We start from the raw sequence: 72,089 nt of genomic DNA on the forward strand, positions 1-72,089 counted from the left end.
TGCCCATTTTCATGAATAAACAAAGGCCCCTCGCCTGCCGGCCGCAAGGACAAGTATCTCTTAAGATCCTTTACGGGGCAAGGACCCTTCTCTCCCGTTGCCGAGAGCCGAATGACGGCTCCCCTACCCACCTGGTCGGTCTTCGAATTCCTGATATGCACCCTCAGGTCCGACTGTGACATGCTCACGTCCTGCAACAGCAAACCCCTGGAACCTCCATCCCGTTTTTGCTCCAGGACCACCTCGCCTACCCTCAGTGCCCCAAAGAATGCCAAGGAAAAGGCTGCTGAAAATAGACGGGCCTCAAACTTGGACCAACAGATGCTCCGCAGTTTACTGCGCATCTGTATCAGCAACTCAAAAGTGATGGGACTTCTGGGAACAGTCCTCGATGGGGTGAGCCGTCCCCATCCCTCCAATGCCCGGCGCACCACAAACTTCCTACATGGGTCCTTGTCAAAAGTGGCCCTGCTAAAGAAAGAAATTGCTGCCGAGTGAAGTCGCAGGGTCCTAGCCGCCCGGCGCATCTGGAACAAATGTGCCAGATACTTAAGCACCTGGGCAGTAGAATGAGGGGTGATGACCGCCCCCGCCGATTGGCCATTAAAGGACAGAAAATCAGCCCAGGCCTTCTTATAGGACCTTAGCGTGGAAGGGGCGACTGATGCTGCTACTCCCTGTGAAACTAAGTGTTGCCAAGGTTCCAGAGATGATCCGGGAAAATCTCCGGACGGTCTCGAGCCTCTGGCGCCAATGACCTGAATCGTTCCATCTGAAAACGGGACAGAGCATCAGCAATCTCGTTAGGAATACCCGCAACGAAGCGAGCAGAAAATACAATATTAAAACGCAGACAGTGCAAAACAAACACCCGAAGCAAGGCCGAAACCCTAGACGACCGGGATGACTGCTTAGCTAAAACAGTCACTACTGCCTGGTTATCGGACCAAAAACAAACCCGATGGTCCTTAAAATGCTCGACCCACAAGTGTACCGCAACAACTATGGGGAAAAACTCAAGAAATGTCAGGTCTCGAGTTATCGCTTCCCCACACCAAGCCTGGGGCCAAGGTTCAGCACACCACCTGCCGTCCCAAAACAAACCAAACCCCAGTGACCCTGCCGCGTCCGAATGCACTTGAAAATCATTGTGGAGGTTCAAAGTGTCCTGCCACAGTGATACGCCATTAAATTCTTCCAGGAATTCCAGCCACACACGGAGGTCGGCTTGCACTTGGGCGGACAAACGAACCCTATGATGCGGTGCCTGCAGCCCCGAGGTAAGTTTGGCCAGGCGAGAGCAGAACGGGCGCCCCGGCGCCACCACCCTGCAAGCAAAGTTTAAATGACCTAGCAACGACTGAAGCTGTCGCAAGGTAACCTTCCTCAATGGGAGCAGTTCTTCAATGACCTTCCTTAAAGCAACTAACTTATCTGGCGGCAAACTAGAGGTTTGGGCCACGGTATCCAACAAGATACCCAAATAGGTAAGTTGCGTAGTGGGACCCTCAGTTTTCTCTGCCGCTAATGGAACCCCCAGGTCTTCAGCCAGGGACGCAAAGGCACGCAGCAGAACCACGCAATTCCCCGTGTCCCTCGCGGAGGCCAGTAAAAAGTCATCCAAATAATGCGTAACCCCGCCCAAACCGGTTCTGTCGCGCAAGGCCCATTCCAGGAATGAGCTGAAACACTCAAAAGCCGCACAAGCTACCGAGCAGCCCATGGGCATAGCCTTATCAAAATAGAATCCCCCGTCAAACTGAAAACCCAGCAGCCAGAAATCCTCAGGATGAATTGGCAACAAACGAAAAGCCGACTCAATGTCGCACTTGGCCAATAGGGCACCAGGCCCAAACTTCCTTATCATCTTGATCGCATGATCAAGAGAGGCATACTTTACCGAACAGAGCTCCGGGGGAATTACGTCGTTAACCGACGTACCATTAGGATGAGAGAGGTTATGAATTAGGCGAAACTCCCCCGGGGCCTTCTTGGGAACTATTCCCAAGGGTGAAATGTGCAAATTAGGAAAGGGGGGGGTGGCGAAAGAACCAGCCATACGACGTAAAGCCAGCTCCTTTTCAATTTTCTTACGCGCCACACCAGGCATGTCCTTAACGGATTTCTGGTTCCTAGGATTCTGGGCTACAGGGGCCACGACCACTGGGATCCTAAATCCCAGCGAAAAACCATTACTCAAATACGACGCTGACTCTCTGTCTGGGTAAGATTCCAGTAACGCCAGTAACGGCTGTAGCCGAACCGGAGTATAGGCCAAAGAAAAGATATCACTTTCCTGCTCCGGGAACAGGAGGCTGGGCAGGGACCTTGGGGGGCTGCTGGGAGCCCCCTCCCCTGCGAAAGGGCCGCCTGGCCGCGGAGCAAGCAGAAGCCGAGTGGCTCCCAGAGCATTTGTCACAAAGGTGTGCGAATTTACAGGCTTGACGTTGGCAAATGCCCTTATTAAAGTCCCAGCAGAACCACTTGCGCCCAACTTTTTGGGTGGCAGGCTTGAATTTTTGCAACTCAGAAGCCTTCTTCTCAATACGTGGTGCCACATAAGTGGTCCACACATCCAAGTCCTTCCTGTCCCAGCGGGCCGTCGGTATCTTGGCCGCCCTACGCCTAAAGTTCTGGTCATATGATAATGCAGCAGTCTCGCCAGCCATCGTTGATGGAGGAAGTACCTGAAGTGGAGGACGATGTGTCCCTCCGTCTCTTCTTAGAGTGCCTCCTGGAGCCCCTTTTTCGGCGACGATGCCCACCGGAAGAGGACCTTGGAGGAAGAGGAAGACTGTCTTCAATCGAAGAATCTGACGCTTCACCCTGTTGCACTGCACCTGGGGCTGACTGAACAGAGACAACTTGTGAATGAACTGGATTAGAATGCCCCAGCGCTGGGGGCCGTACAGGTGAGCCCCGTACAGCGCGGCCCCGGGTCGATGCGCTTCTTCTGGCGCCGACCCTGGCACGACCACGGCCCCCAGGCACTGCATCCTGCGATACAGGCAGCACCGAAGGTTGGACCTGCGGAGCATCAGGTAAGCCAACTCCGGCTAACAGTGGCTCCCCTTCTTCACTAGATGATGATGCAGGAGAGGAAACATCCACCGGGGGAGGCGGGAATGCTGATGACGTTGACGGGGTCGAGCAACGGTGTAGCAGGCCATCCATCTCCGCCTCTACCCTTGCCAGTGTCACCGGGTCGCCAGACAAACTTGAAACCATAGCCTGGATGCGTTTCAAGGACTGACCAGGCTGCGGAGATCGCAAGGCCTGGGATGGGCCTTTTATAGGCCGCTTCGAGGAGCGGGCTGGAACAGGCCTTCCTGCTGCCTTCTTAGGAGCCATTCCTACTACTGGTGAGAAAAGAAAAGAAAATAAAATTAAGTAGAGGAGGAAAAAAAAAAAAAAAAACTAAGTTCTTTAAGACGCTAGAATCTGCAAGAAAATGAAGCAGAATGAATTAAATAGTTAATTAAAACTAAGAGCTAGACTATAAAATGATGCACCAGTAGACAGGAGGCAACCACTTGCTTACAGATTATGCAACAGATCGGTAACCCAGGAGCAGCTGGGAAGAGCACCAGCCACCAAATCAGAAGCTGTCCAATACGGAAACAAACCACAACCTTGTGCTCTTTACCAGCACACACACCTACACTAGCCGTCCAGGCTGCGTGCAATTGAAGAAATTAATTGCCTGCAAACATATCAACTGCCACAAGAGGTCGCAGTAGTACCAATTATACTCAGCCTAGGATAAAGCAACCACCAGGCCCTGCAATTACTAGGCCTGAACGCTAGAGGCCGCCACGTGGCCGAGAGGAATCAAAATGGCGCTCCCGCCTAATGAGGCTGCAAAATGGAGGCCTCACAGCTCTCCGCTCAAATCAATGCACCTCTGGGGACAACCAGCGGCACCCAGCCCCCCAGCAACACCAGGCCGGCCTCCCAGGGCCTGCTACAGGGCAAGGTAAGCCACCCCTAGCCAGGCAGCCAGCCGCAGGGAAGCTACCAACAGAAGCCTGTGGGGAAGGGAGAAGCAAGGACAAACTGAGAAGAAATGTTCCCTTGACTGGGGATCGACCCTGCAAGAGGGCAGGGGAATTGAGGGAAGCCCTCCCCACACGGCCCCTGGGCCCAGGCCGAGCACCCCCCCCCCCGACTAAATTAAAGGGAATCAAAACAAACAGGAAAATTAAATAAAGTGGGGAAGGATCTTTCAGCAACAAATTAAAGAAAGAGGAGAAAATGGAGGAAGAAAAACAAAGGGAAAGGGTATACGACCCAAACTTCTGCTGTAGTCACTCAGAGATCCGATGAGATCCGATGTCCACAAGATCCGATGTCCACAGCAAAAGAGAAAGAAAAAGCTGTGGACCTTGCTTAAATAGCCACTGACCCCACCCCTAAGTTTGCAACATCAACTTTCCCCAGATAACCAGATCCTCCCATCTAAACAAGCCCTGGCTTTAACTTGCCTAGCAATCATGGGGTGCCTTGTATAGCCCCATCCGCAACCCGTGCTCTCCTTTTAGTGAGAACACGCTTTGTCTCAATATCAGCTAACTCTAGTATAGCAGTTATGCCCAGTTTTTCAAACTGTGTGATCAAAGAGTCCCCATTTTATAGGCAGTTTGGAAAGGTGTGCATCCTATAATCATATTACTTTCAGTCAGATACTCAGATGGAATTGTCATGATTGTAATTCCTATGTTTTACATTCTGTGGGCATGAAATTCAGACCTGCCAATTTGCAGATCAATAGGACTAAGGTTACTCATTTTATAGGTAATTAACAAAAGGTACACTGACACAGGGTAACTGCTATGTCAACTAAATGCTTTCCCAATCTTTCAGTTTTGTGGAGTTCTCTCTTCCCCTTCTTTCTGACCTTTGCAATTGCTTTGCATTGGAGGCACTGTCTGGAACACAGTGTACAGAACACTTTAAAGCCGAGTGTTTTGTGAACTGTACACTCAGCTCCAGAGTATGTCTCCAATGCAGAAACAGAGACTCCAATGAACAGCAACTGAAACAAACAAATGAATGGGATTTCACTTGTGTGTTTTTTCCATTCATTTTCACTATTCCATTTGTTTTCATTGCAAAAAGAAAAATGGAATAAATGGGGGGGGGCCACTAGGGGCGCATTGGAAGATGGCTGACAATAACATCTCTCCGGGCCACACGAGGTAATTAAGAGGCTGTTATGGGAGTATGCAGCCTCCCTTGTTGCCCCAAGGATATGGGGAACACCGCCCTTGCCTGCTATGCCCATAAATCACCCCCAGATTCAAAAGAAGGGGGTGAGGGCACTAGGCAGAATGCCCTCGGCGCTGTCCCTGATCGCACCACTAGCTGCAGCAATTTGTAATAATTAATTTGGAAGTAGCAAATGCACATATTTCAAGTGAAGAAGGGGAGTGAAGACTGCTAACTGAAGGGACCTCTGTGAAAGAAGAGTGACGGGTCGGAGCAACAGGAATATCTCATGGAAAAGATACATTAAAGGCTGGGTATGTCGGCAGCAGGACTGGATGGGGAGGAAACTTTTTTACTTTTCTTCTATGTGATTAACCAAGAACCCCTCCCTATACTGGATCCGTCGGCTAACTGAACTAAGCAGGATGTTTAAGGACTGTGTGGAAATGAACTTTAACCAAAAGTATGTTTTATGGAGACTGAGTAAAGAATAAGAGCTTTTGGAGTGACGCAGCAATAAAAACAGCCGCCATCTTGCCAGGCTTGGTCGAAGGATTTACAACTGGGAGGAGGAATGGATTTGTTTTCGGACTGCATTCCTGGCAAACCTCCTCAGAGTTGGGAGAAAGGCAACAGATTTGTGAAGATTAACGACAGTAAGACTGTTTTTATTTATGGAAGCGATGATATACGGAAACCGTCTGAATATGGTTCTTGAATAAAAATATCCACACAGGATTACAACTTGTTTTAACCCGCTTTGGAGAGCATCAGAGGTCACAAAGAGAAAGGAAAAATATATGAGAATAACAAGAGGAGATGTGGAAAACAATAAGAAAGGACTGGACAGTATTGTGGACATAATATGGATAGATTTGTGGACATTAAAGCAGCAGCAAGAAGATGATTGGATCCCCTTCAGAACTTGAAATATGGGTACCCCCAACAAAAATTTAAAATTTGGCTTTGTAATTTATGTAATTTGGTTTGAATTGATGTGATTGGTCGGATAATAAAAAATTATTTAAAAAAATAAAAATGGAATAAATGGAGCTCATTCGTTTCTTTTTAAATGCATATTTAAAATGACTGTGCATCCTAACTGTATTGTACTGCATTTGTGCCGAAATGAAGGTTCTGTCTGTGGTGTTAGGTCTATGACGGCCCATTCCCACATGTAAGTGTTTGAAAAGCTTTAAAAGTGTTCTTTTAAACTGTTGAACCCTTTACACTCCACTCATTTTGTTTAACTATAGTTGTCCACCAGCATTTCTATATCACAGTGTGCCCACATCAAAACTAATGATGTGTACACATCTGTACAAAACTTTTTAGAATTTGTCTTCTAAACAATATGAGCTGTAGAATTTAAAAATCACCCATGGATTACAAGATCTGGAAGAAGTCCTACTATTTTACTCTCCATATCTACACCCTAGTTAGAAATTGCTCTTCATGTCTTCAGTTCTCAAAAGGGAAAATGCAAGAACAGAGCAGAACATATTCAGGGTGCTCTGCACATGGATTAACATGTTGAGTCATGTGTGTGCAACTTAATGAAATATACATAAAGGCATGCTAGATCGGCCCAATATACCTGAAGGAGCGTCTCTACCTGCATCAGTCAGCCGAGGCACTGAGGTCCTCCTCTGGGGATCTTCTGGTGGTTCCCTCACTGTGAGAAGTGAAGTTACAGGCAGGGGGCCTTCTTGGTAGTGGCACCCACCCTGTGGATCTGCCTCCCATCAGATGTCAAGGAAATAAACAACTATCTGACTTTTAGAAGACATCTGAAGGCAGCCCTGTTTAGAGAAGTTTTTAATGTTTGATGTTTTATCGTGTTTTTAATATTCTGTTGGGAGCTGCCCAGATGGGTTGAGTATAAATAATAAAATTATTATTTATTATTTATTATTATTAGTAGTAGTAGTAATAGTAGTAGTATGTGTTATTTAAGAAGAGCCTGCTGAATCAGCCCAATAGTCCATCTACATAGTTCAGCATCCTGTTCTCACCAGATGCCTGCAAGAAGCCTATATGCTAGATATGGGTGCAACAGCATTCTGTCACCGGCAGTTCTCAGTAACTCATGTATTCATTATGCAATAAATAAGCAATTTCAAAGATGCTGCCCAAAAGGCCCCAAAAGATGTGTGGGTGGCCCTGGTCATGAGGTTGCTAGCAGAAGGCTATGTGCAAGCTGTACACCTCCAGTGTCCTCATGACTTCAGAGCTGATGGAGCATTTCTCAGTATGCAAGAGTATATCACTAGTCTCCGTGCTTTTTTCCTGGGAGGACGCAGGAGTAGGCATACCCCTAAACATTTTGTGAATCTTATTACTTTTGTCTATTTACTGTATTTATTTTTCCCAATTTGAACTATAAAATGGTGACTTTCTTGAGTCAAAATGAGAGTACCCCTAAACATTTTTTTTTTAAGAAGAAAAAGCACTGACTAGTCCCATAAAACCAATATAATCTAGATGGTGGTCATAGTCTTCCTGAGTTAAGATTTCCCAACTATTGTGGGCTTGAGAGTCCTGGCATGAGCTGTATTAGAGAACGTGGATGACATGGCTGTCATAAAGATTCCATTTGCACCAAGGCATAAGTTTAAACTTGCATTGTAAATGTTGTGTCAGTTACATATCCTTATTACTTCTGCAGTGACTGATGTTTTGTAGCATGAACCTCTTGCTCCTTGCTATGTATTTTGACAGCCCAAATGGATCCCAATTCACCACTTGCATTTTCTTTTATCACGCTGTGAGCCACAGTGCTTGAAATGAGAACTGCTTGGCGTGCCCATATAGAAGGGAATTATTTGATGAGAACTTTGGGATCATGTATGTCACTTGCAGGGCTCTTTGTCCTTGTCTTTGTGAACAACAGGGGGACTTGTCATTCAGGTTCTTTCCTCATTTTTGTAGTATCATTTTAATAATAATAATAATAATAATAATAATAATAATAATAATAATAATAATATTGTATTATTTGTACCCCGCCCATCTGGCTGGTTTTCCCCAGCCACTCTGGGCGGCAAAAATACACTAATATTTTTAATGTCTTCTGAATGTCAGGTAGTTGTCAGGGCGCCACTACCGAGAAGGCCCTTTGCCTGGTTCCCTGTAACTTTGCTTCTTGCAATGAAGGAACCACCAGAAGGCCCTCAGCGCTGGACCTCAGCGTCCAGGCAGAACGATGGGGGTAGAGACGCTCCTTCAGGTATACTGGGACATATATGGAGCATTCTGAGTTGCCACTGAGTTTTGAAGGTAGTGCTGTGCTGAAAAAAAATTCCTTCATTGAGTGTTCTCCATCAATTGCAGAGAAAAGAAATTGTATTTGGAAATTATTGATAGGGAAAGGGGAAAATGGTAACATTCTTATGGCTGGCATACAGGGTTTTGATCCCATCCACCCCCTTTGGTCACTTTGGAACAATTAGGAAAGCTCAAAAATTCATACCCCCAGAAATTTTATAGAAATTCTCAGTTGCTTTGAGAAAGAAGGCAGAAAAATGGAATCCTCTTCTGCATCATAGGAAGGACTTTTTTTGATAAACTGGAGGACAGATTGTCAGTTTGCATTTCTTAGTACAGAAAGTATTGATCTGATGTTTAGAGATCTTTCCTATTCTGATTAGTTCAAGAGGGTTCTGGAAGCTTATCTGTGTGGCGGAAGGTTTCTGATGTTTGGGTTATTCCTTCTGGGAAGCTGAGTACAGCTGGTTTAAACTGATTTTGTTATCCTTTCTGTCAAGGTCATGTTAACCATAATAGTCAGGCCAGGAGGAGCCTGGGTTTCACTCACTTTCTCTTTCTATCTCTTTGTTCCGGCCATGGTGTTCTGTTCTGTATATAGTGTTAAGGTTTAGTCTTATTATAAGTTCTTGTAAGTTAGTTTATGATAAGTCTGCTGGAACTGGATTTCTTATGGACCGTGCCAATCCTGAATATATTGTATTTGTTATGCTCATTTGCCTTCAGTAGCACTAAAGCTCTGCTGGATGAAGTGCAATTGCCTCTGGTCTGTTCTTCAGAACTCTGCAACGTGTTTAAGTCTTTCTTAGACTTGCACGGCGCAGATTTCAACACAGCGCAAGCTGGGGGCAGCCAAACTGCCACTTAAAGCAGTGGCAAACCCAGTGCTGTTTCTCTAGAAAAAGAAGTGCCAGAACTCACCATGAACACCTCCCTTGTTCTCATAGAATGGCAATGACACCCACCTGAGAGGTGTCGGAACTAAGTTCTGGCTGAAAAAAAGAGACTTGGGCAAACCCTTGACCGCTTCATCTTTAACATAAGATACATCCCACTCAGCAGTACTCTGTTTCTGCTGCTGCTGAGGTTAGATAGTTTAATGGGACTTGATATGATTTTAGCTAGGAACACTGGAATTCTTGTCTTATTTTTATATCATTAGGGTTGCTTTGTACTTCTATTAGAGGAAGTGCACAGTATGAAAATGATGCATAAATAATAGCTCTAAGAGTTTACCCTCCCACTAATATGAAATCAATCTTGGAGAACACAGGAACACAAGAAGCTGCCTTGTACTGAATCAGAGGCTATCTGGCTCACTATTGCCTATAGCGACTAGAAGCCGCTCTCCAGGACTTCAGAGGACCAACTCGCAGCTCTACCAGGAGATGTTGGGAATTAAAACTGAGACCTTCTACATGCAAAGCAGATGCTCTACCACTGAGCTACACCTCTTCCCCAATGGGATTTTTTTTTGGGGGGGGTAGGGGTGGGGATGGGAGGATATATCCCTACCACCGCAAAAATAACAACAAAAAGTTACTTGCCTTTTTATCTTTGAAATCCTATTTCAAAGCAGGTTTCTTTTTTCATTTTTGGTAAGATTTATCTGCTCTCCCTACACAAGTAGCATGGTTACAGTGCAATAATGAATCAGTTGTTTCATTGGTATTCCTTAAAGGACATCATAAACTGAGATTTGTATTTAAATTAATATGAAAGATGGGTAAGACAGACGGAAAATCAGTGACCATAAATAAAATTCTTTGGAGGTTCTGCTGTGCACATGTACATGCAGAGACTGTCTTGTTCTCTTTTATGCTGCAAATGTACATTATTTCCAAAAGGATTATCTTCTTTACTTTTTAATTGAAAAAAACCCCTATACCTTAATTTTCCTGATGTGAAGATACGTTAGACTATGCTACAGTTGTCTTTTTATGTTAACGCTGTCAACTAAAATCCCTCCAACAGAAACAGAGAAATGCTCATCAAGGTGTTTATTTGTGATGTTGATGTGCTTTATAGGTACTGCTCTGGCTGCCACCCAAACACAGATTGCTACATACCAATGCTTTCAGAAAACTGGCACATCTTTCTAAGCTAGAATGTTATTTAATTGTCAGTGCAATGTAGATAAAAGAAGTGCTCTGCAAATGAATTCAGAATATTGGCTTGGCAATCTAACCAATAGGACATGCACAAGTGGGACACAACCACAGTGAGAAATACTTTGCAATTCCCAAAGCTTTAGCCCTTCAATACATCCTTGTCTTTTTTGACATCATGTTAGAATTGTTACAATCTTCCTCCCAGCTGCTTAACTATGACTCTCTAGTCTTTAAATTTTTAATGAGTTTTTTTTTGGGGGGGGGAATAAAACCTGTGATCAAGCTTTGCGTTTTAAATAGCAAACATTTTTTTCTTTCTTTTGGGTTTTGTGGCAATGTACTACCTACAAAATCTAGGTAGTTCTTCTTAGAGAGGATCGCATGACCCCCTCCACTTTGAAAAAAACAACAACTGTGAAGGAGGTCATGTGAGTTAGTCACATCCCTTCCCTTCCACTAGTCCCCTCATTGGCCATGACCACCACTGCTCACCATGGCCCAATAAGGGTCCCTTTCACATGGAGAAGGCCTATGTGCAGCACTGTATCAGGACGTTTTTTATGTCTGATGTTTTATTATGTTTTTATATGTGTTGGAAGTTGCCCAGAGTGGCTGGCGCAACCTAGCCAGTTAGGTGGGGTATTATTATTATTATTAGCCGAAATATTATTATTATTATTATTATTATTATTATTATTATTATTATTAGCCAAATATGCAGGTGGGTCCTTGCACTATGGGCACTGGCGGCAGAAGGCATGCCAATGTCCTGCATCAGCAGTGGGGATGGAGTTTGGGGTAAGGCCAAGGCTGGGGAAACAGCTGTTGTTGTGAAACCAAACATTTGGGGGTTCTGAACATCTTTTAAAACAAGAAGGACTTCAGCCAGCTTCAGCAAGAGCACTCGGCCCTGCTTTGTGGGAGACAGAGCATTCATGAGCTCAGCCTTTCAACCAGAACAAAGCACAACCATTCACACTGCTGGAGAAAACAAGCAGGAAATCAAGCTCTCTCTCTCTCTCTCTCTCTCTCTCTCTCTCTCTCTCTTAGCCTTGCAGCAGTTTTCTCTCTTATTGAACCCTCTTGGGGGAACCGAGAGACCATTTTCCTGCTAGCAGACATTTAGCCTTTTGTTCAGCAAACTCTTTTTGTTGGAAGGGAAAAGAAGTTAATTTCTAAGTGGGGCGGGAAGGTAAAAAATCCAAAAATATTTCTCTCCAGCTGTCTCCAAAATTAAGTTCCTCGATTTGACTAGTGGCTTCAGAATGCCGATTTAGAGAGATAAGTGCCCCCATGCAAGCTTGGTATTAGAAGTACAAAGTATCTCCCTGGGCTGAATTTATGAATAGTTTGCTCAGGCACGAAGGATAATCAATATGCCTTCTCCTGCACTTCTCTCAAAGCAAAACTGGCTAGTTTAGCAGAACTCATACTGTGCATCCTAAAGGGCTAGGCTATTCATGCTTTGTTCCCCAACTGACTTTATTCAAGCTACTACATTTCGGGAGAAATTCTCATACACAGACACTACTTCCTCTGGGTGACTGTCATTAAAACCAATGAGATTATTTGAGCAGGGTGTATGAATACTACCACTCTCCGAAAAGACACAGGAGATTTGCCAACATAACATATGAGTATAAAAAGAGCCCTGCTGGACCAAGCCAATGGCCCATCTAGTCCATCATCCTGTTCTCACAGTGGTCACCTAAATGCCTGTGGGAAACTCACAATCAGGACCCAAGCACAAGAATGCTGTCCACTCCTGTGGTTTCCAGCACCTGGTTGCTATACAGTTGCAGTGCAGTTATTTGCTCTGTACATCACCTGCCATACAATTGTTCTGTGCTGGAACTTTGAATGTGGATTAAATGTTTGGTCAGAACACTTGTGTACTGGATGTTCAGAGATAATTTATTTGCTTGAATTCCACTCTCTGTTTCCCCAGGGATAGGTTTCAGGTGGCATTCTCCAAAAACCTGAAGGATTTTATATTAGGAAATCATTTTTCAATGAAAATAAGCATAAAGTGCATATTAGGATAAATGTGTTCTAAAAGACTGATAAATTTCCCTGACAAGTTATATCTACAGCACATCTATATCTGTGCCACAAACTGATGTTGATTTTGCTCTTTTTATGACACAGAATAAGGAAAATGTCATTTCCTTTCATAACCTTTGCCCCATGAAGAGTCTTCCTCTCATTCCTGAACACTGCATTTACATGCTCTTTGCATTTACTCTTCCAATCTTCTAATTAATTTTTTGTAATAGGAATTCCAGTAATCATAATCATCTGCAATACAGTTTGGCTCACAAGGATTTTATTGAGTAAAAAAGAGAGAAGTGTAAGTGTTGGTTTCTGCTTCCTTCACTGAGCAGCGAAGTGCTTGTCACAAGACAATGCTTACATTCCACAGTCAAATGCTGTTGGGTTTTCTCACGGGAAAGGAGACTGGATGTGACGTACACTGGTTTTCCTGTTTTTCACTGTTCTTTGCAGTTCAGTGTGATTCTCTCCGTGCTTTAGAGGAGAGAGGATGCCTTTCTCTGCTCCGGCAGAGGGAAAATGTTTTTCTGTAAATTACCAGCTTTGAAGTGTAAATAAAGTAATATAGAGCATGTTGGCACGTACTTTTCATCATTCCGCTGTGCACTGGACACTGCTTATCTCCAACATTTGGTTATGGGCCCAGAAAAACGCAGTGTTTTGAGAATGGACTCCAGAAGTCGGGCTCCTGGCAAAGGAACAAAGGAGCAAAGAATTGGAGTGCCGGCAAAGGATCGGAATGCAGAGGGCCGGATCGGACGATATCTCTGCGCGTCAAGATGATTGATGAGGTATGTGCTACAGCTCCGGGCAGCCTGCCAGCTTCTAATTAATGGCTTTATGGCTGGACTTTGAACTTTTATAGCCGGTTTTGCCGTGGCACAGGCAAAAGGCTAGAAGGATAAATTTTTCCTATGCTGGGGGAAATCGAAAGTAAAGCAGCTGCAGCAGTGTCGCAGCATGAATTTAAGACAGCAGAGAGAACTTTCACTTTTGAACTTGCCTTTGGAATGCGGTTTGAAGCAGCTGCAGATAAGCAAAGCAGTTAAGCAGAAAGGCACAGGTTCACAGACAGAGGCTGTTTTGAATTTGCTTTTGAATGAAGCAGCTGTACACAGACACAGCTAGTATAAAGCAGCCTGATTTAAAGCAGCAGAGATGACGCAGAAGGCTAATGCCATAGTCATGATGGCTAGCTGCAGAAGGCTGGATGAGGCAAGTGGGGAATTTGATGCCAATCAGCCAAATGCTCAACTCAGAGTAGCCTGTGATACTGCCATGATTCAGAATGAAGCAGACCGCCAGGGTGATAGCTGCATGGGCAAGGGGGAGTCTTCACAGACGTCATCCCATAGTGCAGTGGAACCACCAGATGGCGCCAAAGCTTTGAAGGCAGTGAAATGCTACACATGTGGACGTCTAGGCCATATGAAGAGGGAATGCAGATATCCCAGGGCCAAGACAGAGCAGCGCAGCGAAAGCTCATCGCGTGGAAAAGGCCGAGGCAAAGGCAAAGGTCCGGTGTCCAGGACAACGCAGCACAAGGCAATGGTCTCACGCTTCACTCCAAAGGTTGCAGAGGTCCAGAAGACGTCTAGATCTTTCTTCGTTGTTGATTCGGCTGCAACGCATCACATGTGCAACAATAAGCGACTGTTCGTGTCTTTTACACCGCAGGAAGGTGCGATTCACCAGGCGGATGACCACACAATCCCCAGTAAAGGCTACGGAACTGTTGTTCTTCACAGTTTGGACTTATCGATACAGGATGTGCTTTATGTGCCAGATGCCAAGCATAATCTGCTCAGCGTTGGACAGCTGAATGAGCGGAAAATTGACGTTTCCTTTAAGAACAAAAGGTGCATCATCACAAAGGAAAATGATTATGTATTGCATGCTGAATATGTTGATCGTTTGTATGTTTTGTATTTTGATGATGTTGTGCAGGATGACACTTGTTGCATTGCAGGTTCTAACAAAAGTTTGCATGCAGAATGTATTCACGATTTTCATCGAAAATTTGGTCATTTGCATTTTGAGGCAGTATCTAAAATGCCTGCCTTGGTTGAAGGTATGACTATTAAACCCTGCAGGTACCACATGAAGTGCAAGGCATGCGCAGCAAACAAGGTAAAAATGGCTGCGAAAGGTAAGGTGTCTAGTAGGCAAGCTACAGAACCATACCAGGTTGTTCATGCTGATTTGGTTGGACCACTAGCGCCCTCTTTGGGTGGAAACAGGTACTTCATGGTTCTCATTGATGCATTTTCCAGGTATATTTATGTGTACAATCTCAAGCAGAAATCAGAGGCTTTTCCAAGGTTCAAGGAATTCTGTGCTTGGTTGGGAAATGTGCATGGTAAGAAGGTAAAGACTCTTTTCAGTGATCGCGGGGGAGAATTCACTTCTCAGCAGTTTGAAGCTTTTCTGACTGAGAAAGGAATTCAACACGATTTGTCTAGTCCTCGCTCGCCATGGCAGAATGGACTTGCAGAACGAGCAAATCAGACATTGCTTCAAGGGTTAAAAACCTTGCTGCATGATGCCAATCTTCCAGAGAGTTATTGGGCCGAAGCTCTCTCATGTTTCACTTACAGTTATAATCGCAGGTTATCTTCAGCGATTGGTTGTACCCCCTATGAGAAGATGTTTGGCAAGAAGCCATACATCAAACACATGAAAATTTTTGGTTCTGACATGTGGGTTCACTCACCACAAAACTCCAAGTTAGACAAGCGTGGATTGCATGGTATCTTTCTAGGTTATCAGAAAGGGTCTTACAGAATAATGATGACTGACTCTAAGACAATTAAGCTCACAAGAAGTGTTGAGTACAATGCCAAGTGGGGGGAGAATGTGGGAATTTTCCAATGTTATCCTGATGACAGTGATGAAACTGAGGATAGTCAAAAGCAACTGCAACAACCCACACCCACTGATGAAGGTTCTGAGTCTGAGTCTGAAACTGAATCGGGTGATTCAGAGGATTTCAAGAGTGCGAAAGCCTCTATGCGACCCTCTGAAAGCTCTGATCAAGAATTGGAGGAACCATTGTTCACAATAGGTCACTTTTCTCCTAAGAAGGAAGAGGAGAGTGTTGAAGACTTAAGGCTAATTCGCAGGTCACAGAGAGCCACAAAAGGCAGACCTCCAAAGAGATTTGCTGATGAGTTTGCTAAGATAGCAGTAACAGCTGTTAAAAGCACCAAGAAGGTGTTTGAACCTTCAAGTTTCCAAGAAATCCAGGATTTGGATTCAAAGGAAGCTGAGCCATGGTTAAATGCCATGAAGGCTGAGCTTGATTCCTTGGAAAGGAACAAAACATGGGACCTTGTTCCAGTAGTTCCAGGAATGAAACTGCTTGGAAGCAAATGGGTCTTCAAAGCGAAGACAGATCAAAATGGCAAGATAGTCAGACACAAAGCCAGATTGGTAGCCAGAGGTTTTGCACAGGTACCAGGTGAAGACTATCACGAGACCTACTCACCCACCGTGAGGTATGAGAGCATTAGGCTTATGCTCAAGCTAGCTGCAGAAGAGAATCTACACATTAGTCACCATGATGTGAATACAGCTTTTCTGTACGGATCTCTAGATGAATCACTTTATATGCTTCCACCTGATGGCGTACAGGTAAAACAGGGATTTGTTTGTGCTCTGAAGAAGTCCCTTTATGGTCTCAAACAAAGTGCACGGTGTTGGCACACAAAACTCACTGAAGTATTGTTTTCTCTAGGTTTTAAGCAAGGGAAAGCTGATCCATGCGTATTTGTCAAAGAGGAGGGGCAAAAGAAACTATATTGTTTGTTTTATGTTGATGATCTTTTATTCTTTTGGAAGGATGTCACAATGTACAATAACGCCCTAGCTCAACTGAAAGAGCACTTTGACATGAAAGATCTTGGTGAGGTAAACAACTACCTATCTCTGGAAATAGAGAGAGATCAAGATGGTAACATTCTAGTACACCAGTCACGTAAAATTGCTGATGTGTTAAGCAAACTAAACCTGATGGATGCTAACCCTGTGGACACACCGATGATAACAGGTTATCAGGTAGATGACACTGAAGAAGCATTTTCTGATACTACACTGTACAGAAGTGTGCTAGGCAAGCTAAACTTCATTGCCAGATGTTCAAGACCTGACATTGCTGTTAGCTGTAATTTGCTAAGCAGACAAGTCAACAATCCTACTGTTAAGGATTGGAAAGCTCTGAAACGCATAGCGCGGTATTTGAAAGGCACTATGCATTACAGACTGAGATTTAACAATCAGAAGTCTGGTGGTCTTGAGATATTTGCAGATGCAAGTTTTGGAAGTGACACTACAGACAGGAAAAGTACGTCTGGAGTTTGCTATAAGTACAATCAGGGTCTATTTGATTGGTCATGCAAGAAGCAAACAACAGTTAGTTTAAGTACTTGTGAAGCTGAACTGAATGCACTGTCTTATTCACTTAAGGATTGTGAATGGTTGTTACAATTGTGCAAAGACATGAAAATTCCTGTCAAATGTCCAATCCAGGTTTACCAGGACAACAAAGCATGTTTGGCTTTGCTGAATTCTGAAGGTTGTAAGCAAAGCACGAAGCACTTGCAATTGAAGTTGCAACATGCTAGGGAACGTATTCAGAAGGGACTCGTAACTGTGTCCTATATGCCAGGTAATGAAATTCCTGCTGATGTATTGTCCAAGATTGTATCAAGGGATCAACACTGTACCTATGTGCAGAAGTTGGGTTTGTACTGATATTGTACGAACACGCTGCCCAGTGATGTTCACAGAAAGGGGGAGGATGTTGGTTTCTGCTTCCTTCACTGAGCAGCGAAGTGCTTGTCACAAGACAATGCTTACATTCCACAGTCAAATGCTGTTGGGTTTTCTCACGGGAAAGGAGACTGGATGTGACGTACACTGGTTTTCCTGTTTTTCACTGTTCTTTGCAGTTCAGTGTGATTCTCTCCGTGCTTTAGAGGAGAGAGGATGCCTTTCTCTGCTCCGGCAGAGGGAAAATGTTTTTCTGTAAATTACCAGCTTTGAAGTGTAAATAAAGTAATATAGAGCATGTTGGCACGTACTTTTCATCATTCCGCTGTGCACTGGACACTGCTTATCTCCATGAATTCGCCGTGAATTCTGAACCATTTCTATGATGGGATAGTGAGCTGCTTGTGCGTAAAAGCTTGATCCCTCTGGGGTTTGGCTGGTCATCCAAACCGAGGCACTAACGGAGCCCCCAAAGCATGACTCCGTCAGTCGCTGGTAGAATCTGACAGTGGGCGTCTACGGAATTTACGCCAACATAAAAGCTGTTTGACGGACATGCGCCTTCGTGACTCTCTGCGTGACAGTTTCCGGCGAAGGGTGGGAGTTCCTAATGGGGGTTTTGTTACCTCTTCGCTATTCTCACTAGAAGTATCCCAGAGCCTCCCCTCCGCTGTGACTCCTGCACTCCCCCTGCTGGTTCCTTCCTCTGCTGCAGATTCTCTCCTATTCTCCTGGAGCCTGTCCACCACCTGTCCCTCCGATGGCAGTTCCCTGACATCCACCTCCCCCCCAGGGCCCCCTTCACCCCCTCCCGCCTCCTCTCCCACTGGCGGTGAGGGCGGAAAGCCCCTGAAGGAACTCTCCTCGTCATCCGAGGATTCAAACACTTCTAGCCACGGCGTACCGTCTCTCTCCCCGTCTTCCTCTTCTTCGTCGGAGTCGGCTTCCTCACCCACCCCTGACTCTGGGAACCCTTCAAACTCTCCTTCCTCATCGGTGGTCCCAAAGTGTTCCCTTCTAAATCGTGCTACGGGTTGCGGTTTTCTTGGGAAACGCTGATGAAATGTTTCTATTAAGACCTCGTCATTGACTACCTCTGCTGGTACCCAAGTGTTTTCCGACTCTACTTCCCCCTCCCATTCTACCAGATATTCCACCTGATTCCCCTTCCACCTGGAATCAATGATTCCTGCCACGTTCATGTCGCGCGCTCTCTCTTCTATCACGGGCGTTTGGGTGGCCTCTCTCTCACGCTCCCCCCACTCACGTCCCTCTCGGTACGGCGACAGTAATGACCTGTGAAATACTGGGTGTAATTTCATGTGACTGGGCAGCCTGAGTTTGAATGCTACTGGGTTGACCTGCTGTATGACCTCAAAGGGTCCCAATCTTTTGGGTCTCAATTTCTTACTCCCGCCCTTGAACGGTAGTCCTTGGGTGGATAACCACACCCGGTCTCCCACCCTTATAGTTTCACCTTCCCTCCTATTTCTGTCTGCTTGCTTCTTATATTCTTCCTTGGCTTTCTCTAAGTTAAGTTGAAGCTGACGGTGGATCGCTTCCATCTCTTCAAAAAATATTCCGCCGCCGGCACGCTCCACCTCTCCCCTCCCTCTCCTGGGAATGCCCGGGGGTGACACCCATAATTTGCCAGAAAGGGACTCATCCCTGTGGACACGTTCTCCGCGTTGTTGTAGGCAAATTCTGCTAGAGGTAACTTATCCACCCAATCATTTTCTCTGTCTTTTACATAACACCTCAGGTATTGTTGTAAAATCCCGTTTGCCCTTTCCGCTTGCCCATTTGTTTCTGGGTGCCGGGCAGTTGAGAAATTGAGTTCTACGTGCAGTAAGCTCATAAGTTTCCTCCAGAACCTGGAAGTAAATTGTTTCCCTCTGTCGCTCAAAACCCTCAAGGGGGCGCCATGCAACCTAAAAATATGTTCTACAAACAACTTGGCGGTTTCCTCCGCTGTGACCGCATGTGAACAAGCTATAAAATGACACATCTTGGTTAATAGATCTACCACCACCATGACAGCTGTTTTGCCTTTGGATTTTGGCAGGTCCGTCATAAAATCTATGGATACTGCCTCCCATGGCCTTTCTGGCGTGGGTAAGGGTTGTAATAGCCCCGCTGGCGCCACCCTCTCTCCTTTCGCTCGCTGGCACCTGTCGCAACCCCTGACATATTCCCGTACGTCCTCCCTCACCTTGGGCCACCAAAACTCCCTGGTAACCAACCACATGGTTTTGTGCTGTCCAAAGGAAACCACTCTCTGATGCCAGCCTACTAGCGGACCGTGTAGTGCCAGCCAGCTCATTCCCAAGATAATAGGAGCTCCTCCCAAGGTGGCTACGTTAAACGCTATCAGTTCTGTGTGTCTTGCCACCCTCATTATCATTGGTACAGTTTGTTGGTTCACTTCTCCTCCCAACAGCTCCCTCCCATCAATCGTGGTAACCTGCAAAGGCTTACTTAATGGGATAGTCTGTATCTGGTGTTCAGCTGCAAACTCCTTACTCATGAAATTACATGAGCTACCTGAATCCAATAGCGCTTTTATCTTCAGTGGGTGTCCGTTTGCCAGTTCCAGCAACACCTCTATCACAAGCGCTGGTCTTGGAGGTTCCGGCGTGGGCACATTCACTACTCCCTGGCCTGGCTGCTGTGCCCTGATGTTGGCAACCAGGCGTTGGCTTTTACTTGCTCCGTGATTTCTTCTTCCTCCTTCCCCCCAACAGTTCCCGCCATCCCTTGCCATTCCTTCCTTTGCGGACAGACTCTGGCAAAGTGACCTGGCTGTTGGCAGAGATAGCATCTCTTGCCGCTCTTTCCCTCCTTCTTCCGCCCTTCACTGGTGTTTGAAACTGCGCGCGCGCGCGCTGTTCCAAGTTCCATCGGCTCTGCTGGCGGGAAAGGCTGCTCCGGAATCTCTGGAATGCGGAAGTCCTTCCAACGTTCCCCCTTTCCTTCCCGCTTTTCCATAGCTCTAGCCTCCTGGCGTGCTCCTATGGACAGCGCTGATTTAGTCAGCTGATCCATAGACTCCGCCCTAGGCGCCCGGGAAAGTTCATCTTTCACTGCCGGAGAGAGACCTTCTTCAAACAGCATTTGAATAGGTTCACTAGCAAGGTCCCACCCTAGTCTATGAATCAGCATGGTGAACTCAGTCCAGTACTCACGTACAGATCGGCTCCCCTGTTTACACGCCATTAACTGTCTGCGCACCACCCCCTGCTCGATCTCGCTGGAAAACATCAAGTCCATGGCGCGAAAAAACTTCATAGTGTCCTTTAAGATTTCATTATTGGCTGCCATCAGGGGCCGAACCCAGTCCTTCGCCCCTCCCTCTAGATGGCCAATCACGTACGCCACTCTAGAGTTCTCATCGGGGAAGTCATCAAACAGTAGATTGAGAGCATATTGCATCTCTGTCCTAAAGGCTTGATAGTTCCTGGGATCCCCCCCAAATTTCTGCACCAATCCAGGCACCCGTCTGGCAAGTGGGGTGGTTTTCCCTTTATCCGCATCTTGAGCCCTCCTCTCCTCGAGCCTCGCCGTTTGCAGCGCCAGCTGGACCTCCAACGCCCTGTACCTTTCTTCCAGGCTTGGACCTGCTCCAGCTCCTCCGGTTCCGGCTGGTTCGCTCATGATGCCCTCTGCTTGCACAAGCTGCTTTCAAAGACTGTCAGATTGCTATGATGGGATAGTGAGCTGCTTGTGCGTAAAAGCTTGATCCCTCTGGGGTTTGGCTGGTCATCCAAACCGAGGCACTAACGGAGCCCCCAAAGCATGACTCCGTCAGTCGCTGGTAGAATCTGACAGTGGGCGTCTACGGAATTTACGCCAACATAAAAGCTGTTTGACGGACATGCGCCTTCGTGACTCTCTGCGTGACAGTTTCCGGCGAAGGGTGGGAGTTCCTAATGGGGGTTTTGTTACCTCTTCGCTATTCTCACTAGAAGTATCCCAGAGCCTCCCCTCCGCTGTGACTCCTGCACTCCCCCTGCTGGTTCCTTCCTCTGCTGCAGATTCTCTCCTATTCTCCTGGAGCCTGTCCACCACCTGTCCCTCCGATGGCAGTTCCCTGACAATTTCATAGTTCAATTTCGGACCCTTTGTCCTTCCTGTAGCTCAGACAGAGGCAAAGCAACCTGCTCCAGTACCCGGAGCAGCGCTCGTCCCAGGGGATGTGGTGCACATCCCAGGGGGCGTGGTGTGCCACCTGGGGGGGGTGCCGCCAATCGGGAGTCGGCATTTTGTCACACACCCCTTTGGAATGGCACCTGGAGCAAACCACACACCCCCGCCCCCTTCGGAACGCCCCTGATCTCATAAGCTAAAATAATGCTCCTTGATTATTATGTTAGTGCGCAATGCAGATTTTGTTTGTGTGTGTGTTCTGCCAACGTTGCAGATGCTTTCTGTGGTCCATAGTAAAATACTGATACAGGATATATGCCATTCCCATTGTCATGAGCGTAATTCAAATACTTGATGTTTACAAGCAAATATTCAAGAAATCAGGCTGATTTGATGTGTCACAAGTAGCAAATTTTGCATGTGCTCACACCCTCAGAACTGCATGTGGCATGTGTGCACTAGTTTTTTGTTATGTACTGGGCCAGCAGGGGGAAACTGTAGATAGTTATGCAAATGAAGGATCGAAAGTGACGTTCAGTGATTGGATAGTTTTAGAAAATGGCAACAGTTACATTGTTCTGGAGCTCTATATAAGCAGGCTGACTGAGCTCCTCAGTTCGTTCTGTTCTGCCTCTGAATAAAGAAGAGCTGTTTGAAGAATCGCTGTGTTGTCTGATATGTTCACCCACAACTTAACACTGGCGACGAGGATGGGATCGACGGACATCAGAGCACAGCCAGATGCAGCCACCCTCTGAGCAGAGCTGAATCACTGAGCTGAATCACTGAGCGAAATCACTGAACAGAACCAATTCAGAGCTGACTGTTCTGGCTAGAGCATGGTGTTCCATCCATCACCCTCCACGCCAGCATAGGAATCATGGCTTCACTTGTGCCTCTACCGCCGTTTGCGCCAGCCTCTGAATCATGGGACTCCTACCTCGCTCGGTTCGACTGCTACCTCCAAGCCAACGAGCTGACAGAAATATCAAAAGAGTGGAAGTGGGGCCTATTCCTCAGTCTCTGTGGGCCTGAGGTGTTTGAGACGGCCCGAGCATTGGTTGCGCCTGAAGCAGTCCAGGCAACACCATGGGACACTATCCAAGAGAAGCTCCGCAACCACCACGCACGAAAGCCATCCAAGATTGCTGCCCACCATGCGTTCTACCACCGGAACCAGGCAGAGGGGGTGTCAATCAACAACTACACCATCACTCTCCGACAGGCTGCAATGTACTGCGAGTTCCGAGACATAGACGATGCCCTGTTGAATCGAATCATCTGTGGGGTCCGGGACATCTGTCTGCAATGGCATCTCCTCGCCAAGCCAGACCTCACGCTGCAGAAAGCCATTGAGGAGGCTGTGGCCTTGGAAGTTGCTGAACGTTCCGCCTAGGAGATCTGCAAGGCCAGCAGCTTGCATCTTGCTAGGAAGCCAGTTCCAGTGCATCATGAAGAGGCCAGCAGTGATGAGACATCCTCCAGTGAAGATGATGATGTGCACCAGACAAAGCGGGAGCGCAGGAAGTTCCAACAGAAGTCCAAGGGCCAACCGGAATGTGCCGGCTGCGGAGGCAACCATTCCCGTGCCAAGTGTCGATTCAGAGATGCCATCTGTCGGACATGTTCCAGAAGGGGCCACATCACTAAGGTCTGCCGATCGGCTCTGTCTGACACCCCCCCTTCACCGACTCGCAAGTCCAAGTCTTCACTCCAGTCTGCCAAGGAAAGCTGTTTCGCTCTCACCAACTGCTGCTGCCCGTCTGGAACCATGATTGGCCAAACCGACTCGCCTACATGACGCAAACTGAACGTCACGGTGCTCATTGAAGGAGCTCAATGTGACATGGAGATTGACACCGGGTCTGCCCTGTCCATCGTGTCTTGGAGCACCATCAAAACACTGGTACCCAGAGTGTCCAAAAGGCAACTCGACTCTCACTGTGTACACCTGAGAGACTACCAGGGGAACGATATTCCCGTGGTAGGTGTTGGCCGGTTCTGGATTGCCTTCAAAGATTTTTCGGGCCTGCTCCAACTGGTGGTGGTCGACGGTCAGCGGCCAAGCCTCCTAGGGCTAGACTGGTTTGATGCTCTCGGCCTGGAAGTCACTGGCATCAACTGCATCTCTAACACAGAGACTGAGGGTCTGGTCAAAGACTTTGCCGAGGTTTTTGACGGCACTTTGGGGCAATATACAGGTACGCCCATCTCCTTTAGCCTTGATCCACGAGTGGCCCCCCTCAAGCTAAAGCCATTCCGGGTTCCCTTTGCTCTCAAGGCTAAGGTGGACGAACAACTGGACAAGCTGATCGCCCAAGGAGTTTTGGAGCCGGTTGACCATGCCAAGTGGGAAACCCCCATCGTCATGCCTGTCAAGCCAAACGGGTCGGTGAGAATCTGCGCTGACTACAAGTGCACGATCAACAAGGCACTTCAGCAGCACGCTTATCCAATTCCTGTTGTCCAACACCTGCTGCATTCCCTGGGTGAGGGTAAGGTCTTCGCTAAGCTGGACCTTGCCCAAGCCTATCAACAACTGCCCGTCAATGATGCCACTGCTGAAGCCCAGACTATCGTCACCCACCGAGGGGCATTCCATTGCCGCCGGTTGCAGTTCAGGGTGAGTGTGGCTCCTGGCATCTTCCAAAGCCTTATGGAGCGTCTCATTCAAGGGCTTCCGGGCGTGGTACCATATTTTGATGATGTCTTGGTGTCTGCAGACTCACACCAGCAGCTGTTCGAGTGCCTCTGTGCCGTGCTAACCAGGTTCCAGGAGGCCGAACTCAAGGTAAAGAGGGAGAAGTGCCAGATCGCTGTTCCACATGGGGAGTTCATGGACTATCTTATCGTCGCCTCCGGCCTTCACCCGCCCACATCCAAGATCCGCGCTATCCAGCAGGCCCCCATCCCAAAGATCAAGACGGAGTTGCAGGCGTTCCTGGGGCTGCTGAACTTTTATAACATGTTCCTGCCCCACAAAGCCACGGTGGCTGAGCCTCTTCACCGACTTCTCAGCACAAAGACGCCTTGGTCCTGGGGTCATCGGGAGACGGCAGCTTTCAACGCGGTCAAAGGTCTTCTTTCATTGGACAGTGTGCTGGTACAGTACAGTGAAGCCAGGCCACTGGTCCTTGCCTGCGACGCCTCACCTTTGGCATCGGTGCTGTCCTTAGTCACCATTTTCCAGACAGAAGAAAAGCACTGCTCGCCTACTTTTCCAGGACACTATCTCCAACGGAACGGAATTACAGCCAGCTCGACAAGGAGGCACTGGCACTTGTGGCTGGAGTAAAGAGGTTCCATGAATACCTCTATGGCAGGACTTTTGACCTCATCACTGACCACAAGCCACTCCTGGGCCTCCTCACCGGTGATCGTCCAACTCCACCGGTCCTCTCGCCGCGCATGCTGCGATGGACTGTTTTCCTGGCTGCCTACCACTACTGGCTCATCCATCACCCAGGGAAATCAATGGGCCATGCCGATGCCCTCAGCCGTTGCCCTCTTCCAGCATTTGTGGAAGACCCGGCTCCTGCTTCATCGCTCCTCCTGATTGAGGATCTTCCAGCAGTTCCTGTATCGGCTGCCACTGTGGCCTCCACATCTGCCCAGGATCGCACCATCAGCCGTGTGCTCAACTGGGTGTGGAGGGGGTGGCCACAAGGGCCTTTTGCATCGGAGTTCCAACTGTTCGCAACCAGACAACATGAACTCTCGGCTCATCATGGCTGTCTGCTGTGGGGAGACCACGTCGTGATTCCCCAAAGACTCCGTCAACGTGTCCTGGAGGCTCTGCACGTTGGCCACCCAGGAATCGTCAAAATGAAGGTGTTGGCTCGGTGTTACGTCTGGTGGCCTAACATGGACGATGCCATCACTGCCTGGGTGTCTGCCTGTCAAGCGTGCCAAGAATCAAGGCCTGCACCACCGGCAGCTAAGGGACTCACCTGGGAGACGCCCAAGACACCCTGGTCAAGGGTGCACATCGATTTGGCTGGCACCTTTCACGGCCGGACCTTTATGGTAGTGGTGGATGCCTATTCCAAATGGCTGGAGGTGGCGCTGATGCCCTCCACCACTACCAAGGCCGTCATCCGGGTGCTGCAAGGCCTCTTTGCGACGCATGGGTGTCCTGATGTCCTTGTCTCCAACAGCGGACTGCAGTTCACATCAGGCACTTTTGAGCGGTATCTTTTGGGACTGGGCATCCGCCATGCCCTAAGGGCACCATTTCATCCATCCAGTAACGGGCAAGCGGAGAGGATGGTGCGCTCTGCAAAAGAGGCACTGGCGCGCCTGGACTGGGGAGATTGACACAAGCAGGTTGCCAAATACTTGTTCGTGCAACACATCACCCCTCATGCAGCCACAGGGCGGAGTCCTGCTGAACTGCTTATGGGCCGCTGCCTCAGGTGCCCGCTCGACCGGCTGCACCCAGACTTTGCCGTGGCCGAGCCCCCAGGTTGTGCCAACGCACCACGATCATTTGTTCCAGGAAACCTGGTCTTTGCCCGGAACTATGTGGGGGTCATTCCTTGGGTGCCAGCCACAGTAGTGGGAGTCACTGGACCTCGCTCGTACCAGATGGCACTCGAAGACGGACGCTTGTGACGCTGGCACATAGACCAGCTTAGGCGCAGGATTGGGGACTTGGACACTACCGTGGTGCCCCCAACTGCGCTCGTGGCTCCGGAAGAGACACTTACAGATGGTGAGGCTCCACCTCTCTCGCAAACTGCCAGCGTGGAGCCGCTTCAAGCCACTTCAGAGGGTCTGCCAGACTTACTACAGGCTCAGACCACTCCACTTGCGGAGGCTCCACCCACAGCAGCGGATCCAGGGGACTTGGTTTCAATGCCACCTAGGGTGACACCACAGCCTCAGGAAGAATTGGGTGGCCCCCCGGACTTGGCTACCAGTCCCCGGCGGTCTGGCAGAGTTTCCAAGTGCCCAACTTATTTAAAGGACTATGTTGTTGGACATGTATCACTGTTGGTCTAAGTATGTGAAATGCAACAGATATGCTTTTGTGCCTAATTGAACCATTACGTGTAGTGCTGTATATAAGGAAACCATTACGAATGTAACTAACGCCTTATCTCGGTGGGGAGGGGTGTTATGTACTGGGCCAGCAGGGGGATACTGTAGATAGTAAATGAAGGATGGAAAGTGACGTTCAGTGATTGGATAGCTTGTATGCAAATGAAGGATCGAAAGTGACATTCAATGATTGGATAGTTTTAGAAAATGGCAACAGTTACATTGTTCTGGAGCTCTATATAAGCAGACTGACTGAGCTCCTCAGTTAGTTCTGTTCTGCCTCTGAATAAAGAAGAGCTGTTTGAAGAATCGCTGTGTCGTCCGTTATGTTCACCCACAACTTAACATTTTTGGTCAAGAACAAAAAGTAGCAAGGAAACAAAAGCCATTCAACATTAGCAAAAGCATGGCTATGCTGTGGAAAGGCCTGCTTCTTGGTGATGAGCAGCACAGGGCTTTTGACTGAGGTCACTTTCTGTCACTTTTAATTATTAAATGTTCATTAGTTAGCACACAGCGACCGCACGACAGCGTCTGTCCTGTGTTTTTCACTGATGCCATAGTAACGACACATATTCTGCAAAAAGTGCTTTGAGAGAAAACTTCTGTGGATCTGACTTCCTGCCTCCTGAAATCCTGCCTTTGTGTGACTAGAATGATCTTAGCCCTGGGCTTACAATGCACAGGACTCTTTCAGTCTTTTTTGTTCCTACTTCTGAAATTCAGGAATCAAGTTCCTCCTCTCCACCTCCCCTTTTCTTATTCTCCTGTGACAGCAGATAATTATTTGAAAAGATTCTTCAGCATCTTTGCAAGAGCCTGGGCAGTTTTCTTTCTACAGAGCTTGTGAGGGGGCAAGAGGGATATAAGTCTATATGATCAGAGTGACGGAATGTATTGCTTTAGGCTCTTTTTGGTATTCTGTAATCATATCCTGCAAAGTATGTATTAAACATGAGCAACAGAGGACTGGAGGGTGGGGAAATGACCTGAACTGTAGTTAGGGACATTCAAAGAAGGCAATCAGTCTAAAATGTAAAAGAAAACAAATGCTGCAGCATGTTTTATAACTGGCAAGAGACTTTGAGGTCAGCCACAGCCATTAACTGTGGTAGGGGATGCAACAACAAAACAATCAGCCCATAATTGTTGCATGTACCAAGTAGGGATGGGAGAGGAATTCAATTATTTGGCATTCAAAAGTGAATCTATCTAATTCACACTTTCTGAAACCATATGAAAACTGAAAAACAGCCATCATTTGAAATTCACAGTCCTGTGAATTTTGCAACACACTTCTCCAGCCAAGAAATGTGTACAAAAATATACTAAGGTAAAATGTGCATTAAAATCTAGTGAAAATAACACACACATTATATTAGGGGGAATAAAAATACTAGGGAATATAGGCATTGTGAAAATCAATATAGCAGTAAACTATAAGGGAGATACAGAGATCTGAACAGAGACCATTATTTGTGACGCAACACCCGTTTTGCTTGCATTTATTTTTGATTCAGATTTGTCATGGCCAATGGCTAGCAGAATAAAGAGACCAGCTTTCTGACCTTGACAGAATGATGAGAGAGGAAGTTTTATCTGCCCTGGACAAAATATATGATGTGCTGCAACAGATGGATGAGAAAGTGTCTCTTATGAATCAAGAGACGGCATACATTTTAGTTGCAGTTAACAAGGAGGTGCCAATGGAATGTACAGTTACAGAAACTACACAACAATCTACCCAGGATATTGACTTAGGGCAAGTGCATGAGGTTATGAATGTATCTCATAAGACACAGAGTCTCCAAGTTTTACAGGATCAGAAGCTGCAACATTGGGAGATGGAATTCGTAGGACACTGGTTAAATAGTGGACTTAAGAGAGTTATTATCTTGGATGGGAGTGTGAAACAAGTGGAAGATCATCTTTGGAATGACTACCCTTTGGATTACAAACTAAACATTGGGGAGTGCAACACTGGGGAATGGGACAATTGGCTAAAAGGAGATGAAGAATTTTACTACATAGAGTCCTCCAGAGACTGGCTCCCCAAAGAGAAAGAGAAGAAAATGCGAAAGAATACAACAGGGAACAAGGATTTATGTAACTACAAACAGAAACAAGAAAACTCGCAGAGGGGGCCTGGAAGTGACTTGAGAGCCTCAGACATTAGAACACCGGATTGACAAGGGTTAAAGACTTAAGGACTGACTTGCAGATGACCTGGTATTAACACTGCAGGAGCCTGTCTCTAGTACTAAAAGAGTGTTAGAATTAATTTCAGACTTTGGTCGGGTGGCGGGATTTAAGCTGAACAAGCAAAAAACTAAGGTTATAGCAAAAAAATTGACAAGTACAGAAACAGATGAGTTTGTGAAAGAAACAGAATTAAATGTGGTTAAAAAAGTAAAATACCTAGGGGTGTATCTGACCTCCAAAAATTTGAATCTGTTTAAGGACAACTATGAGAAATGTTGGTCAGAAATCAAAAGAGATTTGGAAACATGGTCAAGATTGAAACTTTCCTTGTTGGGCCAAATAGCAGCTATAAAGATGAATGTATTGCCAAAAATGTTATTTTTGTTTCAGACCCTACAGATCGTGGACAAGGTGGAATGCTTTGGAAGGTGGCAGAAGGATATCTCTAAGTTTGTTTGGCAGGGCAAAAAGCCCCGAATAAAGTTTAAGATACTAACTGATGCGAAAGAAAGAGGGGGATTTGCCCTGTCAGACTTGAGGTTATATTACGAATCGGCAGCCTTCTGCTGGTTGAAAGATTGGATTTTACTGGAAAACACTGATGTCCTAGATCTGGAAGGGTTTGACAACGCCTTTGGGTGGCATGCATATTTGTGGTATGACAAGGTCAAAGTGCATAAACTGTTTAAAAACCACATTGTCAGGAGAGCAATTTTAATGGTCTGGACAAAATATAAAGACTTATTGGAGAGTAAGACTCCGAGGTGGCTCTCACCGGTGGAGGCCAAGGCACGTAAGAGACCTAATATGGAAGCCAATTGGCCTAAATATGAGGAAATTATTGAAAAGATTGGAGACAATTGGAGGTTGCAGAGCTTGGAAAAACTAAAAAACAAGGTGCGAGATTGGTTGCATTATGCACAAATTCAAGAGGTCTTTAAAGTAGACAAGAAGGTTGGATTCCAGGTGGAAAAATCGAAACTAGAGACAGAATTGTTAGAACCAAAAAGTAAACTACTTTCGAGAATGTATAACCTGCTGCTTAAATGGAATACTCAGGATGAGACAGTCAAATCCGCCATGATAAAGTGGGCGCAGGATTTGGGGCATAACATTATGTTTGAAGACTGGGAAAGGTTATGGAACACCGGAATGAAATTTACGGCATGTAGTGCCTTGAAGGAAAACATTATGAAAATGATATACCGGTGGTACATGACCCCAGTCAAGCTTGCTAAGATATATCACCTGTCTGATAATAAATGCTGGAAATGTAAAGAGGCGGAAGGGACATTTTTTCACCTCTGGTGGACCTGCCCGAAAGTGAAGGCCTTTTGGGAAATGATTCATAATGAACTAAAAAAGGTATTTAGATTTACCTTACCTTAGAAACCAGAGGCCTTCCTCCTGGGCATGGTGGACCAGAGAGTGTTTAAGAAGGACAGAACCTTTTTTATGTATGCTACTACAGCAGCAAGGATCCTGATTGCAAAATATTGGAAGACACAAGATTTACCCACACTGGAGGAATGGCACACGCAGTTGATGGACTATATGGAACTGGCCGAAATGACAGGCAGAATCCGAGACTTGAGAGAAGAAACGTTTGAGGAGGATTAGAGAAAATTTAAAGACTATTTGGAAAAACATTATAAGTTGTATGAATGTTAAAAAACGCACCTTCTAGGAAATTCTAGCTTCAGTAATGTTAAATTAAAGAAATGCAAATTAAGGTACAAGGAGTCAGAGATAGAATAATGAAACAACTTTATTGTGTTAAAATGAAAACATACATGATTTGGGTCATAATTTATTTGAAATTGGGTAACATGATAAAAAGGAGGATACAATAAGTATTGAAACAAGTTAACAAATTGCAGACGTTATGCATCACAGAGAATGCAGGGTTGGGAGGACGTGGGGAAGTCCAACAGATTTGGAAAAAAGAGTAAGAAAAATTTGTAACTTTCTTTTTCTACTTTCATAATATGTTCTTTATTCTTTTTTCTGTATTTCATAAAACTAATAAAAAAATATTATAAAAAAAAAGACTTAAGGACTGACATTATCCGGAACCAGGAAAAGGGACGTTGGAGAAATTTAAAATGAGAAATGCTTTTGTAATAAATTCTTATTTATGGAATTAGTGTAATTCTAATGAAATATTAAGAGATGCTGGAAAGGAAGTAATTGGCTTTAGTAATGGTTTAAATCTAAGAACTTTAAAGATTTGAGGACAAGATAAAATTAATGAAATTAATGTAAGAAAAAATGAAGTGGTTTGAGTAATAAGGGGAAATAAGAATTTGCAAGAATGGTTTGATTATAAATAAGGGTAAGACAAGTGGTATGAATTTGCTGAATTAATTTTAAAATGGAATACAAGGAGGGAGGTGAGAGGAAGTCAGGAAAATAAGTAAAAGAATGCTGAGAATTTGAAAGGAGAGATTTTTATTTTTTATTTTTCCTATCCTTTTGTTTTTTGTGTGGAATTTTTGATTTCTGATTGTTGTAATTTTTCTTTTTTTGTCTTTGATGTTTACTTTTTGTTATCTTTGTGGTCTTTTTTCTTGAGAAAACCTAATAAAATATTATTGTAAAAAAAAGAGGAAATGATGGAGGATATATCAAATTCCACTCACCATCGTCTAATTGCAGAACATCCCATTTCAAGTGAATTGATTTTAGTTGGGTCAGAAGCAGTGTCTGGTTGATGAGGCCCATCATGCACAATTCTTACCTACCTACACACTTGAGTCCCCCGCCCCCGTCTATGTGAAGAGCGATAATAAAATTATATAATAGAATATGAATGTTCTTTGGATTTTGCCAGCTCAAACCTGTACATATAGGAATATGGGACAACATTGGGAGCAATCTAATAATTCATATAAAGCCTTTCCTGAACCTTTGTGAGCAGTGCTTGAAACCTGATCTTTGTAGCAAATGAGATACTGCAACAGACTAGTGTGGAAAATGTTTACAATATTCCTGCTATGCATGTGGAAACAGATGACCTTAACATTTTGCTCAGAGGGTTGGAACAAGATTCTTTCTGTGGATCAATACATTACATATATATGGAAATGAAATTCTACCAGTACTGTTAGACATCCATTGGTCTATGGGACGAAGAGATAACAACATGGGAAAGGTTATTTCTTTGACGACAACTTCTGGCAGCATTGGGTTTTCTAAGATAACATGGTATCTTTATTCTGCCAACTTCTGTTGTTGGAGCATTTCATTCCTTTCCAATTTTCAGTAACTTGAAAAAAAAAATCTGTTATAAGATTAGGAAAGGAGAAGGTTAATGGGCGGAGACGTCCTTAACAGTAGTCTCCAGCAGTAAAGTTGCCAAATATTGTATATATTGCATATATTGTATAACATTATATGTTAATGATCTAGGAGGTCTTGGGGAAATCAATAACTTGAATATGGCATTTTGAGTCATCACTTAAATTTTCATCATCATTTCAGTATTTTCTGAGTCATCACTTGTCTGGAATTTATTATATCTTGGGAGAAATTATATTTTGACCATTGCAAAAGGTTGTCCCATGAATTTCAACAAACAGCATTTATCCCCAAAGGATACTCTTTTGGAATGTGGTGAACCAAATCACAAAACACCAATACAGTCATACCTTGGATCCCTAATGCCTTGGCTCCCGAACAAATCGGCTCCTGAACAATCAAAATCCAGAAGTGAGTGTTTCAGTTTTCAAATGATTTCCAGAAGCCAAATGAGCTTCCTGCAGCCAATCAGAAGCTGGTTTCTGAACGTTTTGGAAATTGAATGGACTTCCGGATTGGATTCCTTTCAACTTCCAAGGTACAACTGTAGTAGATTCAAGTGAATCGAGACCTAGAATGAGTGGTTGGAAGCATGGTCATAGTCTGGGATTTTCTGGAGACCATGCACAGGCTGAGAGCCCACTACCAACCACAGCTACCAACTTCACTGCTGGACACAATGAACAGCAGCAGCTATTTGCCATTTGTGCACCGCAGTTGTAGCTCCAACACAATGATAGCTGCTGCTCATCCTTATCCTCTATACCATTGCCATCTCCATGTCTCCCACCACCACTGTCATTCTGTGGTGGCAGGGTGGACCAGAGGGCAGGTCAGCAGTGGCAGTGAAGTGGGAAAGGGCCAGCAACTGCCTCTGCCCACCTGTCCCTTGTCCCACAGCAGGGGTGACAACAGGTGAGGGCACATCAGGTGGTTCAGTGGGTCACTGCTTCTTGAAGCACAGATGGGATCATGAGGAAATGGACAAGGTCATCCTTGGTGCATTAAAATTTCCACTAAGTGCTTGAAGTATTACTTATGGCACCATCCTATGAATATTTACTTAGAAGTCCCATTAAGTTCAGTAGTATTGACTTCAAAATTGGTGTGTTCAGCATGGCATTTTTAGTGATCTGATGGTGGTGTCTACAGGTTTTCCTTTCATGTGAATTAATTCCTTCCTTAACATGGATTCCATCTGAACTATTTAATACCTTTCTTTCAAGCCAATGTAAGCATAGCTCATTTTTCTACTTTTTTCACTCTATAAATTTTACACACTGGAACTTAAACTCTGCTGAATGGTTCATTGTTCCGTGCAGTTAGAAGTTAGAACATATCACAAACTACTGCCCTACCACAAATGTCTGTTTTGCTCCAATTGAACCATTTATGTCAGTTGTCAGCCAACCTTAACTTGGAACCATCTGGGCTAAATCAGCATCCATGCTTGCTATCATACAATATGTCCACTCTTCTGAAAGGCCTGGCAAGAGAAGCTGTGTTTAGGTGGGCTGGGAGATGATAACTTGTCCAGGGTCCCCTTGGATGTGTAGGGGCTTGAGCCCTGGTGTCCCAGGCACAAGCCCAAGACACTGATCATTACACCACACAGGCTCTGTACTAAACTCTAGATACTGAAGTTAGGCATTAGGAACTCCTTCCTGATGGTACAAGGTGTTCAACACTGAGACAAACTGCATTGGAAGCTAGTAGAGCCTCTTTCATTAGAGGTTTATAAGCAGAGGCTGGATCAGCAATGCTGTGGTAGTCCATTTCCTGCATCTGCAAGGCATAGGATTAGATTATATTTGAAGTCTCCTCTAACTCTATGATTCAATGGAAACTGAATGCAACAACCTTAGTTTGGCTCCATGCTAATGTCTCCTCTAAAAAGCTAGGTTTTCCTCAAATTGGAACAACAGGCATGTACCTCACAAATTGCTTCCAAGGATAAATGCAATCAAGAGTGTCTAGATCCATTTTCAAGTTTCAATCTGAGTTGTGAGGGAGAAGAGCAAGGGTGGGCATCCCAGTTCTTCCTTTCCATCATCAACTCTCCACCCTCCACAAGGTAGAGAGCAATCATAGAATTGTAGAGTTGGAAGAAACCCCAAATGTTATCTAGTCCAACCCCCTGCAATGCAGGAATCTCAACTAGATCAAATATGACATACAGCTATCCAACTTCTGCTTACAAACCTTCAAGGAAGGAGATCCACCACTCTCATGGGAGTCTGTTCCACTGTCAAACAGCTCTTACTGTCAGAAGATATTTAGTTGGAATGTTCTTTCTTGTAACTGAATGCTTTGGTTTGGGTCCTAGCCTCCGGAACTGGGAAAAAACAAGCAATAGTAAGTATATTAAAAGTGGGCTATATCTTAACAAACCACACGTTACAAATCATTCATAGAGAAGCCTTTAAAAAATTTAATTGAATTTTTGTTACATACAAAAACATATAGACACTGAAAAAACATAGAAAAGTCTGAGCTCACGATGTGCAGCAGGAGTAGCATGTGTCATTTCACGAATGGCATTCCAAATCTTTCATAAATGATTTATTTTATTCAATACCATTTATTTACCGTGGACTGCCTGACGGTTTCAAGGGGAAAGGAGAAAATCCATTTATTTTAATATACGTAACTACAGGACTGAAGGCTGTGCCTTGCCTGAAGCTTGAATTTGGGGAAATAATCCTCCAAGACCATCTGAGGTCATTTGTAGAACATATACTGTGCCACTAGGCTAAAATACATTCACTGTACAGAGTTCCTTCAAGGACAGTTCTTGCAAACTGCAGGCCATTACAGAGCTCTGATGCTGTACAAAATAATGCTACAGATTTGCTTAAATGCTATATCAAATTATTGCTCGAGTGTTTCAAATGAAGCATGCATAAGCATAGCTTTTATACTGATTCCTCTCTCCCGTTCCCAAATACCAGATCATGGAACATTTCAAGTACTGTATTTTTCACCCTATAGGACGCACCTTTTCCCCTCCAAAAATGAAGGGGAAATGTGTGTGCGTCCTATGGGGCGAATGCAGGCTTTCGCTGAAGCCTGGAGAGCGAGAGGGGTCGGTGCGCACCTCTCCGCAAGCCGCGGGAGCCCAGCGCTGGGCTCCCGCGGCTTGCGGAGAGTTGCCTGCATGCTGAAGCCTGCGCGTGTTGAGCTCAACGCGTCCAGGCTTCGCGGACCTCTCAGCAAGCAGTGGGAGACGGCGCAGTGGGAGCAGTTCTGATGAAGCTAAGTAGGTCTGGCCCTGTAAGTTGCATGGAAGGAAACTCAGATGCTTGGAGTCCAGAGTTTGAATGACAAGAGATCAGAGATTGCCCGACCCTCCTTCCTTTTGTGTCTGCCTCTTAGTATTTTTAGAAGGCTACATGGGGACATCTTCTGACTAAAACTGAGGGTGAAGAGGCACATGGGAAATGTCCTTGTACCCAGAGCTTTTTTTCTAGAAAAATAGGTGCTAGTACTCACCATGAAGTTGTTACAGTAAGTGTCACACTTTTTAACAACAACTGCATAGCCTTGAGTACCTCCTGAAAAAAGCACTGCCATAGCTTAAAGTATATGCTTTGCATTTATACCATCCGAGGTTCAAGCTCTGCCATCTGTGTATCAGGTAATGGGAAGGATCTGCCTATACCTTCAAAGATTCTGGAGAACTGCTTATGTTGTGCAATGAAGACTGGGCAAGATGGACCAATTGTTTGAGTCATTATGTGGCAGCTTCCTAGGTCTCTGGTTTATCTTGTTCAGTATTGTCTATCTGCACTGACTGGCAAAGGAATTTGGTCAACTAATCAGGGTTTATATGCAAACTCTTGAGTGTTATTTTGCCAAAGAGAGTGCTTCGAAGTATATAAATAAAATGATACATCAACCAGAAATAGCTCCAAAAGTACTTCCAGTTCAAACAAAGATCTCCAGCTAAAACTGCGGCTTAACATTTCTCATTTTAGCTCATCCACTAGACTATTGCAGACAGTGGCTGACAGAATTGGGGAGCAGGAACAATTAGTATATATTTTGTGAGTTTGTAGCGCTTAACGTAAAAAGTCTTTCAATTCCTTGTTGATAAGTTTTTGTTTTTATTTAATATGCATGATTCTTCCTCATTCAATATAGTTCAAGATATAGAAATAAAAAATTAGAAGGATCACAATTGCTTGTTAGAAAACCTAATATTGAAACAAGTGAAATGGATATCAGAGACACTTAAAGAAGACCTCCATTGTTTTCCATTCTGGACTGCTTTGGTAGATGACCTTTTGATATCTGATCAGGATTCTGCTCTCCTTTACGAAATCCATACTTGCTTTTACAGAAGGTTTATAGCCAATTTGTTGCCAGTCAGAAGATAACATACAGGATTCATGTCTCATGATACTTTAGTGATTGATGCTGTTATCTTTGACATCTCATAACATCAAGATAGTTTAAGATTGAAAAGGGACAAGATATTATCTCAGACCTCTATCAAAAGTAAAGTTTAGGGCTACTGTCAACCTGTACCAATTTTGTCATGACAGTCCAGCAAAAACCATCAAAATGCCTGGGATATTTGGCTACCCAGTGTCAGGTGCAGAAGTCATTAATGGCTGGTGTTCTATACATATTTAAAGTGTCCATTTCTTTTTATCGTCTATGTGAACAAATCAATGTCTGCCCCCTCCCACCAGCCAGTCAGGCTTTCCAGTGGTGTGGGTATCTGCAACAATCTTAACATTTTAGTTTTTGTATATGATGCTATATATGTATTGAGAATACTCTGTATACACCCCTTTGTTGTGGGCTATTCTTTAAACCAAATGTTGTTTGGTAGTTGTATTACAAATAAGCTAATACAAAGATTAAAAAATAAATAATAAATAAAAATTTCCCAGAGGAGGTTTAGGTTTAAGGAGCAGATTCCTTGGAGTACAGGCTAGCATCAGAGGTGTCATACTAAAATGGCTGCCTAAGCATAATATCCCACCAAACTGCTAAAACAAACCAACAGATTTTCTAACTGCTAAAAACAACCAGGCTTTTACTTGTTTACAGAAGAGCAGATTTTGGCAGGATTGAAACAGAAAGGGCAAGAAAGGAGTCCAGCTGGTGCAGAACAGAAGTTCGAGTTACCATCCTTGTCTGTTAACTACCTTTGCCTAAAGGATATCTCTGACAGGTGAGAAAGAGTTCTGAGAAATGCTGACAACATCCCTGGGCCAGGTAGACCAGGTAGTTCTGACCTTCTCTAAGCAAGCTCCTTATATCTTAATACTTGGTAAGAAACATACGTTGCCTGATGCAAAGTATAGTATTCAAACTAGAAGCAACATCCAGGGTGCACTGTCTTGCACATGCAGGGAGGAAGGCCTACGGGCAAAGGCAAGCTGTGGCAAATTATGCAGAGTAAGACTCAGCAAGGAGAGGAGCTATAGATGCTACTTGGACTAAGGAAGCATGTATAAACTCTTGATGGTTCAGGTGTTTGGTTCCAGGCTACTAGACGATCTAACATGCTCTTGTTAATTGGGACTGAGAACAGTTATTGCTGTATAATGCATTGCTTTAGGAATTTAAGGATAAATTCCTCAAAGAATCCCAGAACTCACCAAGTAAGAAGATGTGGTAATCCTGAATTTTCGCTGCATCCCCTAGGAGCACTTCAAACTATGCACAGGATACCAGTATTACTTGAATACATGCAACACCTAATCTTGTTATATTTTGCAATACCCCTTCTACCTTAAGAAACCACAAAGTCCAAAAAGTTGCACAATCTCTTATCCAGCAAAAGACACACAATAATGTCCCCTTGCAAACTTTGTATCTGTCTAACATAATAGCATTCAGCTAGCAATGCAAATGGAGCAGAACTGAGACCCGTACAGCTGTAAATGCTGCACACACAGATGGTACATTTGGTATTTACTAACCAGCCTGCAGCTATATTGTTTAATTACAATTAATTATAATCTAAAGAGCTGATTTAGTCATTATCTTTGAGAAATGGACATTATCAACTCCCACCTGCCACTTGCAGTGGAGCAAATTCAACAAAGGCTCACTAAGGTACAGAGGGAAGAAAAAGGCCATTTAGCAATTTAGTTTAGATGGAGAGAGAGCGCTGGTGGTTTGGACAGGACCGGCAGTCATTCCATATAAAGAGAATGGTTTGTAACCCTTCTAGGTAACACTGGAAGTGCTTGGATTTGCCAGGTTATTGGTCTGGTTTTGAGTTTTCCGGAGCACCAGAGACACTAGACCTTAAAATAGGAAGGACATTCTGAAGTATTCTGAAATTACTGTGTGACTGATTCAGCATGCATTCAATCCACTGCTCAATCTAGATTTGCTGTACTACTGCAAATAAATGCACCAAAGTTTGCTTCAATTGAACTGACAATTGTTATTTTATTGCTTCTCATGTATGATCTCCAGCTGTTTATTTTATGGTTAAAAACGAAACGGAGTCCTAGAATTCAACTTAAGAGTTTCAGCACCCTTGACAAACTACAGTTCCCAGGATTCTTTGGGGGAAGCCATGAATGTTTAAAGTGGTGTGATACTACTTTAAATATAGAGTGCAGATGGGTTCTAGGTGGCAACAGCATCAAGAAGAGTTATTCTTTCCAGAAGGACCCAGGGAAGCAGATACCCCCTCCTCCACATTTTGTTTACATGCACTTTACCCAAGTGGGAAAGTGCAAAAATGTGAAAAAAAATACTCAATTGCCAAGGAAGTCAAACTTTTTTAAAGGAAAAAACAATCCTCAAAATTAATACAAAGATAAAACGCATGCAAAATTTCCAGATACAAATACAATAAAATAAGGACAATCACTGGTAAACAATGATGGCAGGTGTGTACATCTTCTAGGAACTGTGTATGACTATATAGCTTCTAGAAACCATACCTAAGTCAGCATCAAATAACAATTTAAAATAAATTTATGAATGCACCAGAGTTCCACTAATACACAAGTTTGAAAATGATTAACTCATGAATGAAAATGAAAAATAAAAATAAAACTCAACTAAACATTTATGGGGACAGTCATTCACATATCTCCCACACCTTCCTTTCTCCACCCTTTCCTAATCTGTTAAAATAACACTGTCGACAATTACAGGGTCATTTGTTATGCGCAATATAATAGACTGCAAATATAAAAAGCATTATCATTACTTTTGTCCTTTGTTCTTTCAGGACAGAATATTGCATAGTTCTTTACTTTGACATTTATTGCTTTTAGATTGGTAATAGAATGGTTTGTGTTGCTCATTATCTTGAATGATGATAATATTAGTGATTGGGGAGCCTGTGTTCCCTTGTTAAGTAAAGCAAAGGCTTCATATAATTTAGGGAGGGATATTACTGGGCAATTACCCACAATACAGTTCAAGTCTAATAAACTTCAGCCATATTCTTAAATGTCACATTTATAGCATGGTTTCTAGGTAACTGTACAAAGCCATTTGTATCACTTTCATTCAACAGCACTGGCTGTCAAGGTAAGACCTTTCCCAAGGTACTTCCATTGACTCCTACAAGAGTTTGCCTGTGACAATGTCCTAAGAGAGGTTCCAGACTCAAATCATTTAAGAACAAAATGTTTGAGGGTAATTTGTAATTGTGAAAAGAGGCACCTTGTACATGTTCAAGGACATGCTTCATTATAATTCCTTCTCAATTTCCAGGGCTGAGCCTTGACATTCAAATTAATCCTGTTGAAAACTAAAACTGTGAAAGGAAATAAAGAGGCTCCATTTTTTACAACAACAAATCTCTGACGATTGCACTCTATGTTGTTGCTGTTGTTTAGTCATTTAGTCATGTCTGACTCTTTGTGACTCCATGGACCAGAGCACGCCAGGCCCTCCTGTCTTCCACTGCCTCCCGCAGTTTGGTCAGACTCATGTTGGTAGCTTCGAGAGCACTGTCCAACCATCTCGTCCTCTGTTGTCCCCTTCTCCTTGTGCTCTCCATCTTTCCCAACATCAGGGTCTTTTCCAGGGAGTCTTCTCTTCTCATGAGGTGGCCAAAGGATTGGAGCCTCAGCTTCAGGATCAGTCCTTCCAGTGAGCACTCAGGGCTGATTTCCTTAAGAATGGAGAGGTTTGATCTCCTTGCAGTCCATGGGACTCTCAAGAGTCTCCTCCAGCACCATAATTCAAAAGCATCAATTCTTCGGCGATCAGCCTTCTTTATGGTCCAGCTCTCACTTTCATAAATCACTACTGGGAAAACCATAGCTTTAACTGTACAGACCTTTGTTGGCAAGGTGATGTCTCTGTTTTTTAAGATGCTGTCTAGGTTTCTGAGATCCCCTTCATGGATCACTGCCTTGCCATGGCAAAGGGGCTTGAATAACTCAGAGAAGCTATGAGCTATGCCGTGAGGGCCACCCAAGATGGACAGGTCATAGTGGAAAGTTTTGACCAAACGTGATCCACCTGGAGCAGGAACTGGCAAGCCACTCCAGTATCCCTGCCAAGAAAACTCCATGGACAAAGACAACAGGCACTCTATGTAGTTTCTATAATACATGTATGAGTTGTTAGTTTAAATCATATAGGTCTCCTCTTTTGTAAACCCAGGGTTGTAAGAGAATTTTGGTTATCCACGTTGCCATGGGTGCTGTGAGGATGAGCTTTATTCAGTGCCCTTTCTTCCAGTGTCTAACCACCAAACATCCCTACTGTTTATAACTGTGTAGAGCATAGAACATAGGAAGCTGACTTGTGGGAACAAGGTGGTCTTTTAAGTACATTGGTCCCAGGATCTTAATATACTACTAGAAAGACCTTAAAGATGGCCTGGTAGCAGCCTGGGCAGCTCCCTGAACACAGCTGTTATATGTGGCTGGTAGCCAATGCACAATAGCAACCATGCTGTAGCTTTCCAAACCAGCCTCAAGAGTAGCACCACATAGCAGTGGCGTAGCGTGGGGGGTGCAGGGGGGGCCGGCCGCACCGGGCGCAACATCTGGGGGTTAGGGTTAGGGGGGCACAAACCCACGGGTTAGGTGGTGCAAATTACTTGCCTTGCCCCGGGTGCTGACAACCCATGCTACGCCACTGCCACATAGAGCACACTATAGTAGTCTATCCAAAAGGTTGCCAGTGCTTGAGCAGATATAGCCAAGCCACTGTAAATATAAAATGAGAATTTGCTTGCTTGCTTGTTTTAAACCTACTAGTTTTAAGATGAGAATAAAGGCCCCCTCTTGTTGGTTCAAGTTCTGCATGTCCAGAAAACTGAAACCTAAAACAGATGCCTTAAAGGTGTGATCCGTGATGAGCAATTATGTCATACAGTGTCACAAACTGTGCTTGCTTACAACTGAGCCTCAATTTCCCCCAATTTGTCTTTTGTTTTTAACCACTTTGCCCAATCCAGTGGTCCTAATCAGAATAAGTGCCTTTCTCCCAGTTATCTGCATTGGAAATAAAGTCCTATTGGGCCAAATGCTGTCCTTGGTACCAGTACAGTACGTGCTCTGCCATGGAGCTAGAGAAATACTGCCACATGCCACGCCCCCTATTGTGCCATGAACCGTTTGTTATAACTCCGTTAAAATTCCAGAAAAGTAAAGAGTTCCATGTGCATCTATTCACAAATCATAGTGTGATAATATGAATGGCAAGAGGTACATTTTGAGCTTTAATTTAATTATAATGCTTCCCTCCCTTTAAAAAATTAACTCCTTTAGTCATTCATGCACTTGCAGGTATTTTGAAAACCCAGGTTATTTATACACATAAATATAATAATTTCTGTATTTTTTCCTCCTATTTACTTGAGAACACTACACCAATTATTAATAATAATAGTAATAATAATAATAAACAACTTTTATTTATACCCCACCCTCCCCGGCCAGGGCTGGGCTCAGGGCGGCTAACACCAAATATAAATTACAATAAAACATAATGGGGGGGGGACCAGTTAATTAAAATATGGCTTAAAATACAGCTTAAAATGCAGCCTCATTTTAGTAATAGCTCATAAATAAAGACCATAAAGGGAGGAAACTTTAGATATCCATCTGAGCAAGCTATCCATGCTGGTCCTACATGGGCCAGCAAAAAAGCCAAGGGAAAATTTATATACCAAATCCCATATAAGAGGTCAGAGTAAGTCTAAGCTGTGGGCCAGGCAGAACAGCTCCGTCTTGCAGGCCCTGCGGAAAGATGTCAAATCCTGCAGGGCCCTGGTCTACCTTGTGAGAGAGCGTTCCACCAAGTTGGGACCAATCTAACCTCCTTGAGGCTCGTGACCTCCAAAATGTTGTCATTTGTGGACCTTAAGGTCCTCCGTGGGGCATACCAGGAGAGGTGGTCCTGTAGGTACGAGGGTGGTAGGCTGCATAGAGTAGGTCCCATTGAACTCAGTGGGGCTTACAGTTGACCAGAAATATATAGGATTGCAGAATAACATAGAATGTGAATACTTTTAAGGTCTGATTCCATTTTGGGAAAATAGGGAAATCCTCCTGGGGCGCAACTTCTTTCAATCCTGAATTCGGCAAGATTTTCTCGTTGACAGTATTTGAAATTCACTTTAGAGGCTAATCTGAATTTTGCAGCTCTGACCATTTCCAGCACTGATGTGACCATGTACACATGGTATATATGCGTAACATTAATTTTAAAAAAATGATGTTATCCTTTCTGTTTGGTGCTCTGATGCCTGCGAGCCATTTATGTTCAATTTATGTCCATCACTTCAGTTATTTCGCAGCCTCGTGTTTTCAGCACAATGTGTCTCTTTGGTACCATATGTAATAGTGACTGAAGTCATCCCCCCCCCCAATGAATCTTAGTAGATTAGTTTTTGCAATTTGCACACATATCCACATATCCAATTTCCACCAATTTTCATAGACAATTTTCTCTTTAGACTTTGTCATTTGTGTTCTTTAGTTGGAGGAATGCTCAGGTTTAAAGCTATTTGTAAAGTTCATGATGTAATCGGCATTATTGGACTTTCCCTGTAACGCAATCTTTTTTGATAATGGGGGGGACGGGACTGAAATTTCAGATATACTTTAATACCACCAGACTCTCACAGGAAGTGTAAAGATCCCAATGGGATTTATTTATGGATTTATTTATTGTAGCTATATCAGGCATTCCAGCGGAAAAACTGGCTCCTCATTTTAAAGGCTTTTTTAAAAAAATCAAAAATGAAACTAGCTTTAGACGTTTATATAAAGTTTTTGATTGAATTACTGTGCTTCAAAATCCAAAGTATTAGGGGGGGGGAATGTTTCTGGGCGTCAGCAGCTATTGAACCTCTGGGGTTTGTGGGAGACTAATATGTTGTGCAAGCCACTTTGATCACAATTTCATAGGAAAGTAGCCTACAAATAGATAGGTGGTGATCGGATGGAAATCGTGTCCTCCCTAAAAGAGAGGTGGTGAGACCTGGAGACTGATCCCCTGTGTTGTGGGTGGGTAAGATTGGTCAGCCACAACACCTGATTGGTAGGTCGATGTTGGGTTTAATCTGACCAATGGGGCACAGTCCAAACGGATCGAGGAACCTATATGCATGTGACCCAGAGCTTCCTCTTTCGGCACCTGCATTTGGAACACCAGCCCACATCTCCCTACTTTTAGGGCATGTGCGCTTTGACCTTCTATGCCGTCATGTATCATCTGTTGTTGGGACAGGGGCACGGCAGGAATTTTCTCCACTTGGCTGAAATGTTCCCTAGATTCTTTGACTAGATCTTATTCTTAGATTTTCTGAACATCACAGGGAGCTGGAAAAGTGGGAAAAGTCTCCACAATGTGAAATCTTCCCCTTAATTTTCATGTGGTGAAGTGATCTCATAAAGAAACCTTGAAATCGAAGACCACTCTAATGACACTCAATACCATCCTTATAATTTCTACGCCACTTTCTCCCATTTTTGTCTCTCTAAAACAAGAGTAAGAATAAGCTTATTCACCACAGTTGTTTCAGAACAGATACAAGATGACATGTCCTAAAAATTGAATTCTGCCAGTGATTTCTATAAGCTGCTGTCAGGTAAAATTCCAATTTAGAGAGAACTCCAACCACAATGTTCTGGGTTAGATTCCTCTACCTATGTTGATGGCTCCTCCTCCTGCACATGATTGCCACCTCTTTCAGCCACTCACTCCCCAAGCTGACCTAGTAGCAGTGACAGAAAAAGCACCAATTATTTTAACTTAACTTCTACATCCACTTTATCAGATATCCTGGGTTGCTGTGGGAAAATTAAAATGTTAGGTGGCTTCCATTCACTGTGGCTAAGGGAAGGCAGGATTTCCAAATGATAACCTTATTGTGACCTGGATGTTGAAACAAGAAGAAGGGGTACAAAACAGGGCCAGAGGTGGGCACCCAGGGATGGAGGAGAGAGATCCTCTCCTTCTGTCTCCAGATGTCTTGAAAGGAGGGAGCAGATCTACCAGCCCTTTCCCCTGTCCTGGCCTGTCCTCTCTGCAGCAGAGAGCAAAGCGATGTGGGGAGGACTTCAACCTGCCTGAGGGAGGGTCTGAAGAGGAAGAGGTGGTGTCATAGCTGAATGCAGAGGCACAGGCACAATCTCATCACTTAGAAACCAGTGGAACCTTCATAGCTGGGATAAGATGCACACAACCCTGACGATAGCATGTGTTTGTGTGCAGAAAGCAGACTCATAGAGCAAGAGAGTATTGTGAGTGAGCTCACGCGGCCTCTTATTTGAAAGTTTGGTGGGAGGGACATGCCAACTGCTGGTACACTGCCATAACTAACATTCAGTTATGCTTTTCTGGCCTTGCTCATATATCTTGGAACCTTAACTTCTAGACCCTGTGATTGCTGCTGTGCCTGTCCTGCTATTGGCCTGAATAATATTTTCTTTCTTTCAAGTAAAAACTGTTGTTGTGTTTTGGGATGGGAGCCTGACACTGTCTTAGACCACAGCAGCTGATAGCCCTATCTTCTGTGCCTTGACGATTTCTCATAATGTTGTTTGCGTGTTCAGACCCAGAGACCTCCCCCCTAAATAAATTCACACTGGACTCAAATTTTAGTTTTGGTTTTTGGCAGAATTTAGGCCACAACTTTTTTGATTACAGAAAATGAGTGGTTGCATAGGCTGTGGTTCGAATAGCTCCCTGCACATTTGCAGGTAGCACTGACCCAGGGTTCCAGCATAGGTCCGCCAAGGGTGAATACCTGGATAGGCGAAAAGTCGGGAACAAACTATGTCCGCCACCCAGTTGTCCCCCCTGGACTCAGACACAGGCACCAACCCCTCTCAGGTGTTGACCAAACCATTTGGGTCCCTGGATTCCTTTAACGGAATATCCTTCACATAGGGATGGCGAGACCGCTGCCCCATCTCTATCACCTGAACCAGAGCCTATCCACAACCTTACAAGTTGTGATGATTTGCTACGCGGCAGGCGAAACCCAAATGGCAACAGCCAATCAGCCAAGTGGGGGAAATTCCTGCCATGCCTCTGTCCCAATGACAGACGACACATGACGGCATAGCAAGGTCAATCACAAAATGCCCTAAAAGTAGGGAGAAGTGGGCGTTCCGATGCACAAGCTGAAAGAGGAAGCTCTGGGTCATGTGCATAGGTGTATATATAGGTCCCTCGATCCGTTTAGACTGCACCCCATTGGCCAGATTAAACCCAGCAATGAGGGACCTACCAATCGGGTGTTGTGGCTGTTCAGTATACCCACCCACAACCAGGACACGATATATCCAAGCACTCTGTTCTCAGGCTACACATACTTTCAGTTTTGTGATAGTTTCATCATTCCTTTCTTTAACTTTAAATGATTTTTTTATACTGCTCTTAAAGATAAAAGTAATGTTACTTCCAACACTTCTTTTTTTCTATTTTGTAGTGTTCTGTCAAAAACACACATTAATTTATCTGAAAAGCTATTCCATAGAATAATCCCAAGGTACCTCATTACCTGCTCATATAAGAAAGGTTTGAAAAGCTGACCCTGAGTTCCTGCATATTTATAGTTGATAAAGAGAATTTATTATTATTATTATTATTATTATTATTATTATTATTATTATTAATTTGTATGCTGTCCTTCATCTGAAGATCACAAGGCAGTTCACTCCAAAAAATAATGAAAAGGAGCAACAAAACCAAGAATTTGCAAGTTATGATGAAACTATGGAAGGAACAGGGGGTTGGAGTTTATCCTGCTGTGTCAAGAGCAGCATGAAACCTGTGCCCTCCCTTATTCCCTTTCTGGAACACTTCTGTTTTGGTGTTTATGTCAATGTTTAAAGTCCTAGATGTCTTGGGACCTAAATATAAGCAAAAACACATTATTCCCTAAAGACCAGCTCGTGCTCTAAGATGAGCCTAAGATGTACACCTGATATGGTGTACATGGTCCAGGAAAGATCCTTTTCAGAGACTTTTTCAGGTGGTTCGCAATCTATCAGAACCACCTGTACCACCGGGGCCTGGTAGGGACCCCAAGATCTCCTGCAATGCTTTTGCAAAGTTTTTTTGCAGATAAAATCGCTCAGATTCAGAAGGAGGTAGACTCCACTGTGGGAGCAGGGCCAGGGCGGGAGAGTGCTAGAGTTCTGTCTGGTCCTGTTACATGGGATCAATTCCAATCTGTTACCTCCGAGGATGTGGACAGGCTGCTTGGACGAGTGAAACCGATCACCTGTCTCCTTGATCCTTGCCCATCCTGGCTGATAAAAGCGAGCCGGGAAGGGCTGGGCGATGGGCTCTGTGGGGTGGTGAATGCTTCCCTCTGTGAGGGAGCCTTCCCAGACCCGCTGAAAGAGGCGGTCATTAAACCGCTTCTTAAAAAAACATCTTTAGACCCGGCCAATTTGGCCAACTATCGCCCAGTCTCAAATCTGCCATTCTTGGGCAAGGTGATTGAGCGGGTGGTTGCTGAACAACTCCAAGCACGCCTGGAGGAAACGGACCATTTGGATCCCTTCCAATCGGGATTCAGGCCTCACCATGGGACTGAAACTGCCTTGGTCGCGCTGGTTGATGACCTCCGGCGGGCTAGGGACAAAGGTGAGAGCTGTTTCCTAGTTCTGCTGGATCTCTCAGCGGCCTTTGACACCATCGACCATAACATCCTTCTGGACCGTCTAGAGGGGCTGGGAGCTGGGGGCACTGTCATACAGTGGTTCCGCTCCTTCCTCCTGGGCCGTGTCCAGAAAGTGGTGTGGGGGGTGAGTGTTCAGACCCCTGGGCTCTCACTTGTGGGGTGCCTCAGGGTTCTGTCCTCTCCCCCATGCTTTTTAATATCTATGTGAAGCCGCTGGGAGAGATCATCAGGGGGTTTGGACTGGGTGTTCATCAGTATGCAGATGACACCCAGCTCTACCTCTCCTTTAAATCAGAACCAGTGAAGGCGGTGAAGGTCCTGTGTGAGTGCCTGGAGGCGATTGGAGGTTGGATGGCGGCTAACAGATTGAGGTTGAATCCTGACAAGACAGAAGTACTGTTTTTGGGGGACAGGAGGCGGGCAGGTGTGGAGGATTCCCTGGTCCTGAATGGGGTAACTGTGCCCCTGAAGGACCAGGTGCGCAGCCTGGGAGTCATTTTGGACTCACAGCTGTCCATGGAGGCGCAGATTAACTCTGTGTCCAGGGCAGCTGTCTACCAGCTCCACCTGGTACGCAGGCTAAGACCCTACCTCCCCGCGGACTGTCTCGCCAGAGTGGTGCATGCTCTAGTTATCTCACGCTTGGACTACTGCAACGCGCTCTACGTGGGGCTACCTTTGAAGGTGACCCGGAAACTGCAATTAATCCAGAATGCGGCAGCGAGACTGGTGACTGGGAGTGGCCGCCGGGACCACATAACACCGGTTCTGAGAGATCTGCATTGGCTCCCAGTACGTTTCCGAGCACGATTCAAAGTGTTGGTGCTGACCTTTAAAGCTCTAAACGGACTCGGTCCTGTATACCTGAAGGAGCGTCTCCACCCCCATCGTTCAGCCCGGACTCTGAGATCCAGCGCCGAGGGCCTTCTGGCGGTTCCCTCATTGCGAGAAGTGAGGCTACAGGGAACCAGACAGAGGGCCTTCTCGGTAGCGGCGCCCGCCCTGTGGAACGCCCTCCCATCAGATGTCAAAGAGATAAAGAATTACCTCACGTTCAGAAGACATCTTAAGGCAGCCCTGTTCAGGGAAGTTTTTAATATGTAATGCTGTACGGTTTTTAACACTGATTGGGAGCCGCCCAGAGTGGCTGGGGAAAACTCAGCCAGATGGGCGGGGTATAAATAATAAATTATTATTATTATTATTATTATTATTATTATTATTATTATTATAATATATGGAACTCCCTTACTTTCTACTGAGGTACATCTGAGGTACATCTGGCCCCATCTCTCTATATTTTATGGTCTCTAATTTTATTATGTGTGGTATGTTATCTCCTAGATAAAACTTTTTTTCTAGATATTCCATGTATTAAATAAATAAACTGCTGTTGTTTCATTCTAGGGCAACGTTTTCATAGAAAATGGTCTATAAGACCATTTATGTGAGAGGGAGAGTGTGTGTACACCTACCCACCCTTGTTAAATGTTTTCTATGTTAACACATGGAAAAGCCAAATGTGTCACATACATTATGAACGAGCCCACGCCATCTGAATTTTGCAAAGATACTATGTGATCATAATTTTCACAGCAATTTCCCTGCCCCACGCACCATATATTTGCATATCTGTACGCAGAGACACACACTTTTCAGTAATCGTATACCAAGTCACATTGTGCGGCGCCAAAGAAAGCCCAGAAGCGAGAGTGCAGTTATTATTGCTTCCTGTGCTCTCTTGTTTGCTGTGTCTGCTGTTGTTTAAAGTGGAGCTGGCTTTGCATCCTCATTTGCTGGATGTGCTCCCACAAGCTAGATAACAGCTCAAAGGTCACTTTCTACTCTCTGAATGTCAAGAAAACAAAGGGAAAGTTTAATCCTTCAAAAGCGTAAGAGGGAGTGCCAAAGGTCACCAAAGATTATTTTAGTTCCATATTTTGTGAATAGCTTTTCAAGAAAGAATAATTGCAAAAATGAAAGGTCTCGGAGCCCTGCATTATGCAAATTTCCAGTAGTGCTGCTTATGGTGAAATCAACTAATGGCTTTCACAGCCATTAGCATCTGCTCCAATAGTTCACTGGAAAGGACAATACCAGATTATCAGCGTTCTCTTCCTATGTGTTTTACAGTAATAATGCACTATGAGTACTTTACAATATGAGTACTTTCTCACAGGTCAATTACATTAATAGCACTTACGAGGGCCCTTGTTTCTAGCTGTCTTAATGACAGTGGTGGATTCGTGGTCTTTGGAGTCCCATTTGCGGACCCTTATTCATTTGCCTAAATAAGCATGCCTGTATCAAAATTATGGGTTTGTGATGAGATGATAATATATCTGCCTTTGCACTCTTCTCCGCCCTCCTCAAACAACTTGGGGACAATCCCTGCTGTGGACCAGGCAGGACGAAAAAAAGGATGATAATAACAATGGCGCTGAAATAGGTGCCCCCACACAAAAAAATCACAACAACATTGGAAACAATATGGTAATAATTTCACCACCTCTAAACAACTTGGAAGCAATCTAGAAAAAGGTGATAATAATGACAATGACTCTGTACTGGGATCACCCACAACCCAAAAAACTTTGGAACAATCAGGGAAAAGATTATGAGGATGAGGATACTTGTGCATTGGGCTCCCAACCCTATCCCAACAGCTTTGGAGTAATAACTGCTTCATGGCATGCAGCAGAAATGAGAAAGTGCTGCCATATATTTTGCTCTCCCTTGTATTCAACTGAAACCCTTCTCAGATAGGCACCTGCTCCATGTACCAACAGGCAGCAACAAAGGGACAATTCTGATGTTTCTTCCTCCAGCCTCCACTCCATTTTTAAAATATTCCCTGAGCAGCTGCTTGCTGCCTAGCTGGCAGGCAGCAAAGTGAGAAACAGGTGGTTCCCACACTGCCCCTTCCCTCCCTCAATATACACAAGTGGCAGCAGCTCGGCTGGTTCATTTAACAGAAATTTACTATAGGGGTACCTGAATATTATGCTTCATAACTTTCTTTCTAGAAGGGTTAGAAAGAAGGAAAAGAAAGCTCAGTGTAAGAAATCTCTACCCTAATAGACAAGGCTCCACTGACTGTAATCAAGGAGTAGGATAAATGAAGAGCAGAAACAAGAAACAATGTGATGAACTGAAACACTAGCATTCAACAATGGCAAATCATAGTTCATTGTCACATTTCAAAGGTATCCTCTCAGTTAACAATGTACATTAAAAACCCGGGGACCCCTTAGCTGCAGGGGGCCCCAATTCTGTGCATACTACACGTACCTATAATTCCACCACTGATGATTCTCCACTTTTTAATTACAAAACCAAGGTTCATGTATAACTGAAGGACTACAGTATTCCAACAATTACAATACAATACATCAAATAAAATCCTTCAGCGATAGATGTATTTTCATCCTCAACAGATCTGAAAACCTCCCAAAGAGGCCTTTTCTCTAGTGAATGGAAATATTTCTATCTCAAATCATCCTTGAAAATTAGTCCCCCAGGAATATAAGCCCGATGGAATTGCAGGATACTCATTAGGTCCTGTTAGAGTAGGGGCAGATTAACACATATCATTCACTCATCTGTGAATCACAACTCTCTAGCTATGTGTTTCTCTTCTTGAGAAGTGATATCTAGACACAGATGCTTTAGTTCAGTAATAATTCAAAACCACCATCCCAACAGAACAAGCATTAGCAGGTAACAAATAACATAAAATGTGTTGTGATGTGTAATTTAAGGCCAATGCTATTGAATTTAGATATTCCACTGCCCAAAGAGTAGACACTTTAGCAGCACAGGTTTGCTGAACTCACAATAGGGTATGTGCAGAATAGGAAGGTAATTTCCTGAAAATATGGATGTCAAGCTTTTTTGCAGAGATTTTTTAAAAAAATTCTCAGCTGGAAGAGGGTTATCCTTTATTGATTCCACTAAAAATGCAAGCAATTCTCCCATGTTAATCTGCATTATCATATGTATAATATTATACTGATATTATTTATTTGCTGCAGGAGTCCTAAAAAACCAACACATAAACAAAGACAGCAATGCATATAACCATATAAAATACTTAGATACTAATACTTATGAAATCACGCTGCAGAAATATAGTATATGTATATATATATATGCATAGTAGTATAGAAATATGTATAGTATACATATTTTGTGCAGGCTTTGTTGTGTATATTTTTTGCACATAATTTTGAAAATATTTAGTCAGATCTTTTAGAAAACAAAACAAAAACAAGTCATAACAGCTCAGACATTTTCTTGAATAGGATGACAGCAAAAGTAGTTGCACAACTCAAAACCTCACGTAGCCTTGAAGCTTGCTGGGTAACCTTCAGCTCAGTGAGGTTTGAAGCTCACTGGGGGACTATCTCTCAACGTAACCTACCTCACTGGGTTGTTGTGAGGATAAAAAAAGAGTGAAAGAAAAATGTACAGCACCTTGAGTTCTTCAAAGTAGCGATGATGATGATTTTTAGTAATGTGTAGAGGACTAAACGCTTCCCAAAAAATATTATTGTGGAAGTTTAAATGAAAGTCACAAAATGGACTGTTGAATGGATTACAGTGGTACCTCGGTTTAAGAACAGTCCGGTTTAAAAATGATTCGGTTTACAAACTCCTCAAAACTGGAAATAGTGTCTTGGTTTGAGAACTTTACCTCGGTCTAAGAACGGAATCCGAATGGTGGAAGGGCACTGGCGACAGGAGGCCTCATTAGGGAAAGCGTGCCTCAGTTTAAGTACGGCTTTAGTTTAAGAATGGACTTCCGGAACAGATTAAGTTTGTAAACCGAGGTACCACTGTATTTCTCTTTCATTTGCCTTTTCGTGTAAATGAATGCAAGTCAAGATGATTAACTGATTTTATGTCAGCAATTATATTACATATCCTCCTAGACCCCATATCACACTGTATATTCTTACCCTCTTTACTCCACCTTCTGTTTCCATTTGCTTTCTCTGCTGTTTCCCTCTGTTGCATTTTAGAGTGTGATCCCCTTAAGGCATGAACTTGTCCTTTGGTAGTTTATAACATACCCTGATGGCATAAGAAGAAGCAGCTCTCTAATGGAGGACCTTTAAACAGCAACAAATATGACAAATGAGAAACCAGTGTATCTAAATGTCACCAACTGAAAAGGTCACAGACACCAGAATCAAAGACAGTTTTTGGTTGTTTTATATACATATATATTCTTTTTAAAAAATTACTAGAATCTAGAACACAATCATGTAAAATTAAATCTAATCCAATGCATTTCAGCTCTAGGGAGCTAGCCATAGATCCTTTGGGGCTCTCTTTGTGAAGGCCTAAACATGTCATTGTTATTAAAATAAAGCCACCATACACCACCGTGGAGTTTTTGAGAACCTCTGTATCAGGACTGAGCAGACTTCATGCCTGTGGATCGACATTTCTTTCTTTCTAGAATCCAATATCCACAAACTGGAGCCAGGTGCAAGAGATGACTAATAATAATAATAATAATATACTTAGAATCAAATAATTCTGAAACCATGAATTTATTTTGAGTGCAAAAACTGAATTGAGCTTACATAAAAAACCCACTCAGTCCCCTACAGAATCCTTATTCATGTTTAACAGTGGAACGGACTCCCAGAAGAGGTGGTAGACTCTCCTTCCTTGGAGATTTCTATAATTTCAGCAGTATAATTTAAGATGCGGGAGACATTTTGTTGTTGCCATTGTTAAACAATTTGATGTAATAAATTCTTCCCGTCTACTTCCAATCACTTACAGATCTACTAGTAAATGCTGACCAACCTTCTACTCACCACTGACTGCTCCACATCACCATTTGGTCTATCTGCCTGAAATAGGGGTTCACCAGCAGCAGCAGAGTTGCAGAGCTACCTTCCCAACAATAGGATCACTGCGGTGGCACTGTGGTCTAAACCACTGAGCCTCTTGAGCTTGCTGATTGTAAGGACAGCAGTACGAATCCCCATGACTGGGTGAGCTCCTGTTGCTGTGTCCCAGCTCCTGCCAACCAAGCAGTTCGAAAACATACCTGTGCAAGTAGATAAATAGGTATCGTTGTGGCGGGAAGGTAAACAGCATTTCCGTGCACTCTGGCTTCCATCGCGGTGTTCCATTGCACCAGAAATGGTTTAGTCATGCTGGCCACATGACCTGGAAAACTGTCTGTGGACAAACGCTAGCTCCCTTGACCTGAAAGCGGAGATGAGCGCCACACCCATAGTCGAATTTGACTGGACTTAACTGTCCAGTAGTCCTTTACCTTTTACCTTACTTGGGCAGGGGTGGGGGGGACTAAGCAGCAATGAGGTAGTATTGTGTAGATGCCCTGATGGAGTGCCAAATTGGCTCTGCCGCTATGTCCACACAGCCCTGACCTCGCCACTGCCCTGCCCCACCCTATCCAGGTAAGCAGCAGTGGCTTCCCAACTCTCTTCCATCATACTGGCCACCATTGACTCCCAATGGAGGCTTGTTGATTAGGGTGAATGGGGCACTGCCCCACTGCCCCCAATCTGCCTCCAGTCCTCACCACCTTCTTACCTCCCTAATTATAGACAGTCCAATGGGTAGCACTGCCTATCGGCTTCCTTCTCCTTTAAGAACTCAGCATGGGAATAGGGTGGAAACAAAATTGGCATTTGTCTGTTGTTCGCTACTTGATTGAGAATTTTTTTCTGAATCAACTATTCAGACCCTTGGCATACAATTCATGTTTCACACATAGCTGTTAACTCCTTCGTAGGAAGCTAGAGAAATCTTTGCCCAGGTTGCATGACACTTCTTAAGAGGTTTGACTCAGAAGCCAATACCCATCAGAATGCTGAAAAGGTTTTATTAACCTTTCTCCAAAGGCATCTGAAATCCATGCAGGGGGTCATCATCATCAACACAACAGACTGAACTGATTTCCAGACTCTTTGCCAAAAACCAAAAGCTTGAATGGAGCTATTTGATTTATACTTTCTAAATTAAGTTGATGAGATTTGCCAGGATGATGAATTATGACAGCAGCCTGGTCTGCAGAGGAGCACACAATAGGGCAGTCAATTGGCTAATCTTCAAAAGACAGCTTGAAATGGTGATGGATAGGTATTGTAAATCAATCTGCTCAGTCTTCATAGTCAATAGATAAAGTGCCCCCTCCCATGATCTAAGCACAATTTCTATCTAGTAAGATCTGGAAATTAAAATATAAAAAATACTGACTGAGTTATGTTATCCAAACTAGTTCTTCTAACCTCAGACATCCTTGAAGTCAATGTCAGCTCCATGTGCCTTTGGGTATGCTTTAGATTTCACGTGGGAGGTTTGGGTAATCTCTCAGAGATGGTGATTGCTCACAATGTTGTTCTCGCCATTACTGTGAGAATCCCTGCAGCCATAAAAGGATGAGCATAATCTCCCATTGGAGTCCATTAGTAGTGCACCATATGTGACCAGGGGCAACAATCTGACAGCAGAACTGATTGCTGTTCATGGACCATGCTGGCTTTGTAAGCTTCTCAGTTCTTCATGCGATAAAGAAAAAAGCGAAGGGTGTGGGTCTAAATTGCACAGTAAAATTAAAGAAATCAAGCATACATAAAAACCAAATTGTTGTTGGCATCTGTCTCTCTCAGGAGGCAATGGAGAAATGCGCCTTTGAAGGTGAAGTCAAACTGTTGGAAGGTTATAGCACCTGCTATAACCATTATGGGAGATACATGTTTTGTTGCAGGTGGAGCAAATGAAGGTGTCTGGGTGTGCTGCTGCAGATGCACCGTGGTGTCTGCACTCCTCCCAGTGGTCATTCCTCCTCTGGATTGTGGCCATCTGCAAGGGATTCCCATACAACAGGGTAGATGTTGCCAGCCTTCATGGTATACATTAAGGGATCATAAATGGTTTCCACTATACCATTCCAGGTTGCCTCGACACATCTGCATACATGGAGTTACAAGTAAATCCATTGTGTGGAAGACAGAGTAGGAAGAGAGAGACATGTGGCAAGTAATCATGTACACGTCCCACAGGGGAAGGACAATTTAAACCTAGGAATTATTTGTTTTCCACATGAACATGTGTTATAATGAGATGCTTTGTACTGAATTCGGCCATTGGTGCATCTAGAACATAGCCTTATAGAAAGTCAAACCACTGGCCTATATAGCTTAGTGTTTTCTGCACCAACCAGAACTGGCTATCCTGGGTTTCTCCCAGCCCTATCTCCCAGCCCTGTCTCTCCCAGCCCTATCAAAAAAATGCCAAGGATTTAAGCCCTGTGTGCAAAGCATGTGCTCTACGGCACAGTTTTTACGCTTCCCTGGTCCACGTAGTTTCTACTCTGCCCAGTGCAAAATTATTTCAGGTCTTGGAGAAGTGTTTTTGCCCTAGGCCCAATAATCCTTTTTTTTCTTTTTTCTTTAAGGGTTCTGGTACAATTTTGTAAAAAGCACACACTATAACATTGAACTCAATCCTGCTTGCTACCAAAGCTGAATATGGTCTTAACAGTGAGTCCGTAAGTGACTATGGAGGCCAGTTCTGGATCCACACATCCTTCCACATTGGGGACATATGTTTCTAGGCAGGAGTTGATCATGGTGAGCACTTGCCAAACATGCCTTCATCTTAGCTCATTTCTCCTTTTTGGCCTGAGTTCGTGCTTCTTCAAAGTCCATGACACCTTCAGTAAAGGCTGTTCTCCCATCTGAGTGCTAGCAGGCCAGTGTTTCCCAGTTACCAGTGCTTATACTCCTCTTTTTTTTTTTTATTTGCCTTGAGAGTGTCTTTAAACCTCTTTTGTTGTCCACCAGTATTTCGCTTTCCATTCTTAAGATGGGAATAGAGTAGTTGCGTTGGAAGACAATAACCAGGCATCCAAACAACATGAACAGTCCAACAAAGTTGATGTTGAAGAATCATTGCTTCAACACTGGTGATCTTTCGTTCTTCCAGTACACTGACATAAGTTCGCCTGTCTTCCTAAGTGATGTGTAAAATTTTTTGGAGACACCGTTGAGGGAATCTTTTGAGGAGCTGGAGATGGTGTTTATAAATGGAACATGTTTCACAAGTATACAGTAAATGTGGTAGTACAATAGCTTTGTAAACAAGCTTTTTGGTTTCCCTGAGAATGTCCCGGTCCTCAAACACTGCACTTCAGTGGTAAGAAAGCTGTGCTCACAGAGCTCAGGCGATGTTGGATTTTGGCATTGATGTCGGCCCTTGTGGAAAGATAACTGCCCAGGTAGGAAAAGTGATCAATACTTTCCAATATTACACCATTAAGTTGGATTTGTGGCGCTGCAGAGAGGTTGATTTGTACTTCTTGGTGCAGCACTTTGGTTTTTTTGAATATCCAGCAATAAGCCAAGTTTTCTGTAAGCTTCTGCAAAGATATTTAGGATGCTTTGAAGGTCATCCTTTGAGTGTACACATGCCATGTGGTCATCAGCATACTGAAACTCTGTGATGGACATTATAGTAACCTTACTCTTTGCTTTCAGCCTACTCATATTAAAAAGCTTTCTATCTGTTTGATATATGATTTCTACCAAGGTGAGGAGTTTCCCTTTCCCATTGTGCAGGATCATGGTGATGAAGATAATAGAGTGGGGGCAATAACACATCCTTGTTTAACACCTGATCTCACTGTGAATGGTTCACTTTGAGAGCCATCGTTATCCGCCATTGTTGCGGTCATATTATCATGGAGGAACAGAAGGCTATTGAAAAATTTATCTGGCCAGCTGATTTTCAGAAGGACAGTCCACAGTAAACGCCATATACAGGGGTTGGCTTTGCTCTCTGCATTTTTCTTGAAGCTGTTGAGCAGTGAAGATCATATCCTCTGTCCCCCTAGAAGGTTGAAAACCATTTTGGGATTCAGGAAGGGTATCCTTGGATATAGTTTTATAGATAGAGAGATAGAGAGATAGAGAGACAGAGAGATAGTTATAGCTATACTGTATACTAATATACTATGCACATTCAGAACCACAGAGAAAGCAATATTCCAAAGCATCCAAAAGACCATCACATCCATCTTAGTCAGTGTTCATGATGTATGTTTTTCTTTTTTGGCCATGCCTGTTCAGTTCCAAATGGACTATTGCGGCAGCAGTGCTCTTTTGAAACCAGTATAATGTGCATATCCCCAAGGTTTTATTTCCACACATTAACAAATACGATGTACAAGCTTTTGCAGTCGGCATCCATTTCTGTGCTAAGTTTGTAAGCCAGTTGTTTTTTTTAAAGAGAGAGAAAGAGAAAGTGAAAGGTCCAGAATGTGTAGCAGCTTGAAAGTGAATGTTAAACAAGCCCACATTTGCAAGCAAAATTAATTTCCCTCTGAGTTGATGAGGTACTTTATTCTGTAACGCAAGACAACCATTTTGCTAACAAATCAATGTGACTAGGAGGAACTGGTTAGCCTTATGTAAAAGAGATGGCATCTCTCCCCTCATAGCACATCTGGTAGGTGTGGATAGCATTCAGCCTTGCTTTCCAATAAACACCATGCTAATGTCTTTACTGAAAGGACTTCTATGTCATGCCACTCATAATATGTTTTTCAGACACCACGAAAAGAAATCCTCTGTTGCTCAGCCATTTGGGTATCTTATTTTATTGTCTTGGCAGCTGTCCTCCTTATCTGGCAGCCTGCATTTTTGTTAATTTTGTTTTCTTTATACACAATATAAATCTCTTTGTCCTGCTATGCTATTTGAATGCATAATGCTGTGGGGTTTTTTTCCATGGTGGGGGTGGGAGGTTGTTTTCATTTGGCTACATATTATATTTTGCCCATCCAAAAACCTATTCCGTTTTTTATTCCTTTTTCCAGAATGTTTCTACATCTACAAATAATTGATGTTTTTCTTTTGTGTTATTTTTAGCATGTCCATTTTGGAACAAGCAGTTTTATTTCTGGTTTGTGATAATTGACACAATATGGAATGCTTAGATGAGGGATATTATTTCTTATCCTTGCAAATTGACTTCCTCCATGCTGTCTGATCTGTCTTTCATATTTATATTATATTATATTATATTATATTATATTATATTATATTATATTATATTATATTATATTATATTATATTATATTATATTATTATAATATAATACTGTTCCACAGTCTTCTATAGTGCCCATTCCAGATAATTAACTTATTTATTTACATGTCCCCGGGCATTTAACTCTAAGCCTCCTTCAGGGTGTCATAAACCTAGAGCATGCATTGGTTGCTGATTTGCTACCAGTTCAGCTTCAAGGTACCTGTGTCAATCTCAAAGCCCTAAACAACCTGTGTCCAAAGTACATTTAGGACCACCTTATTCCTTATGATCACTAAGATTTTCAGATGGGGCATTTTTTTATGGCCTTCCATTAGCCTAAGGTTCAGTCAGCTTTTACCAGAGGCCAAACCTTTAGTGTGGTAGACCCTGCCTTGTGGAAATCCTTGCCAATAGAAGTTCAGAATAAGTCATATCTGCTTTCTTTTATATATTATATACTGATTGCAGGAAACACTGTGTCGTAGTCTCATTGCTGAGCAGCAATGTCCAGAGCTCAGTGGAGTGGGAGACCAGGCAACTGGAAGTGTCTCTGAGGTGTACTTGCCTGGAGGCAGAGTCAGTGTTCAAAGTCAGGTCCAGCCCTAGGGTCAGGCAAACAGCAATCCATATGGTCAGAGTATCCAGGGGACAAGGAATCAAATGATCAAGGGTCAAGATGAGCAGAAAGCAGCAAGGTAGGGCCAGGAACAACAAGCATTGTTTCCAGTACCTGACTGCTGTTGGAAGCTCTGCTTAAGAAGGCTGAAGCCAGCTGGTTCTCACCAGTGCCTTGTCCTCTGTGTCCTTGAAGGCTGATCAGCTGCTGGTGGAGTCACTCCCCCTTCAGGCTGCTGTTCAGCAGGAGAAGCTCATGACACACTGGTGTAACATCAGTGTATAAGTATACCAATGATTTTCACAACAGTATGGGACCCCGTTCTGTCCTAATGTCAATAGGCAAGCTAATTGACAATAATTACTTCTCCCTATTTTCCTATCCCTATGATGAAGTTGTATATCTTGATTTTTGTAAGGCTTTTGACCAAGTCCCCCCCGATATCCTTGTGGAAATGCTGATTTGGATTTGGAGCTGGTTGACTGACTGAACCCAAATAGTGCTCACTAACAGTTCCTTGGCATCTTGGAGGAGAAGGACCAATGAGCTGCTGCAGGGTTCTATCCTGGGTCCGTTATTGTTCAACATCTTTATAAATGACTTGGATGAAGGAACTGAGGGGATGCTCATCAAATTTGCAGATGACACCAAATGGAGGGGTAGCCAATGTGACTGAAGACAGAATTGGGATTCAAGATGACCAACATAGATTGGAAAACTGGAGCAAATCTAACAAAATGAATTTCAACAGAAAAAAAATGTAAGGTTCTACACCTAGGCAGGAAGAAAAAGCTGAACAAATATATTTTATTATTATTATTATTATTATTAATAATAATTCAACTTATACACCACCCTATACCTGGAGGTCTCAGGGCTGTTCACAACAAGACCACAACATATAAAATCAAACCAAAAGCAGTAACCCGATAACCGCCCACCCCCAAGCCACATTCTAAAGGGGTGTTGGATGTCAATAAGATCAACCAAAGGCCTGGTTAAAAATGAATGTTTTTGCCTGGCAATTAAAGATGTATCATGTAGGCACTAGGTGAACTTCCCTGAGGAGAGCATTCCATAGACAGGAAGCCACTGCAGAGAAGACCTGTTCTTGTGTTGCCAAGGGACACCTGGATTGCCAATAGTACACATGAAAAGGATCTAGGGGTTTTAGTAGATGACAAGCTTAACAGTATGGTAAAGGTAAAGGTACCCCTGCCCGTACGGGCCAGTCTTGCCAGACTCTGGGGTTGTGCGCCCATCTCACTCAAGAGGCCAGGGGCCAGCGCTGTCCGAAGACACTTCTGGGTCACATGGCCAGCGTGACATCGCTGCTCTGGCGAGCCAGAGCTGCACACGGAAATGCCGTTTACCTTCCCGCTAGAAAGCGGTCCCTATTTATCTACTTGCACCCGAGGGTGCTTTCGAACTGCTAGGTTGGCAGGCGCTGGGACTGAGCAACGGGAGCGCACCCCGCCGCGGGGATTCGAACCGCCGACCTTTCGATCGGCAAGCCCTAGGCGCTGAGGCTTTTACCCACAGCGCCACCCGCGTCCCCTTAACAGTATGACACAGCAGCAAAAAAGGGGGGTGGTAATACTGTTCTAGGCTGCATCAACAGAAGTATAGTGTCCTGATCAAGGGAAGTAATAGTACCACTCTATTCTGCCTTGGCAAGACCACACCTGGAGTATTGTGTCCAGTCCTGGCACCACGATTATTGATATTGAGAAGCTGGAAAGTGTGCAGAGGAGGGCAACCAAGGTAATCAAGGGTCTGGAAACCAAGCCTTACGAGGAAGGGTTGAGGGAGTTGGAGACTAAGAGGATATATGATAGACATCTTCAAATATCTAAAGGGCTGCCACATGTTGGATGGAGCAAGCTTCTTTTCTCCTGCTCCAGAGGCTAGGACCCAAACCAATGGCTTCAAGTTACAAGAAAGGCGATTCTGGCTAAACATCAGGAAGAACTTTCCTACAGTAAGAGTTGTTCAACGGTGGAACTGACTCCCACAAGAAGTGGTAGACTCCCACAAGAAGTGGTAGAAGAAGTGGTCATCTGTCATGTATGATCTAATTGAGATTCCTGTATTGCAGAGAGTTGGACTAGTTGGCCCTCAGTGTCCCTTCCAACTCTACAATTCTATGATTCTTGTTGGCAGAAGAATTGAAATGAGAGAGAGAGAGAGAGAGAGAGAGAGAGAGAGAGAGAGAGAGAGAGAGAGCCTGCCAAAGGTTAAAAATACTTGCAGAAAAATGAACCATTGCAAGAGGGCCTGACAAGCTACCTAATTAGTGTTGTGATACTAAGTAATTTGCTTAGGAACAATTAGATTACCCATAAGTGCTGATGAAAGCAAAATGATAATTCTGGAGCAAAGTAAATACAGTGCAATTAGAAGCACTGGTATAGCTGGCCACATGGGATCCACATTTATGTAAGGAAGCAATTCAATAACAGGTTGGGGACAGAGTCTCATGAACATTAGTGTAATAACTTCAAAAACTTGCAGTTTGCTGTAATTATGGCAAGTGTGTAATCAGCTGAGAATTTTGATTCAGCGTTTTCTTCAGTGGCGGTGAATATGAGTACCCAATGCCAAGGCTGTATTTCTGAGCAAAGTTAGGCTGCTCAGACTCCGTTGGCTTCAATGGGATTTAGCTAACCTAATTATGCTCCAGACTGCAGCCAAAGACATTTTATTCTCAGAAAAGATATAATTTTCCTTCTCATAATCAAATAAGAGAATGCAAGGGGGAATGGGTACAAACATGAACCTCTAACAGTGCAATAATTAGGAGGCCCCTTTTAAGTCTTCACGTATTCTAATCACACTAATAATATTCTAATAACTCTCGCCTCCCAGTAGTAGTAGCAGCAGCAACAGCACTAATTCTACATTCTGCTGGAATCTTTAAAACTCTTGAAGTGACAGAAAAGACATCTCAACACACACAAAAATCTATTGTACTATCAAATGCAGTAAGTTTCATAAAGAGTTGAGTTCAGAATTTAAACATCTGTCTCAGTGCAATATGTATATGTGTGAAATTGCTCAGCAAAATACCAGCTAATTAATGTATTGTAGCTAAAAGGGATACTAATAAGAAATCAACATTTTTCAATGCATTGTAGTAAGAAAGCTTACCATGAAATTATCCCAAAATAATAATATTTTATTTGCCAATGTAGGCCTATGAACAATTTATTTGCAAAGCCATTTTTCAGGAATTCTTAAGTACTAAATATTGAAAGGCATCTTAGTGCTGTGATAGAAAACTAAAAGCGTAATGATGACTGCGGGTCCACAATTGGAATTTGGAACGAGGGGCAGAAAATCCATGGCCTTCCAGATATTGCTGGACTACAATTCCCACCATCTCTGACTACTGTCCAGATGTTGAAGAACTACTGCTCCCATCATCCTTGTCCATTTCCCATGCTGCATGAAGGGCCACAGGTTCCTGATACCTGTCTTAATGTTTTCACTTGTCTCCTAATTGCATGGCATAATGCAGGGAAGGGTAATCACTCAGTGGTAGAGCATCAGCTTGCATGCTAAGGGAATCAAATTCAGTCCCCAGCATCTCCAGCTAGGGTTAGGAAGACTTTTTGCCTGGGACCCTGGAGAGACACTGGCAGTCAGTGTATACAGTACTGAATTAGATGGACCATTGGTCTGACTTGGTATGTGGCAGCTTCCTATGCACTTATAGGAAAGTGTCTTATATCAAGTAAGCTGCCTTATATAGAGTGGCATCTCTGATCCCTCTAGCTCACGGTAGTCTGGAAGTGACTCTCTGGTGTTTCAGGAAGGTTAATTCTCCCAGCCCTATCTGAAATTAAATTTGACACTTTTGAATGGAAAACACATGCTCTAACTCTAATCTATGGGCCTTCTCAACACACCCAACTTAATGCATAACCACATTGTAATGGTTATCTGAGATCTTCCTGCTATGCAGATGAATGAAGGATCAGCACAAGTTCAGCCTACATCATGCGTAGAACATAGAACGGCTGCATGTGGTTGACTCCAAAAGCATTCTGGAGAAACCCATTTGAATATCCATTTCTTCTCTGCTTCCCTTCTCGGGTTTGACTCTGGCTTTTGACTTGCTTTGTCTCCCATTTGATGTTCTCCCACCAATCAATTGAAATTGTAAATATCTTCAGTCTTTGATAACAAAATTGCTTCCAGTGCTCTATCTTGTTAAGAAACAAAAGGCCAGATTGTCTCATGGATATTAAGACAAAGCTGTTGTTTTAATGTAAAAATAGAGCACAATCTCTTTTTCCAATAATTATTATGAAGACATAATCTATTACACTCCTCAAAGCATATGCTCAGATAAACGTGATGTCCTTAACAAGTGACATCTTATTGCCATCTGCTGTTCCACCGGTATTTGTCATTTACCAGACAATTGGCAGTTAGAAGTCTGAACCATTAACATTTTAATATATCTGCAGGCTTCTTTGGTAGGGGAAGAACCCAGCATGAAAATGTACTATTATTTCTTCCCTAAAGCAAACTATAAACTTAGACATGTATTCCATTAACTCGACTATAGACTTCCATTTCCCATCTAAATTGGGTAAGGCAACATCCGAATTTTTGACTAACAGATTAAAGCATTTATCCGATTATAGCTGCTTGTAAAGTAGCCTATATGCCGAAAGCAGTGAAGTTTTGATTGCAATGTGAGGCAGGTTATCTAGACACAGAAAGAAAAATCTCATCGGATTAGTGTACCTGATTAAACAAGGGCCTGGGCTGAATTAAGTAAAGGATTGAACTGTATGGAAATAAAATAAAATAAACGAGTAAATCCAAAAATGACGTTTTGACTGAAAGTAAGAGAAGTAAGTGGTGGTGATGAAAATGAGTGAAACTGTGGGGTGTTGGTTTTTTAGAGCACATCTGTACAAAGGTTTAGAACTAAGAAGGATGCAAATCAAAAAGGCATCCAACTAAAAAAGTCTAGACAACTTTTTCTACACTTCTGATGTAGGAGCTCAGAGATCAAGATGGAACTTTGAATTATTTTACAAGGGAACTGGGCAAAAATCAGATCCGGTAGAATTAATTTGACATAGAGCTGAAAAACGAAATTGCACTTTCAGTTTCCTTAAGTTCTGTGTTAGAGGATCCATAGATGAGCTTCAGGAGTTCCATGAACTGGGCCCAAATATTTTTCCAGTGAAATAAAATAAACTGCATGTATAATTTTATGTGTATGTGTTTGCATTTGTGTGTGAGTGAGTGTGACAGAGAGACGTTTGGGAGTGGGAATCTCTTTTTTTACCATTAAACTTACCATTACATATAAGGTGACTGAGGGCTTTCCATCTTTTTCCTAAACGCAAAAGCTTCAGGCATCAGCTTGGCTGCTCACTGCAGCACGGCCACATTCCTAGGACAAAATGCAGCTTGGGACAATGCTTACCCCCTGGGTGTAATCCACCCTAGGCAGAACAGAACTTACTTCTTGGTACCTGTGTGTAGGTTTGGACTGCTTATTTCCATAGAGTCACTTCCATAGGCACTGTTTTTCAGCAACTGGTGAACTAAAACACTGAGTTTTATCATTGCAAACTGTAAGGGAGTATTGTTTTTGTTTGTTACTATGTTATGTATTTTAGTGCTGTGAACTGCCTTGTGATTCTTGGATGAAGGGTGGTATAGAAATTTAATTTAAAAAATGAATCAATTATAATCTCAGAGAGTGGCAATCAGAGTTGTAGAGTTGGAAGGAACCATGAGGGGTCAATTATGTTTAATTCAAAGTAGATCCAATGAAATTAATTACCAGCACTAAGATAGATCTACTGATTTCAACAGAGCCACTCTGAGTAAAACAACTCAATGTACTTCCCCTGCATATACAAAATTGACCTATTTTGTCTCTTCTGCTGGTTGTGACTCTCCAAGAGGGAGCGGCTTCTTTTCCTAAGACAGCTTTGCTGGACGGGGCAGATGGAAATTGCTGTCCAAAATATCTGGAGGGTAACAGATTGCTGAAGCCAGCCCAACAGGATCCTTTCAGTGGAAATTAGGATTGAACCCAAGACCTGCTGCATGCAAAGCACAGCATCTACCACTGATCTATGCTAGTCCTTCCCTCTCCTGCTTGTTCAGTATCTCCTCCTACATTTAAACTACTGGTCGCCTTATTCTATCATTAACTGCAGCTCAACACATAGAAATTACAGAGGTAAAACTTTTCTTGACACAGAGACAAAGAGATAAGGAAACCTTCCAAGAGAAGATTAAGCATTTGGGAAAGTTTAATTATTGTACATCAGGATTCTGTGAAAGGTGCAGGCACGTACATACACAGAACTGTTCATGTTTTCTGAATTCTATTTTTAAAAGCTACTCTCTGCCCTTCCTCATATTAGATTTCAGGTCATGGTGCTCAGCATAAAATAATGCAATTAAAGACAAAGCAGCAGGGCATTTTCTCACAAAACATTTTGTACCCGAGTACAGTTGCTTAAGCTATATACACCTCATATTTATTATGAATGGGGCACAAGTGTATAAATCACTGCTTGGTTCTTTCAAAACACATGCAGCCAGAGGTCTGATCTTTTCATCGTCACTGCTCATTTCATCTTAAAGCTACACTTCGTACGTTAGATTGGTTCAGAAATGAGATGAGTTTTTACCAAAACAAGTGCTTGTTTTCTGGGTCAAAGTCTTGCCATAGTTGCTGGCAAGTCCCATTGAAGTAGCAATGGGACACAGGTAGAGGGGAGGTCAGTTGTTTCCCCCCCCCACACACACCCCTTCTGCTTTACTGGCATTAGCACACCGGGGGGGGGGGAGAACTAGTGGCCTTTTCTTCTCCCAGAAGCCTTTCATCGAGCACACCATGACACTAGAGGAGGAGAATGAAGAAAATAGATTTTCTTATGATTATATGTTACTACTGGTGACAGCCAATAAGTCTTTAAGGAGAGGAGGTAGGATGTTAGACATCCAGATGCCGGGTGTCTTGGAAATTAGAGGGGCTGGGGTGGCAGAAGAAAAATGAGGGATTCTTCTCCAGCTTCCGTTTTAATCTCAGCCAGGAAAAAATTCAGGGGTCCATAAAGCATGTTTATTCTTTAACGCTAGCATCATGAGCCTCTGAAGCCCTTTGATGTCAGATTCCTTGATTTTTCAGGTTCATGTTGTGTGTCCAGGTAGTATCAAACTTATCACAAGAAGCACCCTCAAGATCAAAGTAAAAGGTGACTACATGACTGAAAAAAAATGTCTGGGAAGAGATTTAATTAATTTCAGAATTCATCATCCATTCTGCATTCGGATAATACTTGAGCTGTATATTTGTATACGGCATAATATCACTGAAACAATACTAAAAAAATATGAAGCCTGCAATAATTTAAAGCTATGGAATGTGCTTTGTGGAATACACTTTGTAAAGTCCGGGCTGACCTCATTCACTTCAACCTGAGGGAATGCTCTATGCACGCAATGCCATTACAGACTCTGAATAGTGTTTGATACTAACAACAAATGGGGCAACTCTGTTCATACCAAGCTCTCTGGAGGCATTAACCCCATATATGTGCACCAAAGTGGCTGAATCGGATTATGTGTAGCTTATTTCATGTGGCAGAGCTACTCAGAGCTGCTTTCATTTAATGAGAGTTGAACCTAACATTCTCAGCATAACTGGGATTTTAAATAGCATAAATACTCCTGTATCAATGGATATAGCTTTGTCAAATTTGAAGACTTGCAGAAGTTCATGTGTTTGAGAGATGGCAAACACCATAAAGCATTTTTCAATACTACTTGTATTGGCTTTAAGTTAGGTAAGAACTCTTCTGTCTTATACTTTATTCAGGCATGCACAACTTTGTTCTTATAATCTATGTTTACCGTTACATTTATAATAAATTTATATCACATCAATATGGAATCGGAGAAGTATGACATTATCCTAAAACAGTAAGTAAGGTTAGTTAATATGAAGCAGCTCTTGATTTCAGCTTGATTCTGAACCCACCTCCAACAGAAAGTGGATGATCCTGCTGGGAGCCAAGAAAGAGCATTGATATGCACACCATCTGTGCAAAGATCTCCATTCTTTTTTAGAAGTTAACAAAATTCCTGAGGTGTCAGGAATGTTGTCATGTATTTTCTCACATGTCGCCATTGTCGTGCAGAGGGCCCAATTAGTGTCAAGTCCATTCAATAGTTTTGGCTCATCAGCGTCCTACTATTATAGCCCAACACATCAGTATCTGCTAAGCACAGCTTATGGTCTGTTCTGTTCTGTTCATACTGGCAACAGGAGGTAATCTTCTCACTGCTTCCAAATCATTATCCATTCACATTTAATCAATACAAACCACTTCCCACTACGGAGAGATGCACAATGTAATTTATGCAGTAATATGAGGGATTTTACTGAGCTGTTGAATTTGGATCTGTATGCAGGTCCGTCCTTACTTCTCCCAAACTAAGCCTTGTTCCAAGTCAGAATTCCATTAGAAATTCAATAGAAGTTCAGTGTTCTCAAAGGTTTGCAGTACAGATGCTGCCTTCTCTGTGTGTGTCTCAGATTGCAGGGGGAAGGGCAGGGTTGTCCTATTTGACATCATCCAGAAGGAAGCCCTCTTCAGATCTCCCCACTCAGTGTGAGAAGATCCTAAATGGAACTGGTCTGTGGAGGGCTTGTGTCTCTTGTGTGCATACCTTTCTGCCCCTTCTCCACTTTTTGGTCTTGTGTGTAGGGATGAGCAAATCTGCCAATTTTTGTTTCTCTCACTTCCTTTTCCCCATCTTAAATTCAGCTTTCTACATTTCCACATTGGTTTGCAGTTAAAAAAAAGAAGTCCTCATGAAAATTCATCAGAAATTTAGTGCAATTTTCTCCTAATATACACAGTTTGCAAAGCAATTTTCCCTAATAAAAGGCAATTATATGCACACTTTATTATATGTATTTTTAAAAAACACATTACTTGTCCAGAGAACGGCACTGCAAAATTCAGCGTAGTCTGAATTTCAGTGGGTGTCTATGTTTTAGGAAGTGCAAGTTATGTAGGTTCACCTTTAAATGCAAACTGAGTTTAATTTCTCCACTATCTATACTTATATGGTCAGGCTGAACAGCTGAAGACGGCTTAAGAAATCCTTCTAACCACTATTCAAGTGTTTAGGTGTTGCCCCAAAGTTTCAAAGGTTATATTTTGTAGTAGAAAACCACGTTGTGATAAAGCCATCATTTACCACTACAGTATCTCAGTTTGGAATACAATATTAATGACACTGCTTCCTGGAGATATGACATTTTTGCTGGCTGGAAGTAGAATTCTTGCTGTATCTATTAGATAGAAAGATTAGATAGGTGCTGGAGAGGTTATGTACCAAACACTATCAAGCAGTTAATCTGGAAATAAGGAGAGCTTCACTTCATGCTCATAATACTCCTGGGTTATTTTGAAGCTGGCTAACAGTTTTGTATTATCCTGAAGCTAATATCTATATTCAGGGAGTCACTGTATAGCCCTGTCAGAATATCAGTATTGCTTAACCATCAACTAGGCCTTTTATCTTCTACTGACCTGTTTTCTGAAAACATTCCTAAGGATCAATAAAATCTCCATTCCACTGCATCATGAGCTCATTATTAATGCTAAAAGGGCATTAGTTGGTAAGGGACAATTTCTTTTAATTAACATTTTTAAGGAAATAACTTCAGCAGATACATTACATTTAATAAAACAATACATAATTATAATTCAATAAAAAAGAAAAATACAAAAAGCATTGCAATTATCATTTACAGATGAGCAGATTAATATTCTAACAATAATTACAATATGATGGATCTCATAATATCTGTGCATCTGTATTCTCAATCATTTCAAAACTCATTTAATTATATATTTGCCTCTCAGCAAACCTGATCTGATTTGTTAACTTGGGCATTGCAATTTGGTTTCAAACACCAGGTTGTGTTTAAAAGTTTCACTGGGCCTTTCTGGCCAAGGCTGTATTTTTATATTTACTTTTTTATGAGTGGTGCCTGTGTTTTGAAGGAAGCAAATGTTCTTTGTGTACATCACATACATTCATTGTATATAGTTGTATTTATCTATTGAGAAACCTCAAAATGTCATCTTAAAGAATATTCGAGAGAACATTGAGATATGCAGATACGCACCACCACCTTAACATAAATAGATTTTCTTCCTATTCTTGCATTGTGTATGAAAGTTCCTAATTAGATTTAGAGAATACCTGAGAGTGAGGAAAGATCCTGTGGAAATACACCAAAGAAAGTTAGTGCTCCCAGAAGAAAACAAACTTGGAGCATTCCCCAGTGATTTTTTTGTTGTTGACATGCATATTCTCAGTTTCCTTGGCGAGCATTTGATGAATGTTTGGCTTTTCCCATAAGAAGGATGGAGGGTGGTGGGTATGGCTCTGAAGGTACCATGCTGGTGGAGGCAGGGTGGGTTGATGGAGACAGGAGATGAAGGGAAGCTTTGAAACCACTCATATCGGCTCTAAATCCCTCAGATTTTCCTTCTATTATTATTATTTGTGGTGAGAAAGGGACCACAGAGAAACCTGGAAACAATCCATGGAGAGCCTTGGAAGATCTACTCATCCCTATCAATTCTAGGAACCAAGAGGCTAGCAAGGAGGTGAACAGGAGAGAGGTAAGAGGACAGACTTCAACCCTCTCACCGCCTACAGCAACCTGCTCCTTCATGCTACCTACAGCCCTTTCCCAATTTTAATCAGACTGTTAGTTCAGACCAGGCTTCATTAACCTCGGCCCTCCAGATGTTTTTGGCCTACAACTCCCATGATCCTTAGCTAGCAGGGCCAGTGGTCAGGGATGATGGGAATTGTAGTCTCAAAACATCTGGAGGGCCGAGGTTGAGGAAATCTGGTTCAGACTGACCATTGGTTTGATTGATTATTTGAAAGCATTTATATCATGCCTTTAGATTAAAGGCAATTTTAAAATAATCAAGCCAACAGTCACATAGGTGAGGGTACCCTACTCTAGAAACCCTGGGTAATTGGAGAATCTATTTCCCTTCCTTCTTTCCCCGCTTGCTTTTATCTTTGCTAGCTGACTAGTCCCCCCCTCCCCCAACCACCCTTTGGATTTACACTCAACTCTGTGGTTGCACTACACGTCACAACATGTTCTTGTCAGCACTTCTAAAGACAAATCTTTGTTGTCAATGAATCCACAGTATCAGATAATAGGAAGAGACAGAATTAACTGCCCAGTGTGGAAGAAACCTTTCAGATGACAAGCATTTTGTTCTCTCCTTTTAATCTTTATGGATTAAAAATACAGTCACAGGAAGGGAGGAAAGCCTCAATTCTACCAAAGCAAGACATCCAAACAGAATTTAGGCAAAAGCAGAACTCTAGTACGTGTATCCTGAATTAGAGTTATGTTCCCTGCAGAGGTTCCCTTGAAGTCTGTGTATCAACTGGGGCCAGAACTGGCTAATTGCAGAATCTTCATTCTTAACTGAAATGTAAAGAAGATTTTCCTTGATTGAAATATTGCTCAATACGAATAAGACTGTGCTGCATATTTCACCCAGCTCTTTTTTTGGCCAATCAGAGGTGAAAGAGTTAAACAACACACAGCCCTCTGACACAACACAACACGACATGACATCACCCACTAGCCATTCCAGTATGGTGTGTAGAAAGCCCCAGAGAGAAGCTTGCACCATTGTGAGCTATGACAAACAATCAAATAACCCTTGGTGACTTTGTCAGAGTAGTCCTCACCCATCATAGACTGGTGGGGAATTCTTTACCTGCTAATAAATCAATAGCATTTTGCACCATTGTATTTGCAGCGACAATATTGTTGGGAAATTTGGAGGGCAATTTTGGTCCTAGTATTAGCTACAAACATGGTTAATTACCTCAGCTCTTTTATTTCAGGATTCATTTCTTTGGCCTTTTTTTCATATATGTGACCCTCTGTAACTGAGAGCCAGTGTGGTGTAGTGGTTAAGAGTGGTGGACTCGTAATCTGGTGAACCGGGTTCGATTCCCCACTCCTCCACATGCAGCTGCTGGGTGACCTTGGGCTAGTCACACCTCTTTAAAGTCTCTCAGCCCCACTCACCTCACAGAGTGTTTGTTGTAGGGGAGGAAGGGAAATGAGAATGTTAGCCGCTTTGAGACTCCTTCGGGTAGTGATAAAGCGGGATATCAAATCCAAACTCTTCTACTCTTCTTCTGTGGGTGGATGCTTGGTCACGCTTGTGGAGGTAGCCCAATGTGACTGTAGCTCTTTGTGGAGAGGTGCCTGAATGTGATAAGCCAGAGCACAGAGGGAGTTCAGGTAGAGTAATTCTACTTGATAGAAAGAGCTGAGGCAGTCAGTGTTTTAATACTTGAAAACAATTATTGAATAATTGAACAAGATAGTTTATTTCTGAATCGCTTATTTCCAGGAGACATCAATAAAATGGAGTTGTAACTTCCAAGAGTCAAACCAAATGAGGTGATCAATGTGAGATCATATATTTCTCTTTTTTCAAAAAGCAGGATCGTGACCATGGTGTGTAGAAATAGGGAGGTGGGATTAAGATTTAAGAAATTAGAGTAGGGTTGCCATATTTCAGAACGTGAATATCCAAACACTAAAGTTGTTGAGCATTTTAAGGCAAAATCGCAAAAAATGCAAAAATTTAGGGAAATCAGCAAAAACAATACTGCCAACATGAGTTGACATATGTCCAGATTTTCCCAGACAGTCCCCCCCCCCCCGCCCCAGACACTGCTTCCAACTGCAATATTCTGTGTATGTCCAGGAAATTCAGGACGTATGGCAACCCTAAATAATTAGAGAAATCTCACAGCTTTCTCTCTGCTCTTATATACAATATTAAAGTAGAATATGTTTACATTAAGAACCAGTAAGGCAAAGATAGAGAACAAAGCATGTGTTAGTTCTGATGACATGAGGCAAATTAGCAGAATATGTGCAAATTTAATATAATTTGGAGAGAGAACATCAAAGTTACAGACAACATAAGACTGTCTGGCTATCCAGTAGAAAAATGAAAATTGATTGGGGACAGCTGTGAAAGTGAGTAAATAATAAATAGAAATGGGTCCCTTCGAATTCTACAATTCTATGGAATACTGTTGAAAGAAATGGATGA

This window comes from Podarcis gaigeae (assembly GCF_964106915.1).
Source record: "Podarcis gaigeae genome assembly, chromosome: 4".
Taxonomy (NCBI): domain Eukaryota; kingdom Metazoa; phylum Chordata; class Lepidosauria; order Squamata; family Lacertidae; genus Podarcis; species Podarcis gaigeae.